We start from the raw sequence: 69,151 nt of genomic DNA, 5'->3' as shown, positions 1-69,151 counted from the left end.
TAATTACAGTTTAGTTAAAAATGTTATCCCAAAAGGGATCTTCATGGTCTGACATCAATATCTCTGGCTCTTTTTACTTTATTATGGGAGAGAACACCTTTGTATACATTACTGTTATATCAAAAGTGCTGTATTCAAAAGAATACAGGGACAAAAATAGGGCAAAGCATAGTTCCGTGTCAAAATAATAATTATCTTAGGTGACAAGAATCAGATATAGTTGTGGATTGTTTCTAATTTTGACCTGGGCAGAAGTCACTGGCCCAACCAATATGACTAATGAAGATAGCCATGGGATCATCTGCAGTTTGGTGGAAGAATAGTATCACGTGTTGTGGATCAAAGTGCTACTGCTTTAGTTCCTGGTATCTTTCATTAAAAAATATATCTGCTTGCACAGCTGAAAAAGACCATTTGAGGCCTTGGAGAACCACTGGGGTACATGAGACACATGGTTCTGGGGTACATGGACCCAAAATAGTGGCTCATAATCTCCCCCCCCCCACATATCTCACAATTTCCAGCACACTACAATTACCAGCATTCTATGGGGTAAAGCCTGTGCTTTCAATGTGCTTTCAGTGTGTGTTGTGGATGTGACCATGGCATATATATGCTCATATGTGTTTTCTGTTTGTTGATCACTGGTTATTAGTATGTGTGTTAGATTAATTATGGCTGCAGCCCTACACACACTGATTTGAGAGTAAGCTCTGCTGGACACACTGAGACATACTTTAGAATCATCATGTATAGAAGCTGTGAGGAACCTTTGGCATTCCAGAGATTTCAGAACTGCCACTCCCATAGGAGTCAATTGCTAGGGGTCAAGGAGTCTTGGCCGCCCCCAAAAGTTGATGGGCATTGTCATTCGAATGGTGTGTGTGCACTGAGTCAAATGATTGATTATGCGAGGCAGGGCTTTCCTGCCCCCTCCAATATTTCATTCAAGTTGGCACCCCTGGCCACTCCCATCATCCCTGGGAATTGGCTGTGCTTGCTAGGAATGATGGGAGCTGTATTTCAGAGGCAGATTTAGGGGAGTGCGATCGGTTTGGTCACATTGGGGGCAGACTCACAGGGACACCGTAACTATGACGTAGCATGGAAGGTGAGAGACAAGGACGCCAAATTTTGGCGTTGCACAGGGTACCACTGACTTTTGAGACCCCAAGGTCCGCCATTGTATAATTCAGCAACTTCATGGGGAGAGGTGGGGAGGAATGATTCCCTGCTCCTCCTAATGTATAGAATTTGCTGCACACTGCCTACCATCACAAACATGTTTCTATAGAGAGAAACTGAAGATGTATTGCACAACCCAATGTGCATGATTACTCAGAAGTATGTCAAATGTTATTGGATCCATCTGTCAGGTACATAATGACTCGAGTTAATTTGACTTTTTATAAATAGCTATTGTTACCTGCTGTTTTATTATGTCCTTTGATCTTATATGTTGTATTGATCTACTGTCAATTATGCCAGTTACGTTTTTATGCTACTTCTTAGAACTATAATAAAGCCTGGAGTGAGACATCTAAGCTCATGGTAATTACCAACAAACTCGGATGATGAATTCTTTATGTTAATTATACTTCATTGTGAAGGGAAAGTCGTAACATTCTATACGCTAATTATAATTCTTTCATCAGTACCAGATCAGCTGCTGAGCAATTCCATTCGGTGACTTTGAGGTCTGGAATTGTGTGTGAGAGAGGCAAAAGTCTAGTTCAGGGCTGACCAGTATGGCGCCCTCCATATTTTGTTGGACTCCAGCTCCCATCAGCCACTGCTAGCATGGCTCATGATCAGGTATGATGAGGGTTGTGGTCCAACACTTTCTGTACGGCACCATACCCTGGATCTAGTCAATTTCATGGCCAGCCACACACCTTTTCCTTCATCATATAGATGGATTTTTGTCCTGTCACGTGAATGTGCAAAGGCAGAACCAGCCCAATGCCCCCTATTCCCCTTCCAGAGCTACAATCCCCTTGGAAGAACTAACAACTCTCAGCACACTTAACAGCCTACAGCTCCCAAGACTCTTGAAGGGACACCATGACTGCTTAAGTGCTTTAAATGCACTGTGTGAATGTGGCCCATGAAAGCTTATGCCATATGAACATTTGATGGTCATCTGATGGTAGGTAAGGTTCCACAAGAGTTTTGGTTGTTTAGCTGCATTGGACTAACAGAGCAGTCCACTCTCCTAATCTGGAGCTGGGAAGAAACAGAGCTAGGCTGGTCAAAGAGCTATGCTGAATCCTAAACTGGTCCAACTATCAGCAATAGTGGATATAGCAGGCTCATCCTTAACAAACTACAGCTCCTATGACTGCTCAAAGTGGTATCACGGTGCTTTAAATTTGTGAATGTGTCCTGTGAGGGACAATGATTAGATACTTCTTGGCAGGACTGTCTATAGGACAAAATAGCAAGAGGGTGCGTTGGTCACAGGAGTTGCCAGAAGAGTCGGTGGAACAAAAGGTCTGTTTGGTCCATGCAGTGCTTTTCCTGATGGGCCTTCTCTTTGTGTGCGGTGCTCCAAAATGGTACTTGTGAGTAACAGAAGGGGTATTGAACTGCTGGCTGTAGGAATGCCTGGAGACTGACAGTGGTGGCTGTGCCAGCGGGGCTGATGGAATGGGGGGCACTCTGGTTGGGTATGTGGTCACAGAGGTGTATGTCCCTTTTGTTGTGGATTCATTGCTTGCCTTGGGGGGGGGCATTGTCACCAGTGCTACTTCCGATTGGTGGGCACACTAGCAGAGTTCCCAGATACGCTAGTGGGATTTCTCCCCATCACTCAAAAATGTTCTAGCTGTACATGTTTTTACATACTATAATTCATAGAATCATAGAATCATAGAGTTGGAATAGACCACAAGGGCCATCGAGTCCAACCCCCTGCCAAGCAGGAAACAATAATTGTACAGTGGTACCTCGGATTAAGTACTTAATTCGTTCTGGAGGTCCGTTCTTAACCTGGAACTGTTCTTAACCTGAAGCCCCACTTTAGCTAATGGGGCCTTCCACTGCCTCCGCGCCGCCAGAGCACAATTTCTGTTCTCGTCCTGAAGCAAAGTTCTTAACCCGAGGTACTATTTCTGGGTTAGCGGAGTCTGTAACCTGAAGTGTATGTAACCTGAAGCGTCTGTAACCCGAGGTACCACTATACAAGTATTCACATTTCCTCTCCAGTCTCCAAGTCATTGCCTCCATCCTCAGTTTTGCTGCTGCTTTGACACCAGTTTCCACTTGGCAGCTGCTTCTTTCTCCTTCCTGGCTTAGCCACATCATTAATCCCAAGCCATATTATCCCACATAATATAACCTGTCAGGAGCACCAGAGCCCAAATGCACATCCACCCTGCTTCTCATTGCAGGTTATACTTGTGGTGTGGAAGGTGTCTCCTTCCTGCACTCCATAACCACACAGATCATGTATGCACTTATGCTGTGTATATGAATTGGCCCTTAGACTCAGTGGGAGTTTCTGAAGACTTCATTCATTTTGGTGGCGCCTCCAGAGTTTGGTGTGAGGATGCAGCTTTGCACCATTACCATGCTGTGAAGAGATTCTGCACACAACAGCAAAATGACATTACCTTTAGGGCATTGTGGTCACTGCGCCATCTTTTGCTTTGTTCATTCGTTGACATTTGGACCAGGGGCAAAGCACATGTGTTTCCAGTTCCAGAGATCATGGCCATCAACTAAAAGAACCCACACTCAATAAGGACTAGCATTTCTAATAATAATAATAATAATAATAATAATAATAATAATAATAATAATAATTTATTATTTATACCCCGCCCATCTGGCTGGGCCTCCCCAGCCACTCTGGGCGGCTTCCAAAAGAATACTAAAATACTGTGATACATCAAACATTAATAGCTTCCCTAAACAGGGCTGCCTTCAGATGTCTTCTAAAAGTCTGGTAGTTGTTGTTCTCTTTGACATCTGGTGGGAGGGTGTTCCACAGGGAGGGCGCCACTACTGAGAAGGCCTTCTGCCTGGTTCCCTGTAACTTGGCTTCTCGCAGTGAGGGAACCGCCAGAAGGCCCTCGGTGCTGGACCTCAGTGTCCGGGTAGAACGATGGGGATGGAGACGCTCCTTCAGGTATACTGGACCGAGGCCGTTTAGGGCTTTAAAGGTCAGCACCAACACTTTGAATTGTGCTCGGAAACGTACTGGGAGCCAATGTAGGTCTTTCAAGACCGGTGTTATATGGTCTCGGTGGCCGCTCCCAGTCACCAGTCTGGCTGCTGTGTTCTGGATTAGTTGTAGTTTCCGGGTCACCTTCAAAGGTAGCCCCACGTAGAGCACATTGCAGTAGTCCAAGCGGGAGATAACCAGAGCATGCACCACTCTGGCGAGGCAGTCCGCAGGCAGATAGGGTCTCAGCCTACGTACCAGATGGAGCTGGTACACAGCTGCCCTGGACACGGATTTAATCTGTGCCTCCATGGACAGCTGTGAGTCCATTTCTAAATGTCCAGGAAGTGTAACAGACAGTGCCGGATTTACGTATAAGCTAAACAAGCTATAGCTTAGGGCCTTACTCTCTTGGGGGCCCCAAAAAAATTAAAGAAAAAAACTAGATGTACATTTCTAAAATATAAGATAACCCCCCACCACCACCTACATACAGCAACAATGTTTTGTGGGCGCTGTGGTCTAAACCACTGAGCCTTGGGCTTGCCGATTGGAAGGTCGGCGGTTCGAATCCCCACGATGGGGTGAGCTCCCGTTATTTGGTCTCAGCTCCTGCCAACCTAGCAGTTTGAAAGCACATCAAATTGCAAGTAGATAAATAGGTACCACTCCGACGGCAAGGTAAATGGCATTTCCGTGCGCTGCTCTGGTTTTGTCAGAAGTGGCTTAGTCATGCTGGCCACATGACCCGGAAAAACTGTCTGCAGACAAACGTCAAATCCCTCGGCCAGTAAAGCGAGATAAGCGCTGCAACTCCAGTCGTTCGTGACTGGACTTAACTTTTAGGGGTCCTTTACCTTTACCTTTTAGGCACCTATGATGTAAGTAATGGGCCCCGCCTGCTAGCCTAAAATATCACTGGTTTACTCATTTCTATATATAGGGTGCCTACATTCTGCATGGACTGGTTACATGGCAACATGTGCAAATGGCTTTAGATACTATTAGGTCCATAAATTACCACATAGCATATATTCAACACAAAAAAACAGCGACAATTTGTTGTTGACAAAGGACAGCTGGACATATAAAGGGCCCCATTACCTTCAGTAGCCTAGGGCCTCATCAGACCTAAATCTGGCCCTGGTAACAGATCAGGATACTGATACCATTTGGGCATTCATTTATTTTTAGTTACAAGAGACAGGCTGCAAGAAGCAGCTGTTACTAGACTAGAACTCAGAGACCCTCACTGCTTCCTTAACATTGAATGCAACTTAGTGATCTCAGATTTTGCCATCTCCTGACAGAAGATTTTATTTACTTTTATTTTTTTACAATAGCCTTGGCTGTACAGTGGTACCTCTGGTTACAGACGCTTCAGGTTACAGATGCCGCTAACCCAGAAATAGTACCTCGGGTTAAGAACTTTGCTTCAGGACGAGAACAGAAATCGTGCAGCAGCAGCAGCGGGAGGCCCCATTAGCTAAAATGGTACCTCAGGTTAAGAACAGTTTCAGGTTAAGAACGGACCTCCGGAACGAATTAAGTTCTTAACCTGAGGTACCACTGTATTCAGTAGGAAAAACCCGAGTGCCTGGAGTATTGTAAACTAGCTGTTAGGGCAGAGATGGGAAACCTCACTGCCAGATTAAACCCTAGGGGTGGAGGCCCTTAGGCAGTCAAAATCTCAGGGAGTCCCTCGGAAATTATCTTCTAATAAGTTTTTGATTTTACCAGCCAACAATTTCAACAAACAAATTTGATTACACAATATATATTGATCCGCTATTGCAGGGCCCCTAAAAGGCATGGATCCCATAGGCTGGTGCCTACACTGCCTATTTGGTAATCTGGCACTGGGAAATCTATGGCTTTCCAGATGTTGCTTATAGGGGCTGATGGAAGTTGGAGGTGAAAACCATTTGGGAGCTACAGGGTCCCCATCCCTGAATTGGGAGAAGAGAGTAGCTGGCCCCTTCGTAATGGAGGCAAACTGACACACAGAGACACATGATTTTAAAAGAGAGGATTATATTTAACTCGGACAACTCTACAGTATATTCTTAAGTCCACATTTCTCTAACTTGCATATATTATGGTGCCATAAATTCTATTCCAATCCCCCCTCCCTCAATTCCATTTTTTTCTCCTGCTTAGCCAGTGGGAAACTTGCACTCATTTAAACAAAGCCAAGATTTCATTTTGTCTTTGGGAATTAAATAACATGTAAGTCATCAGAGGACAGAAGATCTTGGCATGTATGCAATCTCTGCCAGACCACAATGAGATGCATTGCGGTTTATATCTCTTCCTTAATTTGTTTAATCTGCTTAAGCAGATCTAAGATACAGATGCCGGGCATGTTAATGTGATTGTGGAAATGGGTGCATATGTACGTATCCTGAAAATGTCTGCATGGTCCTTTCCTCCACATACTTGAAAGCCAGAAATCACCTAAACCAGCCCATGCGTGGCTGGCTGGTCATGTGGAGAGCCCAGCTCACAATGAAGGCTACCTGTGTGTGTGTCTTCCAACCAGCCATGCTATTTTGCAGTGCCTGCATCCACACACCAGCTGAATATGTGAAAAGGAGCTTAGAGCTTATAGGAGGAAGCAGGCATCAAAGATGCAGAATGGCTAAATCAGCCTCCTGTCACATTTATATATCTTCATTTCTACAGGTGACCCCACTGTGACTACAGCTTTGGGAATCTCCCTATTATTTTTTTAATAGTAATTATTTTTACAATGTTTTCAACTACAACTGCTTTTAATTAATTTAAATTGTTTTTTTAGACTGTTTCGATTTGTTTTATAATGTTGTTTTTGCTTTTATGTTTTAAATCTGCCACTCTGGGCTCCTTGGGGAGGACAGTCAGGATATGAATTCAATTATTATTAATCACCATCATAGTCATAATTTTCAATTCACCACAGGCCCAAGCTTAAAAGTGTGGTTAATCTCAACTAGTTAGTGTAAACAAGCGGGTTTCATAAACTATGGCTTGACATTAACTTGTTTCAAACTAACTGTAGCTAAGATCACGCACACTTTGTTGGGTTTGGATGATACTATTAATCCACAGTTAATAACAAGAGAAGTAAAGGCTAGGCTAGACTTGTTTTCATCATGGTTTATCATAACACAGCCATTATCTCCTGTGATTAATTTTATGGCAAAAACCCAATTCATTTCTGCTTTAATCTGCACACGTACTGTTGAAAGACAAAACATCCCTAGAAATCACGTGGGTTATATGTAGATTTTCTTTTGAAGTTTCATTGTCAATCCTGCAAACAACAGCACACTAAAATTCCCTAAGTGCGTCCGGTGTTTGCTTCCATTTCAGTCTACTTTTTCACACCGTGTACTGTGTTGTGGACTGCACAAGAAGTGTTCATCACAGCTGCAAGAGAATGATATATTCAGTGAATAAGTTTTACAGCATGTCACAGACCTCAGAGGCTGTTAATGTAGTGAACGAAATCTTACAGACTACAGAAGAAAGTAAGAATCCTTGGGGTCCTTACCCAGACTCACAGGTGCTCCAGAACATATTCTTTTAGAGACGGGCCAGGCGGCGGGGGGAAGAAAAATAATACAGGTTGGTTATTATTTATTAAACTGAACAGAAGAGTGTTTATTATGAGATGGGTGCTTTTTTTTTGGATCTGTGAAAAATGTTATCATCAAAATGCCAACCCCTGCCCCACATAATCCAATGTGAATTTATGCTTCCCAGGGGAAATCCCATCATTTTTAAAGGAAAATCTGTTGCCAATGACCCATTTGCAATGTTTCAATGACTTGTTTATTATTACTACAGTCATACCTCTTGTTACGTTCGGTTCAGGTTACGTCTTTTCAGGTTGCGTCCTGCGGCAACCTGGAAGTACCGGAAAGGGTTACTTCCAGGTTTCGCTGCTCGCGCATATGCAGACGCGCAAAATGACATCACACACATGCGCGGAAGCGGTGAATCGCAACCCACACGTGCGCAGACGTACAGACGCAGGTTGCATTCCTTTTAGGTTGTGAACGGGGCTCCGGAACGGATCCCGTTCGCAACCAGAGGTACCACTGTATTTGGTAAATTTGTATAGTACCCTTTATCTGTAGATCTCAGTGCTGCTCACAGCTGTAGCTATTTGCTACTAGGCGGGTGGCGCTGTGGGTTAAACCACAGAGCCTAGGACTTGCCGATCAGAAGGTCGGCAGTTCAATTTCCCGTGACGGGGTGAGCTCCCGTTGCTTGGTCCCTGCTCCTGCCAACCTAGCAGTTTAAAAGCACATCAAAGTGCAAGTAGATAAATAGGTACCACTCCAGCAGGCAGGTAAACGGTGTTTCCGTGTGCTGCTCTGGTTCGCCAGAAGCGGCTTAGTCATGCTGGCCACATGACCTGGAAGCTGTACACCGGCTCCCTTGGCCAATAAAGCAAGATGAGCGCTGCAACCCCAGAGTCGGCCACGACTGGACCTAATGGTCAGGGGTCCCTTTACCTTTACTAAATTATTAATAAGAGAACTTGGTATTTATATACTTAGTATTCAGTGCAATTTCACGATGTGATTTCCCCCCAAAGAAAGGACTTTTTTGGACAGTGGTCTTGTGCAGTGCCCCCAAATGGATGTTTTTGGGTGCCATGCCTGGAAAAAAATGCTTCGCAACCAAAATTGCTGCCCTGCTCTCGTGATAAAAACCAGGAATATGGTGCCCTGGATTTGGCTTGAAAATTTTGGAGGGTATGGCATGTGTAGGTGAATTGCTCCAAAACTTGGAAATACAAACAGAATCCTTACTATCTAGAGATGCCATATATTGCATTCACCTGTTCTCTTCTCCTTCCAGTAATGTCTTGTATGCAGCAATCTCAATATCAAGGGCCAGTTTGGTATTCATGAGTTCATGATAATCCTTCAAGAGGCCAGCTAATCTGTCCTTGGAATCCTGCAGGCGATTCTGGAGCTCTTGTTCCTTTTCCTGGGCATCTTTAAGAGAATGGTCACCTTGTTTTTCAGTGTCACCAATGGCTGCCTGGAGAGAAGCAACCTGCAAAATATGGGAGAGCATTGTCCAAATGTAACATCAATATTACTCCATATTGGAGTCAGTCCCTTTCCGCCTTCCCACTCCAACAGCAATTCTGGGCAACCAGGAATTTCCTAGGATCTTATCACAGGCTCTTTAACAACAAGATCACTAAGGGAGAAGGTGTTCCCAGAAAGATAATCTGCCTGCCCCTGTTGCTGAACTCCCTAGAGAGGAGTGTTGGGTAGGATGCACCCTCAGGTCATGCAAAGTGATGCAAAAATCACCTGGTAGGTGAGTCCTTTTCATGGGGACAAAAGTGACTCCTAATAATCATCCCTGGTTGTTTCAGCTCAGGGACTAACTGAATTAGTGATAGATATGTTCTCCCGGTCTCATTTGGTTTGGCTTGAAACAAGCTAAGTGATTTCTGCCCAAAACTGGAAAATGGGAAATATCCTAGCTCCCTAACCCAACACCCTTCAGATATGTTGGATTACAAACTACCATTAGCCTCAACCAGCACTGCCAGTGGTCAGGTGGAGCTAATCTGAATTAATAAGGACCCCACTAAGACTCTGATCAGGGATCAGAGTCTTATCCTGCATTCCTGTGAGCTTTGAAGCTGCTGCTCACCCACCACAACTCTTCTTCCCACTCACCCACCTACCCACCTATAGACTTCCAAACCTCCTTCCTCTCCCCTTTCACCTGCTTACCTGGCTGCTGAATCTGGTCGCCTCCCCATTCCCCTGCCTAGAGTTGCTTCTTGGAAGACTATGCATGTCAAACAGGGGTTAGGGGCTGGGTGCATGGAGGGGAAAAGGAGTTGAGTTCTTCTCCAGTTCAGATTAAAACCTGAGCCAGAGAAGAATTTATGGGATTGTAATACATCTCTCATATTTGTAATGAATGTCATGAATGTGTCCCATGTTTCTTTTTCAGGAAATACAAATTTCAGAAACACCTTTAAGTAGCATATGGTTACAAACCATTAGTGGTACCATAGAAAAGCCAATAAGTTGTGTCCTCCAGTTTGTAAAGGCAGGCCTTAAGGTCTGACACTCCCACCAAACCAGGACTGACTTGGACCAGGGAACACAAGAGCTTCCTCACCTTCTTCTTCTCGTTATCTGTCTGGATCTGCATTATCTGTATCACCCGTTTTAGCTCAGTAATTTCATTGTTGTTTTTTTCCAGGTTTCCATGGAACTTGTATCGTTTGTTCTGGAGATCCTCAATCTAATATTCAGAGAGAAGAAAGAAGAGCAGAGGTACAACTTCATGCTTAAATATTGGGAGAGAGGCAGTGATGGCTCCCCCCTCATTGGCTATGTCGGAGGGGGGGGATCCTTGTTAGCCAGAGGGTCACAGTCCTTTGTGGATAATCTCCCAGAGGCCAGAGGCAAAAATGGGTGGAGCAATGCCTATGACAATTACCTTTGTAAATAGGTGACATTACAATCAACTTACCTCTCTATCCTCCATCCATGCAAACAAAATGCACTGTCATGATTCAAAGATGCCTCTGTCTGGACATGAGCACTTGAGGAGGCAGTGAAGCAGGGTCAATGTGAGGCATGGACTGGGGAGAGGGCTAAACAGAGGGGCTTGGAGAGCCACATTTGACACCCAGGCCTGAGGTGCCCCTGGCCCCCAGGGACTATATAAAAACTATGCCACAATCTTCTGATTAACTGAAGAGTAATCTATGGCTTTAGATTATCAATATGTGGACCTGGCAGTCATTTCATTGCACTGATCTTAACAAATGGATAGAACAGCAGAGTTTTTCTATTTATTGAGAAATCTGACAGCTAGAAGTTGGCAAGCAAGGATGTGCAAATCAAATTGCTGAAAATCTAGGGTATGGTTTCCTATATTATCTAGATTCCTTTAAAAAGAAGAAGAGTGATGTTGAGATTCTGAAATAACATCACCTGGCTGTGAGGGGTGAAGGCTGCTCCCCGCAAAGCCCTTTCCACCTGGCTTAGGGGGCTGGGCCCACACTCACCAGCCCTACAAAAGAGGCTCCTCATGAGACCAGAGGAACATCACCCGGCTCTTGTTTTATTGATTTATTGATTTAATATGCTGTACACCGCTTTGAGGTTTTTATTAAAAATCTAAAGCGGTATAGAAATCAAATAAATAAATAAGTATCTCAACCCATTCCATGTCTCCTGGTCATACCTGCCTCTTGTAAAAGATATTAGCTTCTTCTTTGCTTCTTAGTGCGATGTTCTGATACCATCTTTCAATGTGCTGGATCAGGGCATCCATGTCTAGGCCTCTGCTGTTGTCCATGCTGACAACCACAGATGTATCATAAAGTTGACAGTCCAGCACAGTGCGTTCCTGCAGGTTACACAGAATTTGAGTGACATCTTAGTGCCCAGCAGTAGAGAAAGCAACAGCAAACTATAATAATAATACTAATAAATTTATTATTTATACCCCGCCCATCTGGCTGGGTTTCCCCAGCCACTCTGGGTGGCTTACGGCACATAAAAAATTGTAAAACTATCCCGAGGTGCAGGACCAAAGCTAACTTACGTGTCTTGTTTGGAGCAATTGATGAGATTCACATATCATTTTGTTGAAATGATACACATTTAAAACACCTCCCGAAAAAATGTGGAAACTATAGTTTTTTAAGGGTGCTGGGAATTGTAGCTCTGTGTTGGGTAAACTCCTGCACCCAGTATTCTATCTGAAAAGATAGTCACACAGATCTAAACATTGTGATCCAAAGTAGATTGCTTAGAACAAAAGTCAACGGAACCAGTAGGACTCCTGTGTTGAAATGAATAGCATTGCCTATAGTAGGAAAGGATCAAGATCCATAGCTCCACTATTGGGCATGCAAAAGGTCCATGGTTCAATTCTTGGCATCTTGGCACCTGATTTCCCAGAGATGCACAATTAAAATATCTGAATTGAAGGGTAACAACAGCTTTTTATGCTGCAACTTATCTTAACAGACCTCTGCAAAGAAAGCTCTCAGGAATTCTACAGTCTCTTTCAGTAGCTCCTTCTTCATTTCCAGTTCCTTCTGATGTTCATATCCAGCATCAACTTTCTAGGGGAGAAAACCTGAGATTTAATTCTCATGCCATTCCAAAGCCAACACTATTTATTTATTTTATAGCATTTATGCACCAATTAATATTTAAGACTTTCCCACACACACTGAAATGCATGTTTGTAACATGTATCCATCCGTAGAAGTTTATATGCTTAGGCTGAGTTCCCTGCAATTTCAGAGTTCCAGATAGCAATGGAGCCCTTTCGCCATGTTTTTCAACAAGACCGTACAATTTGTGATTATAAGGAAATATCTGATGGTTCCTTAATGGAGTGATATAGCCAAAAAGAGGTTATCCAGGTATGTACTTTACTAGGACATCTGTGTTTATCAAATGCCTTTTCTTTCAATCAAACGAGGCTGGCTGCTTGTTACATGTATCTCCATCTCTTGAAGACATCAGCTGCAAGTGGCAATGAGAAATCAAGTGATGAACATTTTTTCGGCCCTCCATTTCTCCACGCTGATACATTTTTGAAGTTCAATAGGAATGTTCGGTCTTCGGTATCAACATTGTGTTCATGCTGAATTATGGCAGGCTATATCATTCCCATCTCTCCTACTACCTCTCCCAGCAATTTGGAACAAGAAACAACTGCCCCCAAAGCATCCTATAGTACAGGGTGGGGAACCTGTGTACTATAGCTGTAGAACTACAGTTTCCATAATCCCTGACCATTGACTGGCTGTGACTGATGGAAGCTAGAGTCCAAGAAAAAACGGAGGACTGCAGTGGCTTTAAGAATTGCTCCTTAGGACCTCTCCCCACATTTATGTTTTTAAAATGCTGATAATAATGTTCTTTTAAATGTGTACACCTAAAAAATGGAAAGTGTGAATGTAACAGGGGGCTCATCCACACCAATTTTCCTCTGCACTTTCTAGGCACAGGTCTGTGGTTTTCTGGACCACGTCTGAATGCTTCTCTCTCTCCCCCCCCCCCAATTTGTGGGAAACCCAAATTGCCATTTTTTATTCTGATTCAAGATTAAAGAACAGGTTTTCCTGGGGAAAGTGGACTTGGATCAGGAAAGTGTAGCTCTGTACCTAGAAAGCATGGGACAAAAGGTAAGTGTGACTGAGGCTAGAGATGTTCATCACAACCTGGACTTGACTGCAGTTCCTTGCTGATGTTCAATGCCCCCAGTTGCCTTTATTATGTAAATTAAAATTAAAATGTGTAAATCTAGAAATCCCCACTGTATTCCTCATTCTGTGCTGGCATGGACATTTTACTGTGCAGGCCTACCTATATCACTCACCTGCTTGAGCAAGACAAACTCATTTTCTGTATTTGTTCGTCTGTTCAGCTCTTCTTCATATCTTGCAGGATTTGAGAGGGAGAGAGAGAAAGAGGAGGAAAGAGAAACACTTTATCCAAACACAATAAACAAGCATGGATTACACTTAACCACATGTACAAAGCACCAATGGTCATTTGATGTAAAGAAAAGCAGTTCAGGATGGGGGAATTTTGAACCAAGAAACAGCAGGGACAGCAAAAGGAGGAGGTAATCAAATCCCATTATTTGCTGGCCTCTTTTCTCTTCCACATCCCCTTTCCCCAAGCTGCTTTTATTAACCCCACAGTGTTTTATTAACCCCAGAGTGTAAAAATGTCTGTAACCCTCCATGGGGGGTGGGGAGCTTGGGGGTGTTGTTTTTAGTGGCTGGACTGGCATGAAAAGGGTTAAGCACTTTTGACCTCTTCTTCTGCCAATCCTCCAGTCAAAATTGCCCCCTCCTGAAACAATTTGACATCAGACCAAAACAAAGCCTATCAACCAGTCACGCAGTCTTTATGACATGCATTTTCATGCAACACATAATTAAAATGTGTCAGGAACCATTAATCCTGTGCTGTAGAAACCAGGATGAAAAGAAGAAGGAACTGGGAACAGAACAAATTATATCACTTTTTAAGTAGCATACATCTCAACTTATTTGGGTATGCATGCATCTAGACAACAAATCTTTTCCAAGATTGTACTTGACGGTTTTGAAGGTCAGTGTTTCAGGGGAAAAGAACATACATACATTTAAGTTTAGTTAAAACACCACAGGACTAGTAGAATTATTTGGTCAATGACAGGTTTGAGGATTGCACTCTCTTGCAAAAGTACAAATGCCCGAGGTGGCACTATGGAGAGGGAAGGTTTCAGCCTGGTTTCTGACATGCTTTAGATGTTAAATGACAGGTTAAGGGCTGTTGCCCAAACTGAAAATGCCACATCCCATTCTCTCCCCTGCTTTCCAGCAACGCTTAAGCCCCCTTCACCTGTTAAGAACATGAAGGTAGTGCCATCCATTGAAGGAGCTATGTCATTGTCCCAGCTCTGATCCCTCATCCATACTTCCTTTTGTGCCACAGGTCTGGGCTTTCCTGGTCTGTGTCAGACCTTGTCCCAACGCTTTCCCCCAGGAAAAACCCACATTTTACCACTGAATCAGAGCAAATATCAAGCAGGTTTTCCACAGAGCCAGGCGATATAAGAAACTAAGCTAAACTAAATATTGATCTCACTGTTCCTTCAATATTTGAAGCCCACTTCACATTCCATGCCGTGTTGGGGGAAAATGGCATGATGTTATCATGTGGCAAATTCATAGGAAGCAGCCATTGGATTGTAATGGGGAGTGGGAGGTAATCACAAGGTCCTTGTGTCACATGTTTAATTTCATGTGACTGGAGGGAGACAGATAAGAGATGCAAGGCTGTTGTTTTCAGCCATAACATCTAGTTCTAGCTAGGAATGGACAGAAAGCAGCATTCTACTTATGTTGTTTTATTGCATTCATGTCCCACTATTTCTCCAAGTAGCTCAGAGTTCTCCCTCTCATTTAATCCCCTTAAAGATAAAGGTACTCCTGACCATTAGGTCCAGTCGCGAATGACTCTGGGGTTGGCGCTCATCTCACTCTATAGGCTGAGGGAGCCGGCTTTTGTCCGCAGACAGCTTCCAGGTCATGTGGCCAGTATGACTGGGCCGCTTCTGGCGAACCAGAGCAGCGAATGGAAACGCAGTTTACCTTCCCGCCAGAGTGGTATCTATTTATCTACTTGCACTTTGATGTGCTTTCTAACTGCTAGGTTGTTTAATCCCCTTAACAACCATGAAAAGAAGTGAGTGGCCGAGGGCCACCCAGTGAGCTTAATGGCTGAGTGGGGATTTAACCCTCCCTCTCCTCAGCTGGACCATAAAGAAGGCTGATCACCGAAGAATTGATGCTTTTGAATTATGGTGTTGGAGGAGACTCTTGAGAGTCCCATGAACTGCAAGAAGATCAAACCTCTCCATTCTGAAGGAAATCAGCCCTGAGTGCTCACTGGAAGGACAGATCTTGAAGCTGAGGCTCCAAACTTTGGCCACCTCATGAAAAGAGAAGACTCCCTGGAAAAGACCCTGATGTTGGGAAAGATGGAGGGCACAAGGAGAAGGGGACGACAGAGGACAAGATGGTTGGACAGTGTTCTCGAAGCTACAAATATGAGTCTGACCAAACTGTGGGAGGCAGTGGAAGATAGGAGTGCCTGGCGTGTTCTGGTCCATGGGGTCACGAAGAGTCGGACACGACTAAAACAACAACAACTCCCCAGTTCATCTGTTGTTTTGGGGTCCACAAATTAGATAGGCTCACCTTAAAACGCAGAGTGAAAGCCTTCCCCCACTGCACTCCTAGTTCTGTGGAGTTCAGGCCATGTAAGGTCTGCCACCACTCTTGGCTCACTAAGTGTAAGGAGCTGGCTGTGAACATGGGCTCTGCCTCGAGAGGTTAACTTACTTGCATCGGTTCTCCTCAACCATGCTGTGAATTGTTTTTTGTTGGTTTTCGAGCTTCTGCTTCTCGCACAATAAGCAGTCCAGTTTTTTCCTCAGCTTACTGAGGAAATTTTCACATAAAGGCTTGAGATCTTTCCGAACGGTGGGAACCGTCTGGTTCTTCAGCAGCTTCCATTTGGTGACCAGCACCTGGTTCTTCTGTTCCAAGGATCTGACCTGAAATCCAAGCAAGAAAAGCAAAGAGGCCAGTTGCCGTGAAGCTGTTGCAACTTTCGACAGCAAATAAATGCATGAATGAGTCTGCATTTTGCTGCTACGGGATTCGCTGTTAGGTGCTGAATATATACTTGGTTGTTGTTTTTAAATACAAAATATAACCACAAAACCATTATGGAAGTGACTCAAATGATATATCTCACGTATATAATCGAAATCTTACATTATGGTTCTAAGTGTACTCTAATCCATTTTTTCATGAAAACACCTCAGCCACACCCTTCTCACCACCTATGGTGTTGTTAAAATTTCTATACTGCCCGTCATCTGAGGATCACACAGAAATTTAAAATATGAAAACCCACAAAAAAATGTGTAACATAGTAACAAACAAAAACCGTACCCCTGCCCCACTGTTTAAAAGACCATAGATTCTGGGAGAAGAGGAATTATTTGGCCTGGCACCAAAATAAATGTAACAAAGGTGTCAGGCAAGTCTCCCTGGGGAGAGCATTCCACAAGCGAGGGGCCACCACAAAAAAGGCCTGTATTTTCCTGTGTCCACTGTATATTGAATAAAGTATACTGTCTACCCATTTCTGCTTCCGCTACAGCCTTGAACCAGATCAGAATTGCCCTCCCAAGCCACAGTTAGCCAGGAAGGGAAAAGCTGTGGGCTTAGAAAAAGCTACCCATCCTCTTCATGATGGGGTGTGATCATAGAATCACAGAACTGTAGAGTTGGAAGGGACCCTGAGGGTCACCTAGTCCAACCCTTTGCAATGAGGAATATGCAACTGTCCCACATGGGGATCAAACCTGCAGCCTTGGCATTATTAGCCCCATGTTCTAACCAACTGAACACCATGTTCTTTCTTTTTAATATATTTATTAAATTTTACACAAAAAACACACATAACTACCACAAAAGTGAAAAGAAACAGAACATAATCAAAGAAGCATATAAGACAAGTCAGAACAATAAAATACAAAAAGAAGAAAAAATAAGATTCCTCCCAACAAAGTATAAAACATAAAAACTCCAACTTTTAGAATCATATTTAGTTAGCTTCCTTTCTTGACTTCCTCACACCTCCCTTTTTTGTGTTCCTCTTTACCCAATCAAATACAGCAAATCCTAACCCTCTTTCAGATCTCATTTCTGATTATTAGATTCAATCTATTATGTCTCCAATCTTTCCTCCTTGTACATAAACACCTTTAAAATGTTATTGACTTTCGACATAATATAACTTTAGTTTTTCACCCTTTTCTTTAGCCTTTTTGCGTACTTTTTTTAAAAACTATATCACTAATGCCATATTATTTCCAAATCCAACATCATTTTAACATTCATAAACTTTACAATGTTTCTGCAGGTAGTCCTTAAACTTCTTCCAGTCCTCTTCCACTAATTCTTCTCCCAGGTCTCGGATTCTGCCAGTCATTTCTGCCAACTCCATGTAGTCTATTACTTGCATCCGCCATTCTTCCAAGGTGGGCAAATCTTGTGTCTTCCCTGAACACCATGTTCTAACCAGCTGTGAATGGGCTGTCACAGAGGTTGTACTACTACTACTACTACTACTACTACTACTACTACTACTAGCATTAAATTTGCATACCACCCTTCATTCAAAGATCACAGAGTGGTTCACAGCATAAAAATACAAAATGAGAACATAAAATATATAATAAAACAAAAACAAACCAGTAACCTCCCTCCCATATGAGTTTGTAGTGTGGCTATGCTGAAAAATGGCATGGTGCTTACACAATACTTTGTTTTACCAATTTTAGTATATGTGCTGCCGAAGCAAGCACATGTTTTACCACTGGACAGCTTTGTCCCGAGAAATCTTGGAGCTAAATTTCAAGACTGCTAGGTATGCTGCAATCTAGCAAGCAATAACACAAGCCTTCTATGGAGAGATGTAAACACCATGGACAGAACTCTTAGCACACGATCATCCACAAACACAGCACATTTCAATTGAGTCAATTCACACATTCTGCTGCCAAGTGTACAGGTGTGAATCAGGCCTTATCCTTCAAAGTCTCCAGGCATGATTCAAAATTTGCTCTCTGCAAACATATCACTTAATGTGGCAGCAGAATTAATTAGAACTCTAACTCTGCTTGAAATATCTTATTGTTCAGCCACATGTGTGCAGTCCCTTCTGTCTGGGATCATCCCCATCATCATTAATGGAATCATCTCACCTTGTCAATGAAGCAAGCAAACTGATTGTTGAGGTCCTTTAGTTGCTCCTTCTCCAGTGCTTTTACTTGATGGTCATGCGGATCGACCCCCAGGCAGAGAGGTTCCAAGAGATGCTTGTTAATGGAGACCTCGCGGATCCTATCACTTCTACAGCTGGCAGAAGGACTTGTTGTGCTTCTATGTCCAAAGCCCCTTGCAAGTATGCTGTGGCCCACCACTTGTCCTGCTTCCATATCCTTTCCATAGCTACTTCTCTCCTGGCCCACACAGCAAGAAATCTGAAGTCTTCCACCAAAGTTATGGAAACTTTTGCTGGTGTTTCCCCTTCCTTCCTTGGTGGCAATAGGTTGGCAGGTGGATGCCTCGCTGATTCTGATCCTTCCGCTGCCTCCACCAGAGGAGGCAGAGGTAAAACATCTTCGAGGAGAAGAGGTGAAGAACTGTTGGCTCATCATGTTGGCTCCGTCTGAGAAGGACTAAAAGGACAATGGGGTGCACAGAAGGAGAGCAGCAGAAGGAGCTCCTTTGATGCAAGACCTAGAGCTACTCCTTATATGCAGCTGACTAGTCAGGCAGATTTTCTGAAATTTGCAGTGGTAATTTAGGATATTGCGGGGTTTGCCTTGCCTGGCAGCAAGACATTGACCTCCACAGGCTAAAGGATGAAGTTAAAAAGTGCTGGACAAACAGTAAACAGTGTGGCACAGGAAACACTTTTTAAAATGCCCTTTTGGCAAAATTTGATTTGGAAGATGTTTTCCTTGATGAACTGATTCGCTAATCTTTTGTCAGAATTAGCATGATACAAATGAAATTCCTTGAGGGCAAAGGCACTGCAAGAATCTAAAATGCTTCCTTCTTCCTACCTTGGTTTTGCATGCCAATCTCCAAGTTTCCATCTGTGATGTTGTTCTCACCATTGTTAAATGGGTGGACTGGACTGTGACAATTGCCAACTGCCATAGAAGCCAACTACTATGCCTCCCATAAAATATTTGAGGGAGGTGCCCCTCCAAAGTTGAAGGGCATTGGCATTCAAATAGTGTGTGTGATCAATTATGTGGGGTGGGGCTTACCTCCCCCCCCCATTTATTCAAGCTGGCACCACTGCCACCTGCGCTCGTCATTAATTTGTCTCTGTTGGGTTGATGAACATGTCTCACCTGACATGCTCTTTATGTAGGAGGGGGGACTGGCCCATGTATGACAAGGATTTCAATAGATGAAGGAGTAGCTGTGGAGAGAAAGATGAATGCAGATGGATATGAATGAATGTGTGCTCTGTGACCGATGCTCTGCAAATGCCTTTTTTTACGTGACACATGTTAATTTTTATAATAATATATTTCTTTTGACACTTTGCACCTTCAATATACGAAGTAAATATGAATTAATGTTTACAAAGACACTTTGAAGTACTGTAAACAGGTAATTTACCCCCTGCTGAAGGAACAGGGGAACAAGGAACGTTAATTAAAATGCTTGGGGAAAACTTGACACTTGACACTGACATACAAATGTTCACGCAAATAACTTGGCCGCATTCCTCCTCCTTTTCGGGTGATCGTCCCCTTCGAACCACCTGGTGCAAAGGCAAACTTGGGTTTTCCATGGACTGCATACTCCACAAGAAGTTACAGACAGTGGAACCTCCATGGAGAGTGTTTCTGTACAATCTGGATGTTTGCAAACATGTACAGTGGTACCTCGGGTTACAGATGCTTCAGGTTACAGACGCTTCTGGTTACAGATGCCGCTAACCCAGAAATAGTACCTCGAGTTAAGAACTTTGCTTCAGGATGAGAACAGAAATTAGCTAAAATGGTACCTCAGGTTAAGAACAGTTTCAGGTTAAGAACAGACCTCCAGAATGAATTAAGTTCTTAACCTGAGATACCACTGCATTTGTTGTGATCACACTTTACATTTTTAGGTGTATACTTAAAGAAAGGTGAACACCCATAAAATGTCATTTGTGAAGTGGTCCTTCAAGCGTCAGATTAGACAGTAACTGGTACTGTTCTGCACTGTGGTTATAGCTAGTTAAAGAAAAATGACACTGTACAAACAGTTCCTGACCTTGTCCAGCTGCCAAGACCAGACATGCATGGCCCTGTTCAGATAATGAGCAAGAAGACGGATAATCTGGTGAAGTGGAGGAGCTGAGTGGTGTAGGTCACCTTTCCGATTTTCCCTACCCCAAAGAGATGACTGGCATGATTGCCAATCAGGCCAGGGGTACCCATGCGCAGCAATTGCTACGGTGCTTGCATGAAGCTGGATTACCAGGGCCAGTGGCTTCATTCTGCATGGTGCACCTCCAGTGAGCACTATGTGTGCAAGGTCTGCTCTACGAGTTGAAGGGTACTCCATGATGTATGCAGTGGGGATGCTCTGCTATGTGTGCAGAACATCTATGAATCTCTCTAATTTATATCCCACCCATTATCTGTGGCGGGACACTATGATTCATAAAATACGTGGGTGGCACTGTTGTCTAAACCACTGTGCCTCTTGGGCTTGCCGATCGGAAAGTCAGTGGTTTGAATCCGTGTAGTGGGGTGACCTTCCATTGCTCTGTCCCAGCTTCTGCCAACCTAGCAGTTCGAAAGAACGCCAGTGCAAGTAGATAGATAGGTACTGCTGTGGCGGGAAGGTAAACAGCATTTCCATGCGCTCTGGTTTCCGTCGTGGTGTTCCCTTGCACCAGAAGTGGTTTAGGCATGCTGGCCACGTGACCCAGAAAGCTGTCTGTGGACAAACACCAGCTCCCTCTGTCTGAAAGCGAGGTGAACGCTGCAACCCCAGAGTTGCCTTTGACCGGACTTAGCCATCTAGGGGTCCTTTCCTTTCCGTTTTTACACACCAACAGAGAGGGGGGAAATAATAACACCAACAAGACGTATAAAGCAATAACACCCTATGTTAGGCTTGAGGAATGCCCTGCCTCCCCCCACCCCCGATGGCACCAAGAGGCAGGGAGGAAATAAGAAAGTTCTTATGAATGAATTATTCAGTCATCGCGGTAAAAGACAAAGAATTCCGGTCATTCCTACATAATGAATTTGCTCACTCTGGCTCCCACCCACTCCTTCCTTCTTTCCTAACAGCACCTGACCCTATGGAGGCCCCCCGTGGTTAAATGTCTCTGCGTTTGTTGCTCTTGCACCCTTAACTAATGTTGTGTTCTAGAATCTAGGAGACTGCGGATTGTCTATGCTGTCTAATGAAGCGTCCGCTGGCTGGGCTATCTACCCCCATGCTTCTTCATATATATACCGTATTTTCTGCTGTATAAGACTCACTTTTTCCCTCCTAAAAAGTAAGGGGAAATTTGTGTGTCTTATGGAGCCAATGCAGGCTGTGCAGCTATCCCTGAAGCCAGAACAGCAAGAGGGATTGCTGCTTTTGCTGCGCAGCGATCCCTCTTGCTGTTCTGGCTTCTGAGATTCAGAATATTTTTTTTCTTGTTTTCTTCCTCCAAAAATCTAGGTGGTATATATATGTGTGTGTGTGTGTGTGTGTGTGTGTTGTTGTTTTTAAACATACCATTTTCAATAGTAATTAAACATATTTTTACATCTTATTCAAATTTTTTTGACTTCCATCAGTCCTGTCTGAAAATTTTCCAATCTAATCTTTTAGTATACATTTCTTATTTTCCCTGTTATATTTAAAACTCATAACCAATATCTCTATTCTTTATCTATTTTGTAGCACTTCATATATTCCTCCTTACAAAACTTCTTGTAGTCCTACTAGCGCAATTTGTTGGTTACAATTGCTTTTCAAATAGTTCAATCTTCTGTAAATCTCCAATCTTCCAATCTTCTGTAAATCTCTGGCCCCACAGGTTTCGAATCCTTCCTGTCATTTTGTCCAATTCTGCATAGTCCATTATTTTCGTCTGCCATTCTTCTTTCGTCGGAATTTCTTCTTGTTTCCGTTTCTGGGCTAACAATACTCTTGCCGCAGTTGTTGCATATAAAAACAATTTAATATCTTGCCTATTAATGTCCTGACCTATAATACCAAGTAAAAATGCTTCTGGTTTTTTAAAAAATTGTATATTTCAATGTCTTTTTCATCTCATTATATATCATTTATCAGAAGTTCTTTACTTTTTTACATTCCCACCACATATGATAAAATGTTCCTTCTTTTTCTTTACATTGCCAACATTTATTATTTGTCTTATGCATTTTAGCTAATTTCACTGGTCTAATATACCATCTATACATTATTTTCATAATATTCTCTTTCAAAGCATTACAGGCTGTAAATTTTATCCTTTTATTCCACAACCTTTCCCATTCTTCAAGCTATATATTATATCCAAAGTCTTTTGCCCAATGTATCATTAACGATTTCACTTCCTCATCTTTCAAATGCCATTCCAATAGTATTTTATACATTTTAGATATTATTTTACATTCATTGTTTAATATTTCTATTTCAAATTTTGATTTTTTTATCATCAAATCCTTTTTCTTTAAAATTTTGTTTATACATTTCATTGAATTGGTGTTAGTACAACCAATCATTCACATAGTCTTGAACCTCCTCATAAGGTTTCATTTTCCATTTATTTCCTCCCCCCCCCAACAATTTCTCATAGGTAACCCAATTTTTACTCATATTTATCTTTTTCACACTCGTTGCTTCCAATGGAGATAACCACCATGGTGTTTTACATTCTAATAAATTTTTGTACCTATCCCATACTTCATAAAGATCTTCGAAATATATGATTACCAAATCCTTTATGGATTTTTGTTTTGTTATACCATAAATATGCGTGCCAACCAAATCTATTATCATGATCTTCTAAATCCAACAAATCTGTATTTTTTAGCAACATCCATTCCTTTAACCAACAGAGGCAAACCACTTCATAATACAACTTCAAATCTGGCAGGGCAAAGGCCCCTCTTTCCTTAACATCTGTTAACAATTTATATTGCATTCTCGGTACCCCTGTGCTTCTTCTATCACTTTGTAACTTGGTAGCTCGCCAATTTCTGCCTTGTTATCTCCCTCACATCTTGGCTGTAATTCAAACTGGCCTCCCTCCTCCCTGTCAGCTACAGGAGAAGGGGGGAGACGATCTCCACCATTCTTCTTCCTCTTGATTCCAGTTCCTAACACCCTAATATTTTAGGTTAGGGTGAAAAATAAATATTTCTGTAAATAAGCCTCATTCCGTGCCCAGTAAACGCCTTTGCCCAGTGGTGCTGTGATCCATAGTAAAGGTAAAGGGTAAAGGGACCCCTGACCATTAGGTCCAGTCGTGGCCGACTCTGGGGTTGCAGTGCTCATCTCACTTTATTGGCCATGGGAGCCGGCATACAGCTTCCAGGTCATGTGGCTAGCATGACTAAGCCGCTTCTGGCGAACCAGAGCAGTGCACGGAAACGCCATTTACCTTCCCGCCGGAGCGGTACCTATTTATCTACTTGCACTTTGATGTGCTTTCGAACTGCTAGGTTGGCAGGAGCAGGGACCAAGCAATGAGAGCTCAAACTGTCGCAGGGATTCAAACCGCCAACCTTATGATCGGCAAGTCCTAGGCTCTGTGGTTTAACCCACAGCGCCACCCGATCCATAAATTGCAGCAAAATACTGGCGAGGTTTTGTATTCTGTGTCGGGGTGCTTTGTACAGACAGCAGAGCTCACAGTACTCAATTTGCTCAGTGGACAAGCATATTCTTTGCATGCAGAAGGTGCCAGCCAGGTTCAGTCTCCGAGATCTCCAGGTGGGACTCTTCTCTGAACCCCTGGAGAGTTGCTCCCAGTCCGTGTAGACCAGTGATGGCCAAACTTGGTCCTCCAGCTGTTTTAGGACTACAATTCCCATCATCCCTGACCACTGGTCCTGTTAGCTAGGGATGATGGGAGTTGTAGTGCCAAAACAGCTGGAGGGCCAAGTTTGGCCATCACTGGCAATACTGAGTTAGATGGACCAGTGGTCTGACTCAGTAAAAGGCAGCTTCCTATGTGTAGACTGGAGCACTGCACAGGTTTGGATCATGACTGTGAGCTTCAGAACAATGTCCCTGCAAATATTTTAGCATTAAATGCTAGGATTCCCCACCCAACCCTTTCATCACTCAGCATCTTGCACTTTTAATACGGGCAATTTTTGAATTTGATTATTTGATCTGATTTCTCAGTCGGACAGATGCACATCTGACAGACGCACTCCAGTATCAGGTGCAAATTCAACACACGCTGGCAATTTGTAAATATAATATAAGGAGAATAGCTGCTGTAGCTACCTCATTAATAGTTTCAGAAGCTATTCTCCCTAATTTGTAATTTGTTGATGTAAGTACCTGAGCTGGAGAGTATAAACAAAGTGTGTTAGTCATCGGTGGAAGAAAGTACATACAATTTGCCTTTCTGGGCCAAATCCCTTCTTTAGTTTAGCCCCACATTCAGGGCTCACTTCAGGGGTGATAGAGTATATGTACACAACTTCCTTTGATGAAAGGTCACTTCCACCAGATTGGTTTCAAAAGTGTCAGGGGTGATTGGTGGGTGCTAGAAGAGATAAGAGTCTGGGACTCCAGCCATTTTTACAGGATTTATTAGGTCCATTTTCCTATTTACACACAAAGCTCTCAGAGCACGTCCGGCTCATTCGGTATCAGTTGCAGAGACTGGCTGTTTCTTTCGTTTTCTCCAGCATAACCACTTCCGGAGCCCTCCCCCTTTCCTTTCTCTTTTATGTGCAGAGCTAAGCCCTGGAAATTGCCCCCCGATTCAGGACCTGGGAGAAGAGACAGTGGAAGAGGACTGGAAAAAGTTTAAGGACTACTTGCAAAAGCATTGTAAATTGTATGAATGTTAAGATAATGCAGGATAGGAAATAATCTGGCATTAGTAACTTAGTGGAAAGTTGCACGAAAACAAGTGAACTATAAGAACAAAATTGAAGCTTTGATTAATACTATGTCGAATTTAAATTTCTAATTATTTGATAATAAAGTTTAAAATTGGAGACATAATATTTGAAAACTACAGAATAAGATTTGAAAGAAGGTGAAGAACTGCTGAATATAACTCCATAAATGGGAACGCAGGAAAGAGAGATGTGAGGAAGTCCAAAAGAAAAGTTATGGAAATTTGGTCTTATTGAAATTTAATTATGCTATTTGTTTTGTGTCTATTTTTCTTTTTGTATGTTGGTGATGGTGTTTTATGTGTTTGGTGATGTATTGTTTAAAACCTTTAATAAATATTATTTAAAAAAAAGAAAGAAATTGCCCCCCGATTCATTGCTTCCTGACAACCCTTTGTCATCCTCCCCCTTTGATGAGGTGCATCTACTTACGATCGAAGGCTTATCTCTGTATTTCACCATCATTTCCCCCTTCTCAGCCCCCAGTTCCCTGACACAAAGGAACTGAAGGAAAGCATTTTCCCTTGTGGATATTAATCTCCATCTTTTTAACCTTGTCTGCCATTCTCTATTAGACAGACATACACTTTTCTGGACATGGACCAGTGCAAAGGATTCCTTCTGAACTTGGAAATTCCAGGACGCTTTGGCCCATCCCTTTCCAAACACATGCAACAAATAGTTAGTGTTAAGTATAGGGCAAATGGCATTAGGCAAGGCCACCCCAATACATTTTGGCACCTGAGGCAGACCCCCAAATGGTGCCTCCTTCCCTGTCCGGTTAAGAAAGGTGAGGGAAGATCCTCATAAGGAACAAGGCGCATGATAACTTTCCTCATAGCACGACATTTTACAATTCCCATGGCTGGGACTGATGGGAGTTGCAGTCAAAAACACCTAGAGGGCAGCAGGTGGGAGGAAACTGATTTAAAATCGGCAGGTGTTTCTGAAGACTTATGGAAAGCTAAGTTGTAATTATAATAGGATAGCAAGTACTGCTGGGCCCCAGGGGTGTTTCACCACAGATGTTTACAAACCTTCATTAGTACCTCATCTTAGTGGTAAGCTGTGCCCTGTACTGGTGCTATGAAGGTCTTCAGGTCATAGAGGCATTTCCACAGGACAATTGTTTACATAGGTTAGCCTTTTTATAAATACAGTGGTACCTCAGAATTAAGTACTTAATTCTCTCCAGAGGTCTGTTCTTAACCTGAAACTGTTCTTAACCTGAAGCACCACTTTAGCTAATAATAATAATAATAATAATAATAATAATAATAATAATAATAATAATTATTATTATTATTATTATTATTTATTTGTACCCCGCCCATCTGGCTGGGTTTCCACAGCCACTCTGGGCGGCTTCCATAGAAACCAAAAATACAGTAAAATATCACAGATTTAAAAAGATGGAGGTGGAGACGCTCCTTCAGGTATACTGGGCCGAGGCCGTTTAGGGCTTTAAAGGTCAACACCAGCACTTTGAATTGTGCTCAGAAACGTACTGGGAGCCAATGTAGGTCTTTCAGGACCGGTGTCATGTGGTCTCGGCGGCCGCCCCCAGCCACCAGTCTAGCTGCCGCGTTCTGGATTTGCTGTAGTTTCCGAGTCACCTTCAAAGGTAGCCCCACGTAGAGCGCATTGCAGTAGTCCAAGCGGGAGATAACTGGAGCATGCACCACTCTGGCGAGACAGTCTGCAGGCAGATAGGGTCTCAGCCTGCGTACCAGGTGGAGTTGGTAGACAGCTGCCCTGGATACAGAATTGACCTGCGCCTCCATGGACAGCTGTGAGTCTAAAATGACTCCCAGGCTGCGCACCTGGTCCTTCAGGGGCACAGTTACCCCATTCAGGACCAAGGAGTCCTCCACACCAGCCCGCCCCCTGTCCCCCAAAAACAGTACTTCTGTCTTGTCAGGATTCAACTTCAATCCATTAGCCGCCATCCATCCTCCAACCGCCTCCAGGCACTCACAGCTAATGGGGCCTCCTGCTGCTGCTGCGCCGCCGAAGCACGATTTCTGTTCTCAACCTGAAGCAAAGTTCTTAACCTGAAGCACTATTTCTGGGTTAGCGGAGTGTGTAACCTGAAGCGTATGTAACCCGAGGTACCACTGCATCTGCATCTGCACATGTATGCGTGTGAATATAAATGACATGGAGTGGAAGGTTTTTCTTTCTTTCAAGATAAAACGTTGGATTTTTGTTCTCTCTTTACTCTGCAATGGTATTAGATTCAGGTAGGTAGCCGTGTTGGCCTGACGCAGTCGAAATAAATAAAATTGTCCAGTAGCACCTTAGAGACCAACTAAGTTTGTTCTAGTACAAGCTTTCGTGTGCATGCACACTTCTTCAGATACACATGCACACGAAAGCTTATACCCAGAACAAACTTAGTTGGTCTATAAAGTGCTACTGGACAATTTTTTAATTTATTTCGTCTACAATGGTATGAAATTTGTGCTTGTGGAAATTAACCTTTCTCTCTTCACATGAGAGCAACATCACACACACAACTACACGTAGTGTGTGTGACATCACACGTGCAGGCGTGTGCATGTGACATCGCACATTCATGTAATGGCGGCCAGTGGCAATGGCTCCTCTTCTCTTTTCCACAGCCAGTGAGGCACACTTTTCTGTGAGAGGCTCACTCTCAGAGGCAGAGGAGACTCTGCCTCTGTGTTCAAGCCCCTGTTCTCAAAAATGGTGCCTTGCTGGAGGGTTGTGGAGGGCGGAACTGAAATGAGAGAGTTATGTTCACACTGAATTTCACCAGCTGGGATATCTTTCTGCTACACTCATGAGTAGTATAAAGCTACTATTTCCTGTCAAATGCTTATGCCCCACCCCTAGAGTTTGATTGGTCCCCCTATACTACTCTTTTTTTAAAAAAAAAAATTATTCAGATTTCACAAATATTTTTTAACAAACACAGCAACACAAACAAACACAAAACTAAACAAAAACATGTATAATTTCAAATCCTTATTTTCGTGTAACTTATTTCCCAGACTCCCCCATACCTCCCCTTACTGCATTCTAATTTCAAACTTTTTTTCCAGCAAATTCTTACTCTCAGTCTTCTCAGATTTATAACCTCCTTTCTTCTTTTTAATCTAACCTTTACAGCTGTAAACCCCTTAATTTATAAAACCAGCGCCATTCTAACACTCATAATTTTACAGTACTTCTTAAGATAGTTCTTAATTTTTTCCAATCTTCTTCCACCGCCTCTTTTCCCTGGTCTCAGATTCTGCCGGTCATTTCTGCCAGTCCCATATAGTCTATCACCTTCATCTGCCATTCTTCCAAGGTGGGTAGTTCTTGTGTCTTCCAATACTTTGCGATGAGTATTCTTGCTGCTGTTGTGGCATACATAAAGAATGTTCTATCTTTCTTTGACACCAGTTGGCCGACAATGCCCAGGAGAAAGGCCTCTGGTTTCTTAAGGAAGGTATATTTAAATACCTTTTTCATTTCATTATATATCATTTCCCAGAAAGCCTTAAACTTTGGGCACGTCCACCAAAGGTGAAAAAAAGTACCTTCAGTTTCTTTACATTTCCAACATTTGTTATCAGGCAAATGGTAAATCTTTGCAAGCTTGACTGGGGTCATGTACCACCTATAAATCATTTTCATAATATTTTCCTTTAAGGCATTACACGCCGTAAATTTCATACCGGTGGTCCACAACTGTTCCCAGTCAGCAAACATACCCCCCCCCCTATACTACTCTTATGCCTAGAATGTTGGGCAAGTGACATAATTCGTCTTGGAGCTTCCATCTTCCCACCCATGAATTTTCTTGTTTGATGCTATTGTGGTTATTAACAACCCATTTCAGAATGTGAATCAGGGAGCTATTTCCAATGCTATAATTAGGGATGAGTCGAAACTCCTCATGCTGTTCTTTTTGGTTTGTGTTGCAAAGCACCCCCTGCTTCCAGCAATGCACATCCGGCATTCATGTGGTTTGGATGCCGTTCTTCTTGATATCGTCATTCAGCTTTATTTCATCCTGGGGTGCCATCTGGCCCTCAGGATTGTGGGTGCCCACCGCTGCGGAATGGAGGAGGAAAAGGAGCTACTGCCACTGGCCGTCACAACACGGATGTGGAACATCACACACACAACTACACGTAGTGCGTGTGACATCACATGCACTATGTGCAGGCGTGTGCGTGTGACATTGCATATTCATGTAATGGTGGCCAGTGGCAATGGCTCCTCTTCCACCTCTTTTTCACAGCCAGTGAGGCACACTTTTCTGTGAGAGGCTCAGTATCAGAGGCAGAGAGACTGCCTCTGTGTCCAAGCCCCTGTTCTCAAAAAGGGTGTCTTGCTGGAAGGTTGTGGAGGGTGGAGCTGAACTGCTTCTCTCTTAGAGGCTTTTCTCATTGACTTTGTGGGTTCCCAGCCCCCACAATTATATTATTGCAGGTGCCCAGGCACCCCCAGCCCCCCGAAGTTGGCTCCTGTGCTTGATCCACTGCCATTTAATCCAATTGGATGTGACATTTTTGTCAACGGAGTCACAACTAATGGTCAGGTATGGTGGAAGTTGTAGTTCAAAACATATGGAGGGCAGCATGTTGATTACCCCTGTCTTAAAGCATGGCACCTTCCTCTACCTAATTCTTTAGGCGGAAATGACAGGGGCTGAATTTGGAACCTTGGCGTGCAAATATCGTATTTTTTGCACCATAACACTCACTTTTTTCCTCCTAAAAAGTAAGGGGAATGTCTGTGCATGTTATGGAGGGAATGCCTACGGGTGGCATGCCTACGGATTTTCCTCCTCTAAAAACTACGTGCGTGTTATGGTCAGGTGCGTGTTATAGAGCGAAAAATACGGTAATGTGTTCAGCCACAGAGTGATGGCCCTAAACCATTAGTGGAGGACTTCATAAGTGGCAGTTTACTAAGCCAATCAGCAATGTGGGGCAGGACCCCAGGGGCTTTGTAAATCTGTTTTTGCTATTCTGGACAGCAAAACTAGGGGGGTTGTCAAGCACTTTATTATGGCTAAAGGGCTGTGTATTTGACTTGGTGGGTTATCAGTAGTGTTCTAGCGGCAAGTTGTCCCAGCCAACTTTAGTAGCATGATGGTGATAATAAATTGGAATTGAACAATGTGTACAGGCCTGGGTTGAGAAGGTGGGTATTGTCCAGTTGTTCAGTCTTGCTTTGGCCTTTTTATTCTAGCAAAAGCCAGAACCAGGCAGGGTGTATGTGCTGGTGGTTGCATTAGAAAGGTTCTACAGATGAAAATCACTAGCCACATTGCAACTGGCATATCTGATGCTTCTTCTACTACAACTGCATATCTAAAAGCTTGGCAAGGAAATCCACCTGCCATAAGTTATATAGCATTTCAACATTGTAACAGTCCATCCGGTCCTCCTGGTCTTTTGGGATCCATTTCTGGATGCTTCAAAGAAATACTTCTTAAAAAAATGTTTCATTTTTTTCCACGTGAAGCCATTTCCAAGGGGAGGGAAAGAAAGTTCACCCACCTATTTTGTTGTTGTGGTTACTATTAATCATGATCAACGGCCTCTGTAATTTCATGGGATAAGTACAAGTACCCAAGACAGGGAGATCAAGCAAAGGATTGCCTTCTAAGCACACCTCATCACAGGACATACCGTATTTTTTGCTCCATAAGACTCACTTTTTCCCTCCTAAAAAGTAAGGGGAAATGTGTGTGTGTCTTATGGAGTGAATGCAGGCTGCGCAGCTATCCCAGAAGCCCGAACAGCAAGAGGGATTGCTGCTTTCCCTCTTGCTGTTATGGCTTCTGAGATTCAGAATAGTTTTTTTCTTGTTTTCCTCCTCCAAAAACTAGGTGCGTCTTGTGGTCTGGTCCGTCTTATAGAGCGAAAAATACGGTAGCTAAAAGAAAGTGGCTGTCGGTGGGTTTACTTTTGGGCCATTTTATGAGATGTCCCCATTTTCTGTTTTACACCTATTGGGTTTTTGTTATGAAGTTTAAGAACATTTCACAGACAAACAGCAAACCCGCTGACAATTCTTTTGGCCAACCTTTCCCTTTATGTATTCAATTTGTATCCCAGTATTTCTCCCAAAGCAGCCTCAGAATTTATGATCTTTGCCTCCACCCCACTAAACTATTGGGTAGGATTTTACCATCTCAAGTCAAGCTAATTCTTCTGTATTTGTAGACCAGGCCTTATCCAAGCAACTATGGACCCCCCCAGACACCCTTTTTATTGTTCATTTTTGATTATTTGAGCTCATGATGCTATTGGGTTGGTCATGGGTGACCCCACTTTTGATATTATTTGCTGCTGCAAAAGTTCTGGAGTGGCCATATTGCTCCATTTCTAATGTGTGCCTATCCCATTACTTCCTGCTGAAATCCTGTTCCAGTTTATTTTTTGTCTCCATTTTGTTGCACTGTAAAAAAGGTAAAGGTAAAGGATTCCTGACAGTTAAGTCCAGTAGCAAACGTCTCTGGGGTTGTTGCGCTCATTTCGCTTTACTGGCCGAGGGAGCCGACATTTGTCTGCAGACAGTTTTTCTGGGTCATGTGGCCAACAGGACTAAGCCGCTTCTGGCGAACCAGAGCAGCACACGGAAACGCTGTTTACCTTCCCGCTGGAGCGGTACCTATTTATCTACTTGCACTTTGAGGTGCTTTCGAACTGCTAGGTTGGCAGGAGCTGGGACAGAGCAACGGGAGCTCACCCAGTCACGGAGATTCAAACCGCTGACCTTCCGATCGGCAAGCCCAAGGCTCAGTGGTTTAGACCACAGTGCCACCTGTCTCTTTGTAGCACTGTAGCTCCAGCAAATAGCAGTTATGTGGTAGCACTGGCGAAGCATTGCAATACAGACTAATTGAAGGAGAATAAATCCACCAATGATGAACTATTATTGCATCAATAATGTGTTGCAAAGCACATTGCAGCAAAATACCTGTCTCAAGAGAGGGCCTGTGTTAGCATATATAAATTTAGTTAAATGTTGTTGTTTTCTCAGGGGGGGGGAATGGAAAACACTTATGTAAGACGGAAGCCAGGTGCATGCATGCAGTTTATTTAAAATGCAGACGAGGGTTTGGAGTTCTTGACAAGAAGCAAAGTGTAGGCAGTGATGTTACAACTGTGTAGATACAGACAGCACAAGATGTTCTGAACCAGTTTTTAAACGAAATAGCAATGCATGCATTGAAGTGTGGGGGAAAACATATAAAAGTGCTTAATTGTTACTAATTTTTATTGCAAGTAGAGCTGAAACAGAATTTCACAGAATCATTCTGAAGATTTCTTGATATATATTTTTTTTGAATTCCATAAACAGCTTTTAGGAAGGTTGAAAGGCAATTCTTGTCACCAAAACCAGGGTACTGATGCACAAGTTAACTGCAGGTAAACACACCACACACCGTCACTTCCCCCAACCCTCAAATTTGGCTTCTAACAATTTTGGATTAATTTGACCTCTAAGCACCCACATCTGTTGCAGGTCTAGTTGCAACAATACTGTAATTTATATCAAAGGGAGTGTTCTGGTATGATGAGAGCATACATGCAAAGCAGGGTCAACAAAAACCAACCAAGTAAAAATTGCATATAGCTAAACGTCATTCCTGTGCAACGCAACTGGAAAGAGAAATGCTACTTTGCAATCTCATATCGGACAGTGAAGCCGTTGCTTCCCCTTATCAAATGCTTTGCTAGAATGAGGAGGGGGAGATTTCTGAATCCAAATGTAGTGAGTCCTAATTTAGCCTGTGCAAGAAAACCCAGGGGGGTGAAAAAGGGGGAAAGGAGAAACCATGGAGGGAGATTGCTTGCATAGCCAAAATAATTCCCAAAGATAGCTACCGAGCCATTGAACTCAAGCTACAGCAATCCACAAGAAATCAGAAACTTCTCTGCTAGAGATCGTATGTTGGGCAGGGCTGTTACTTTAGCACATGGCTGCCACTGGCCACAAATTGAATGATTCGTGCAGCTGTCTACAGGTGGGCTTCATCCCTTCCCAACAGCTGTGCTTCAGTGGAGGCATTTTCTGGATGAAGAACTGACGGATGTTACATGCACATTTCTAACACCGGTGGTGCAGTCCCCTCGAGAACCGCCATATATAGCTGACAGCATGCCTCCACCTGACCCGGTGCCATAAGCCCCCCCAGCAGCCAAGTTCTGCACTCCAACCCCATAGCCCCCGCTCCCAGAGGAGCTAATTCCTCCGGCTCCCCCGACTGCGTGGTGGATCCCACCGTGGTGCCCACCCCCACAACTCCCTTCTGTAGAAATGCCTGAGCTGTGCCTGCCACCCCCAGAGGTCACCTCGTGCTTAGGGGTAGTAACGCTCGAAGCGTAGCCCCCGCTTCTGGAACTGAACCCTCCTGCAGCTCCTACTCCAGCGCTATGTCCAATCCCATAACCAACACCGGCCGCTCTGCCTACTGAGCCAGCTGCAGTTCGGGAGCCCATTGTGTGGACGCATCCTGCACTTCCAGAGCTGAACCCGTCCCCAACGCCGCCGTAGGCGCCAACTCCATGTTCTACGCCTCTTCCTACAGCAGCTCCATAGGCCATTCCAGCTCCAGGTGCACATTCGCCAACCGGGAAGCCGCCACTCACCATAGCTGTGAAGACCAAGAAAGCAGGTTCTGTTATTTTGCTGATAGATTTACAAATCCAAACAAACAAGCAAACAAGCTGTTGATATTCATATTTTTTTTGATGAGGTGAATGCTGAATATACTCACCAACACTGACAGGGTTCCCTGTGCATATCCTGTTAGGAACAGAGAAACAAAATGCATTCATTATTTTACAACTGAAGGTGGCTTACATACGGAATTTTTGTACGATTGCCATATTTTGAAGATGAAAAAGGAGGACGCCGGGAGCGAGTCTTGGTGGTGGGGAATCTAACAGAGGGGCCCCCACCAGTCTATATGCCTTTTCATGCACACTTTACCCCAATATGTGCATTTTTGCACTGATTACTTGGCTGATAAAAAGCCAGTGAAGGGTGAATTTTGCAGGATGGCTGTGATTCCGTACGCACTATGTTTCTGAAAGTGGAAAATTGGCAGATGCAACTTTCATTGTGACCTGAATCAAGCTTTTCCCACATCCCTACTTATGGTCCTCCATATGCTGTGGGTCTGCAATTTCCACCCTCCATAATCATTGCCCATGCTGCCCGGGGCAAATGGTAGCTAGAACCCAAAAAACATATCCATTCAATTATATGTATATATTCAAAATGGCACCCCACCTGTGCTCCTCTCCTTCCAACATTGCTTTATAAGTAGCAATCTCAATATCCAAAGCCAGCTTGGTGTTTAGCAGCTCTTGATAATCACGAAGCAGGCAAGCTAATTTATCTTTGGCCTGCTGGTAGGCTGTCTGCAGTTCAACATGCTTGCTCCGTGCATCTTTTAGGGCAATGTCACCACGCTGCTCAGCATCGCAGATAGCTGACTGCAGGCTTGCAACCTGGGAATGGGGAAAAGAATAAAAATGAATGGTTCGTCAGGAGGATACTCAAGATAAAGCTAAAAGCAGAAGGAAATGGGATCTCCGTGGCTTCTTGCAGTGCTGATGAGTGAGGGCAGGGATAGAGAACCTGTGGCCCTTCAGACATTGTTGGACTCCAAATCCTACCAGGCTCAGCCAGCATAGCCATTGGTCAGAGGTGGTGAAGTCCAACATCAAGAGAGCCACTGTTTCCCTACTCCTGAAGTAGTAAAAGCAAGCACTGGCTTTCCTCTCTGCTTGTCTTCTACAGACCTTGCCACTGCAAAGAATAGGAAAGGGCTATGTGATTTTTCTCAAGGGCTTTTCTTATCATCCTTTTCAATGGTTAGTCATGGATATGGTTGAGATGGCTTTCTGAATTCTCGTCAGCATATATTCTTCAAATATCCTCTGAACACTCATATATGATATTGTTAGACAATCTCTAATGATGACACCCAATGATATCTGGTTTACAGTCATACCTTGGAAGTCAAACAGCATCTGTTCCAGAAGTCCGTTCGACTTCCAAAACGTTCGGAAACCAAAGCACAGCTTCTGATTGGCTGCAGGAAGCTCCTGAAGCCAATCAGAAGCTGCGTAAGCCCCGCTGGACATTCGGCTTCCAAAAAAAGTTCAAAAACTGGAACACTCATTTCCAGTTTCCAATCGTTTGGGAGGCAAAATGTTCGGCAACTAAGTTGTTCAAGATTCAAGGTACGAGTGTATATCTTGGAGATTTAACTTTGAGGTATGATTTCAGTCATTGGAAATTTACAATATCTGAATGGCTAGCATGTGACGGGGTTTAGATATTTAATAGTTCATTTGCAATGGGCATTTCAGATGTAACCATATTTGATAGTTGTCATGTGCTAGCATTTAGTAGTTGGCAGTAGCTGATGCCTTATGACCAAAAGATCAAAGTCACCAGGAAAGTCCATTGGGCATGCCTTATACCAAGTCAGACTATTGCTCCATCTAGCTCAGTATGGCCTACTGGTGATGGTCAGTGGCAATGCAGACAGGAACATTTTCCAGCCCTGCCTGGAAATTCAGGGGATTGAACTTAGGAGCTGCTGCATGCAAGGCAAATGTTCCACTATTGCTATGCAGCCTCAGAGCACACAACTTTTTTGAGAGCTGGTCAATCTGCTCCTCCTCTGCATCAGTAATAATCAAATGATCTTATTGTATCCAATACAGAGGCACAGCAAAATCATTCCCCGCAGAGGCAACAGGAAGGAAGGAAGGAAGGAAGGAAGGAAGGAAGGAAGGAAGGAAGGAAGGAAGGAAGGGCAGAATGTTGCTATATCTTGGATCTTTCTTGCAGCACACCCTCCAACCATTCTCACAGTTGGGGAACTACTATATTAGGCCTTTATCTATGGGTAGCTTGTGATCAGCACTGTTGCCGTTACAGGAAGACAAGTTCATCCGCTGAGACAAGTGGCTAAAACAAGACTTGCTCTACCTGCTTCTTTGCATTGTCAGTATCGCTATGCAGCCTCTGGATCACTCTGTTCAGCTCTGTGATCTCATGCTGGTTGCATTTAAGCTCTTCGTTGAATTTGCCCCGATGGTTCTGCATTTCTGCAATCTAGTGCAAGGAAAACACAGTTACTTCTGGAAATCAGCACCACCTGAATAGCTGCTGAAGTGTCAAGAATAAGAATAAGAATAAGAATAAGAATAAGAATAAGAAGAATAAGAATATCTTTATTGTCATTGCCCCCTTTGGGGACAACGAAATTACTTGACTGCTCCATAAAAACACTAATTAAACAATACAATATAATACAGCAAGGGAGATTAGATGACTTTCAAAGTCCGGGCTTCCCATTCAGGGCCGAGATCGCTCTGGAGAAGAAGCTGTTCTTAAGACGACTCGTTCTTGTCTTCATCGACCTGTATCTCCGTCCCGACGGCAAGAGCTCGAAGAGACAGTGACCAGGATGCAATGGATCTTTTACTATGTCCAGTGCCTTCCTATGGCACCTTGTGGCATAAATCTGTTCTAAGGTGGAGAGTGGGCAGCCAACAATGCTCTCTGCTGCCTTAACAACCCGGCACAACCCCATCCTGTCCTGGGTAGTACAGCTTCCGTACCACACACATAAGCCATAAGTGAGCACGCTCTCAATGGCACAGTGATAGAAGGCAAGCAGCAGTTTCTGCGGAAGATGGTTTTTCCTTCTTACCTTTTCAAGGTAAGAAACCAGTGCTTTATCTCCTGACATAGCCCAATAACTGTGCACTTACTGAAACATGAACATTTTTATTTATATATACACAATGGAGTATTAAGTTAATTACTTCCACCAGTGCAAGAGTTTCTGCTTGTACAACTGAACTTCCTGTCCCTCTCCCTGCATGCCAAAATCTGATCTGATCTCCCAAAATCTGATCTGGAGGCCTGGGGAAACCTCTTGAGCAGATTTAGTGTGGTGTGGAGTGGGGCACAGGGAGAGGAGATGGAGTGAAGTTCCATTGCACAGCCAAAGGTCCTTGTGCTAGAGAGAGTACTTTGTTGGATACCACCCACAACTTTGATCTTTAATCCAGGGGATAAAAAGGAGTGCAGGTGGTAGCACCCAAATAAATCTGAATTGTGCACTTTCTGTACATGCGGGCAAGTCTTGAATTTGAAATGCTGGATTCTATTGGCATAGCCCATTATTGGGAATTTATGTACAATGCCTACTATAATGATGTTTGCAGTATAACTCTTAAATGATAACGACATAACTTAGCCAAAGTTGAGGCACAGTCCAAAGTGCATTTTTAAGGGAATAAGATGCACTGAATTTTAAGGGCTTTATTAGGATCACACTTTAATTCTAGGCTGCATTATGTTACAACTTGTGTCACTAAATACTGATCATCTGCAGAGAACCCTAAATGGGGATTAATTCTTGTACTCTGACTCACCTTGTTGTGGTAAAAAGCTTCAGCTTCTTGTTTGCTGGTATGAGCAATATTCTGATACCAGGCTTCTACGTTTTTAAGGATGAGGTCCATGTCCAAGTCACGTGTGTTGTCCATTTTCAGAACCACCGAGGTGTCGCCAATCTGGTGGTCAAACTGAGCCAACTCCTGCAGAACATGATATGGTCTCACTGTAAGATTGCACATGGCTAACCTTTCCCTTTTAAACATCATGCTCCTAATTTGGTCAAACAAATGAGTTGGACTACTTACTGGGCTTTTCAAATTGCTCTTATTAAGACAAATTCTGTAAAAATGTGCTGGATCGCAATAACAACAGATGCTCCCAAGCTGTCTTCAAAGAGACATTTGTAGGGAATAACTTCTACCCAATATTTAAATGTAAACATTTAGGCAAATGGAGACATTCCCATTGAGTATGGTGGGAATAAACTGAATTTGTAGGATGCAACCTCCATCCATCCAAATAAATATGCCCTCTGTTCTTGTTTTCATTTCTACCATCTTTTCTGCAACATGACTCAAGCTCCGATGCACATAGTACATACAGTAGCTCTTCACATAAACAAGAGTTTTCTCTTCCCTTCAGTTGTTCCTTAAAAGGTAAAGGTACCCATGACCATTAGGTCCAGTCGCGGACGACTCTGAGATTGCAGCGCTCATCTTGCTCTATAGGCCGAGGGAGCCGGCGTTTGTCCACAGACAGCTTCCGGGTCATGTGGCCAGCATGACTAAGCCACTTCTGGTGAACCAGAGCAGCACATGGAAACGTCGCTTACCTTCCCTCCAGAGCGGTACCTATTTATCTACTTGCACTTTGACGTGCTTTCGAACTGCTAGGTTGGCAGGAGCAGGGACCGAGCAACGGGAGCTCACCCCGTCGCGGGGATTCGAACTGCCAACCTTCCGATCGGCAAGCCCTAGGCTGTGTGGTTTAGACCACAGCACCACCCGCATCCTTACAAAGCTCCAAACAGGAGATTCCACAGAGGGGAATAATGACGTGGGACTTTGTGACTCTCATTTTACATTTGGGGAAACTGAACTGAGTCTGACATGGTGGGTTGCCTTCAGTGAGCCTGTGTAGCAGTTGTGGAGGGTGACCAAGCATACCTAAATCCCATTTTGTAAAAGATGTCCAAGTAATAAGTTCCTATTTCTTTAGGGACAAGCTTCCCACATGGTTCATATTAAATTGTACCTCTGCAAAGACACATCTCAGGACTTCCAACTCTTGTGCCAACACATCTACTTTGGATTCTAGTTCTTCCTTGGTGAGGAATACGCTGTCAACATCCTGGAGAGAGAAGGAAAACACACCCCAAAAAAAATGAAAGGAAGGAAGGACTGGTAGTATTGAATTTAATAAAGCTAAAAATAATTCTGTTCTTTCTATCTTGGAAGTGGCATTTTCATGATTCCAGAAAGCAGAAACATCTCCAGGCATCATTTCCTGCTGTGTGTGTACAGAGTATCTGCTTTAAGTGAGGTGCATATAAGGTAGGTTTGGGGGCAAGGTATCACATGGACGGTTCCAGGTGCTCCATGGTAGTTAGACTGTATGTATGTAATTAATATTTTCCAGGCCACAACTTCTTACCTTTTTGAGCACCACAAATTCATTTTCTGCTGTTGTGCGCCTATTGACTTCCTCTTCGTATCTGTTTTGAGAGAGAAGGGGGAAACACTTAGGGTTTGCTCTTACTTTTGGAAGAATTTAACAGAAAACCTGCTTTGCAAGAACCATCAGTGGGACCCAAGAAAGGAGTGTTTACACTAAGGAAGGGGTCAGCAAGGTTTATCTTGCCTGGGATGGATCAGTCCCACGGAGATCCCTCTGTTGGCCAGATTGCGTGTGCAATTGCAGACGCAATTTTCGGCGCCGCAAAAGCAGGTCCCCGTAACACGCTGCGCTGGTTTAGCGCAATGGGCGGGCAGGCAGCTTGGTTAGGGGGAAGCTTGTGGGCTGGTCAAACGACCTCCATGGGCCACTTCTGGCCCATGGGCCTTAGGTTGCTGACCCCTGCACTAAGGCAAAAACTAAATTGGGAGTGATTTTCTTAAACAACTTTGGCGGTTCTGGAAGATTCCCCCATTGGCTGATTTTCCAGAGATTGCATGAAAGTGCTTACCACTCCAGAGTGAGGACAATCAGTCATCCAGTTGCCTAGAAACACCCACATGACTGATATAAAGATATATTGGCCTCACTCTGAATTGGCTTCATTTATCCACACTGATGTCATTGTGTAGTCAAATCTGATTGGCTACCTAGTCCCATGAAAGAATGATGGGATCATGGGATCAAACAGGGTGGGGAAGCAGTTCTCTGAAGAACAAAATGCACTAATTGAGCAGCACAGAGGATGGAACAATGGTAGTGACCAGAAACCAGCTGAGTTTTTAAAAATTAAATCTTCTCAGTTAAACACTTTTTTGGTAGGCAACTGTGCTTAACAGTTTGCAAAACAAACTTCCCTTATATAATGGATTTTGTATGTTATTTTGTTGTATGTTATTTTCACAAATATATGCATTCTATTCACATTTTACCCTAGTACATGCATTTTTGTACACATTGCTTGGTTGGAGAACTGCACTGCATAATTCAGATAATTTTGAAGGATGGCTGGGTTTCCCTTAATGCACTTTTTCAGAAAGTGCAAATAAGTAAGTTTGCTTTTAATTGTTCTTCCCCATCTCTAGAGATGGCTACAGATTCAAATGACTATGTATATGAGCCCTTCAGTATCAAACAATCTTATCTTGAAAAGCAGCTATGCAGATTAATGGGTGATATCAAATCAAATTAATGGGTGATATCATCTGCATAAAGCAGATGAAATAAATTAAGTCCATTGATTTCAATGGGGCTACTCTGAGTGTGACTTAGTTGGCTTTCTCCCAATGCATAGAAGGGGAAATTGGAATAGAACCTTTTTTCCCAAAAGAAGAAGAAGAAGAATTAAAATGGCCCCTCTACTCCTGGGTGAGGAGTTAGGGAGGCTGCAAAACTTTCATCTAGTGCAGTGGTTCTCAAACCATTTACTCAGGGCTACATTTTCAGAATAAAAAATTGATCCTGCCACACCAAATTTTATTGATGAGAAGCACATTGGAAAACAAAACAACTCCCAGCAGTGCTTGATTTTGAAAAGATATATATCTATATTCTGCAAAAAAAAATAAATAAAATAAAAACATACTACACCAGGCACATCCAACTCTCAAGAGACTGTGATCTACTCATAGTATAAGACAACTGGACAACTGACCCATTGTCAGAGTTGTTGAGCTTTTTTTGGGGGGTACATTGCTGGGGGTCCACAGTCCACAGATCGACCACAATCGACCAGGGGAGCACCGTGATCGGCCAGTAGATAGTAGATCGCGATCGACCTGTTGGACATGCCTGTACTACACTATACTACACTGAAATGTCTGAATGCTTCCTTGATTGTCCTTGAATTTCCCCGCCACCCTTGCCATCGTCTCCTGTGGCACTGATCTAGTGAATGAGTTTACTTACTTTGACCTGTAGTCCTCTACCAGTCCCTGCATGTTCTTCTGTTCATGTTGCAGTTTCTGTCTCTCACTCAAGAGGCATTCTAGCTGCTTCTTAAGTGCGGCCAGGAAATTCTCATAGTAGCCTTCCAGGTTCTTCCTTGCAGGTTGGACACACTGGTGCAGAAGCTCCCACTTGGTGGCAAGCACCTTATTCTGCTGCTCCAGGGATCGGACCTGAAAGGAACATGTTGTTATTTAGTCGTTTAGTCATTTAGTATTGTCTGAGAGCCAGTGTGGTGTAGTGGTTAAGAGCGGTAGACTCGTAATCTGGTGAACTGGCTTCGCTTCCCTGCTCCTCCACATGCAGCTGCTGGGTGACCTTGGGCTAGTCACACTTCTTTGAAGTCTTTCAGCCCCTCACCTCACAGAGTGTTTGTTGTGGGGGAGGAAGGGAAAGGAGAATGTTAGCTGCTTTGAGACTCCTCCGGGTTTAGTGAGCTATGAATGAAAGTTAGAAGTTGTAATTGGGCATGGGGAACCTGTGGCCCTCCAGATATTGGTGGACTCAAGCTCCCATCTTCCCTGACCTTTGACATACCCTCCAACATTTATCCAATGAAAACAGGGATGTCCCATTCCATAATGATACATTTACTATTTATACCCCACATGTCTTATTGGGTTGCCCCAGCCACTCTGAGCAGCTTCCAACATATATAAAAACATAGCAAAACATTAAACATTAAATAAAAACTTCCCTATACAGGATTGCCTTCAGACAACTCGGGGGTTGGATAACTCCATACCTTCAACATTACTCCAGTGAAAACAGGGACATCCTACCACACCCTCCAACATTTCTCCAATGAAAGTAGGGGCATCCTAAGGAAAATTGGGACCTTCCAGGATCAAATCAGAAACTGGGATGGCATCTCTAAATCGGGGCACCCCTGGAATATAGGGACACTTGGAGGGTCTTTTTTGAACATGCTGTCTGGGGCTGATGGGAGTTGGAATCCAATGACATCTCTGTTCCAGAAGGTTCTTTGATGCTCTTAATTCACTTGGGGTGGGCACCAAAGATAAGACACTCCCACTTTTTCCAGAGGTTCTCATGGTGTTAGCTATAACAGTTCAGAAACAAACCATAAACTGATTCCCCTGATAATTCCCTGGTGCTTGTTTGCATGAAGGAACACTCTTGTGGGTATGGGACTGGTTCTTAAGCACCCTTTTATCCGTAAGTAACAAATGAATTGGAATTAAAATCTTTAGTTTTTCAGGGAACTTATTTTCCATGCAGAAAATAAGACTGCAGCACTCAATGCATTGCAGATGGATTGTACTAAACGTATGAAAAGATTTCCAGCAGACAAGAAAAAGAAAAGGGGTGGGAGTTGTTAGCTAAAAATAATCCAAAGGATGAAGGAGAAACTAGTAGCTTTATAACTTCCCATTTCCTTTTCTCCTGTGCTGGAAATAGTCTCCTGGATCTAATGCAACCAGTCTGCAAGTCTGTAATATTAAATGCTATGCATTTATTTCCTGGATGAAATATAAGTTCTCTTAAACTACTCTGCAACAAACCAGGTTGCAGTGATTCAGGATATCATTTTACTTGCATGCACTCTGAAGTTTCTTCCACTACCCAGAAGTCTTAGTAACTGTGTGAGTACAGAACCAAAATGAATTTTGTTGCAAGTAATATTTTTTTCAAACAGGTCTTGCAACTTACGTTTGCATTTTCACTCTACCTTCCAGTCTCGCGCAAGGCAATTTGTGTATGTGTGTTTAAAAATAATAATAACCAGTTGCCTTTCCTCTGTGATACTTGCAGCATTTTTACAGGAAAATATAGGCTACCCAGTTTGTCCAAAATGAGGCCAAATACATTCTCCTGGAAAAACAATGGCATTTCATTTCATCACTCCATGAGTTGAAACTGGAATGAGAAGCTCCCCGAAGAACCAGAGGTTTTTACAACTGATGTAAAGGTGGACAAAATGAAGCAGGATGGAGGGAACCAAATCTGTGTTGGATTTGACATACAAAGTAGCATGTCAGGAAAACAGAGCAAATGGAAAGCATTGGAGGGCTACTTTAGCGCAGTGTTTCCCAAACTTTTTTGGGCAACGGCACACCTGTTTACTGAAAAAAAATCTCGCGGCACACCACCATTAAAGCCCCGCCCCGTGACGTCAGCGCACAGCGTCACGCCGGGAGGGACGCACGAAAGTGAAAGTTTTTTCCCTCCCCCTTGCCGGGGAACCTCCAAGCTTTGGGGGTGGGAGGAGGCAGCAGAGCGAGGGACTGAGGGACGGCGGCAACTGAGGCGGCGGCGGCTGTTGTGGTGGTGGCGGCGATAGCGGGCGGAGGAGGGGGCGGCAGCGGGGCTTGAGGAGCCGTCGCCGGGAGTTGCTGCTGCTGTTGTTGCTGCTGCTGCCCGGACATGCCGGCCTCCTCCTCCTCCGCTGTCTCGCGCTCCTCCCTTTTGCACGCGCTGCCCCGCCGCTCGGCACCACCACCGCGGAGCCGCCCCCGGCTCGACGCGAATCCTCGCCGCCGCCGCCTCTCACCGCCCGACTCGCCCGCCTCCCTCCCACGGCACACCAGCCAATGTCTCACGGCACAGTAGTGTGCCGCGGAACACCGGTTGGGAAACACTGCTTTAGCGAATTAGGAGGAGAACTTTGAACCAAGAAGCTCATGGCTCAAATGTTGACTTTTAGGCTGTGTACACACCATACATTTAAAGACTTTCCCCCTCAACCACCAATAATCTTGGGGTTTGTAGTTTACCCATCACATTGTTACAATTCCCAGCACCCTGAACAAATTACACACCCCATGAGACTTCCCAGGGGTGAGGAGAATGCGCTTTAAATGTATGGTGTGCATGCAGCCCTAAACAAGCTACTATCTCTTAGCCTCCCTCCCCAACTCCACTTCTGCAATAGGAGCATAATCTTTATAACAAGTCTGTTGTAAAGTTTCCTGAAATAATGCAGTGGGTCCCTTAAACCCTAAAGTGGTTTATATATGCGCTAAATGCATAGTTATGTTTCAAGAAAGGCTTTTAAGAAGTAGATTTCATGGTGGGATTTTAACCGGTGAGTAGGAAATGATAAATAGATGTGATTGGAGGGTACTTCTAGGACCAGGGAGCACCATGGCAGAAACCCAAAAGAGGAGGAAAGGGAAAAGAGCAAAGGCAGAATGAGCTACAACTAAAGGAGGTTGGGGTCCTCATGGAGAAGGAGAAGGAGAAGGAGAAGTGTTTGGACTTGATATCCCACCTTTCACTCCCCTTAAGGAATCTCAAAGCGGCTAACATTCTCCTTTCCCTTCCACCTCCACAACAAACACTCTGTGAGGTGAGTGAGGCTGAGAGACTTCAGAGAAGTGTGACTGGCCCAAGGTCACCCAGCAGCTGCATGTGGAGGAGCGGGTAAGCGAACCCAGTTCACCAGATTACGAGTCCTCCGTTCTTAGCCATTACACCACGCTGGCTCTCTTCTCTTCATTTAAAAATTGCCTTGGGGAGAAAACCCATTGGATGGCCAAGCTCTTACCTTATCGATGAAGCAGGCAAACTGGTTGTTCAAGGTCTTCATCTCCTCTTTCTCATGTGTCCGTGCTTTCTGCTCCTCTGGATCAACTCCAACCGAAAGTGGCTTCAAGAGGCGTTCATCCATCGAGACACCTCGGATCCCTTCGCCTCTGCATGGCATGCCACCACCCAAACCTCCCATTCTACCATAACCTGCAAAGCCACCCTGACACCCTTGACCGCCCATGCCCATGCCCATGCCCATGCCTTGACCACCCATACCCATGCCTTGACCACCCATGCCTATGCCTTGACCACCCATGCCTATGCCTTGACCACTCATACCTATACCTTGACCACCCATACCTATGCCTTGACCACCCATACCTATGCCTTGACCACCCATAACCATGCCTTGTCCACCCATGCCCATGCCTTGACCACCCATAACCATGCCTTGTCCACCCATGCCCATGCCTTGACCACCCATAACCATGCCTTGTCCACCCATGCCCATGCCTTGACCACCCATGCCCATGCCCATACCACCCATACCACTATAGATTTGTCCTCCATAGCCCTGACCACAAGCAATCCTTCGACCTCCACCACCAAAGTTATTAAGGCTCACGCTGGAGTAGCCACCAGCTCCCTGCGTCCTTGCAACTGGCTGACACATAGGAGCACAGCTGCCTCGGCCACCACCCAGGCCACCAGTGACAGAAACAGAGGAGAAGCCCTTTCGTCCACCAAGGTATCGAGGACCACCACATATGTTCATGGTAGCTTTTTGAAAAGTGAAGCAAGCTGGTACTATAAGTGAAGCAATGGGACGAAGGAAGAGCAGAGGGCGAAGTGCAGAGAATCCCTTTGATATGAAATCAGGAGCTCCGCTCTTATATATGGCTCAAGAGTTGCATGGGGTGCAAAAAAATTAAATGAAACAGCATGGGTTTGGTTTGCCTAGCAGCCAGAAAAAGTTCCTTTTAGTGCAGCCTCTGCTCCAGAGCAAACACTTATCATATATGAAATAGTGTGAAATTAAAAAAAACTTGCTTTGCTTGCAAGCTTTCTTCTCAGCGGCCTTTGTGCTTTACTTTAATTAATCTGCTTCCTCAATGTGTAATTATCTTTCAGCCAAATACTTCAAGTGGCTTGTTTACAGGTGCGTTTCATTTGCAGCTTCACCCCTTTTTATGTTTAATTATGTTAGGGAACATACCATTATTGTTAATGAGCAATTTTTCCAGGATTACCGTCCTCCATCCAGATAGAAGGACGGACATGGGGGAGATTGCATTCCGAGTTGCTGCCAGCATTTTGCTCAAAGGGGAATCTGAAATGAATTTGAGGGGTACCTCCTTAATCAGAAATCACCAAGGACAGAAAAAGTTCCGTAAGATATGGGATTTCTCCGGGAGGGGGACTTCCAAAAGACTCTGACTTGCTAGCAGACTTTTGCCTAAAGCAAAGCTGGAAGTGCATTTTGAGGCTCCTATGTTAAGCAAAACATCTGGTGTATAAGAATGTTGAGAGAAATTTTTTTTTGGGGGGGGGAGTCAGGGATGTTTTGTACACACCTAGTTGTATCTATCCCATGAAACAAGGAACTAGCTAATAGCAGTAAAGGGATGCTAACTAAAATAGGCATGACCTAAAGTAGAGGTGGGGAGTCTGTTGCCCTCCAGATGCTGTTGGACTCCAACTTCCATCAACCAGCAGGGGCAGTAGTCAGGGATGATGGGAACTGTAGTCAGATTCCTTGTCCATGGATTAAAGAGACAATGGAATGGTTTCAACCTGCAGATAAAATCTTCTGCTTGTGATTGACAGGCACACTGTCCAGTTTCCGGTGCTTTTGAATCAGTGCTCAAGAGGCAGGGGGATGACGCTTTTGGTCCTGGAAAAATTGGGAGATGACACTTTTGTTGTTTACTGGTTCACCCCAGTTTGGAGAATGTAATTCTCTTTGAAGACATGCTGGGTTGGGATGAGACATTTCCCAGAACCCTTGAGAAATTGGGCAGATCTAACTGAAACTATGTTGGCTTCCTACAGAATCCCTGCAGATGTTTGTAAAACTGAGTTTTACTGGCAGTGAAATTAGTCAAGCACACCTCCCCTGCCCACCAGATTATGCTAATAAATTGTAATGAAAATGTTTGTCTTCTTTGGAGTCTCCTTCTTTGGAGTCTCCTTCTTTGGAGGTCTTTAAGCAGAGGCTTGACAACCATATGTCAGGAGTGCTCTGATGGTGTTTCCTGCTTGGCAGGGGGTTGGACTCAATGGCCCTTGTGGTCTCTTCCAACTCTATGATTCTATGAACCCCTTCAAAAATTCCCATAGATCTTTTGCCTGAGCTTCCAAATTTAGCCAAGATTTCTCTTCAGACAAAAATTTAGGAAGTTACACAGTGTTTCCAAAGTGAGTCTTCTTGTTTCCCTTTTAATCTTGTCAGTGACTCCGTGAGCCCAGCCGAGTTCCCACATTTTACTAGGTTTTGAGGAAAAGCTAAGTACTGTTTAGTTTTTTTTTTGGGGGGGGGGCGGAGAGCTGAAATTATAGAGGTTTAGAGAAATATTCATGGCATGGTGAGTAGAGAGAACTTTCTCCTCTTCATAATATCCAAACTTGTGGCCACACAAGCGAAACCAACCAAAAGCAGTCTATTAAGGCAGCCAAATACTTTCTCTCACACAATTAGTCATTAACTTACAGAACTCCTTGTCAAAAGATGTGGTAATGGCCACAGGTGTGAATGGCTTTAAAATTAAATTAAGATGCATTCGTGGAAGATGGCTCTCTTGTAAGCTATGAAGTCTCCCAGTTCAGAGTCAGCATGTCTCTGAAGACGAGTCTCTGGGAATATCAGGTGGTGCTCTTGTGCTCAAATCCTGCTTGGTGACTTCTCACAGGAATCTGGGTGGCCAATGGGAGGAAAGGATGCTGGAGCTGACTGGTCAATGGCTCGATCCAGCAGAGCTCTTCTTATGTTCTTGTGCTCATTGCTTGAGGGCTTCCCACAGGGACCTGGTTGCCCATAGGAACAGGAAGCTGGACTGGCTGGGTCTTCAGTTTGATTCAGATGGGCCCTTATTCCTTCAGGACAGGGAAAACATTGGTGCTGTAGATGTTGCTGGAGTCTAATACACATCCAGCATGGCCAATGGTTAGAGAAGATGGGCCTTCACTAGCACTCTTTCCTCTTGTTCTTTTTTATATATATACATTTTTATTAAAGTTTCACAAGTTTTAAACAGACACAAAAACACAAACAAGCACAACACAACACAAATAACAAGTATAGTTTCAAATCCATATTTTCTTAACATCTTTCCCTGACTTCCCCACACCTCCCCTTCTTGCATTCCAATTCCAATAGTTAGTCCAGCAAGTTCTTGTCCCCAGCTTTTACCTTATTATTATTATACTTAATTCATCTTAATTAACCAATTTTAACTTATAGACCTCAATTTAAACAAGAATACTCATTCTTCACACTCTTTTCTAAGGTCGACCCAAATTCCCTTCCACGAATTTCCCAATTTTTATATTAATTGCAAAACAAAATAACAAAAAACAACAACATATAATTATACACCCTTTGGATTCTAAAGCTCTCACCCCCCCCCTTTCCCGGTTTCGATCCCTCTTTCCTCTTGTTCTTAAATCTACTTGCTTATTTGTCAAACAATGGTCTGAAATCACAGGAATGGAACAAAATGAATATGGTTGAGGCTTGTGAGAAAGTTATTCCAGACACAAGTATCCACATCTCAAAATCAAGTTGCTCAAACTTGTATATTTTTTATCTTTTGAGTTGTTGGGTTTGCGAGGAACTTTCTTATTGCCAGCAAGACTTCAGGTTTACCTCCGACTGCGAACACTCCTCTGTTCCTGGGCTAAAACTATGCTTCACTTTATCACTCCCTGCCCAGGGGCATCAGCCAGGCACCTTTGCTATAATCTTTTTGGTGTCTGGCCAAAACCCTTTTGGTTTAGCCAAGCCCATCCACACATACAGACTGTGGACAGATGTTTTAATCTGTTGGTTTTTTTTCCAAGTTCACCATTGATTTTAATGATCTTTTGAATGTTTTAAATAGTAAAGGTAAAGGTAAAGGTACCCCTGCCCGTACGGGCCAGTCTTGCCAGACTCTAGGGTTGTGCGCCCATCTCACTCAAGAGGCTGGGGGCCAGCGCTGTCCGAAGACACTTCCGGGTCATGTGGCCAGCGTGACATCGCTGCTCTGGCGAACCAGAGCCGCACACGGAAACGCCGTTTACCTTCCCGCTTGTAAGCGGTCCCTATTTATCTACTTGCACCCGGGGGTGCTTTCGAACTGCTAGGTTGGCAGGCGCTGGGACCGAACGACGGGAGCGCACCCCGCCGCAGGGATTCGAACCGCCGACCTTTCGATCGGCAAGCCCTAGGCGCTGAGGCTTTTACCCACAGCGCCACCTGCGTCCCTGCGCCACCTGCGTCCGTTTTAAATAGTAGTCGTTAACTTTTTTTCACTGATAATTTCATTGATTTATTCTTTTAGTAAACCACCTCTAGGTGGTATATAAACTTCATTAAATGAATAAAATTACATGCCACAGATAAAATAACAATATTATTAACTTTCTAATCCCATGGCGGCTGATCCCCACCACCTCAGCCCCCATGCCCCCGTCTTCTTACTTCCAAACCATCCAGAGGGTGGCACTGGCTGTTGACTTTGTAGAGCTCAGCAAGGAGGATGGGGACAAAGCTAGAATTAGCCTGCCCTGCCTGCCATTGAAGCAGCTGCCGTCTGGGCTCCTTGCCTTCTGCCCTACCAGTCCTAGGGGCAACCCTGAGGAAGAAGCTGATCTGGATATAAGAAACAAGGCAGCAGGTGAGGCTGGTGGAACAGTGACCAACCTCCACTGCCAGCCACCAAGGTAATCCCAAACCTATAAAATATTATTAATTTATCACGTGGAAAAAATATTGTACTTGTCAATATTTATATGGTACCTTGGTTTGCAAACAGTCTGGTTTGCATACGTTTCGGATTACAAACACGTCAAACCCGGAAGTTCGTGTCCCAGTTTGCAAACTTTTTTGGGATTACAACCCATTTTGGGGGGGGGATTGCAAACAAAAAATTTCTGGAGGCCCCATTGGCAAAAGCGCACCTTGGGTTACAGCCTGTTTTGGTTTACAAATGGACCTCCAGAACAGATTATGGTTGTAAACCAAGGTACCACTGTATATCTATTCTACATGATTTCATTTGAAGGATTCTGCTTCTCTTTTATTTCCAGCATTGCTTGGTTTAAGCAATTCGGGGAGTTTACATGCCTGCTACCCTCTGACGTTTTGCTGGCCATTCTCTTGTTGATGGTGACCTCTTCTTTCATTTCTGTGTAAGGAGCATGTGAGTGGCAACTATTAAGTTCCATTATCAGCTCTTTATGCTTGACTCGTTCTTCCAAGGTTAGGACATTTCGTTGTTGGCATCCGTCTGTCTCGGGAGACAATGGAGGAGTGTCTCTTTGGGGGTGAAAGCAAACTGTTGGAAGCACCTGCTGTGACTGTAGAGACTAATACGAGAGAGACATGTTTTGTTGCAGCTGGGGCAGATGAAGGCATCCAGATGTGCTACTGCAGATGCATCATGGTGTTTCTTCTCTCTGCACTCCTACCGGTGGTAATTTCTCCTTTGCTATGGATACACGACCTCACTGTTTGTCTCCATGCACTGCAGTCACCAGCAGGGCATTCCCACATCGCAGGGTTGATGCTGCCAATCTTCATGCCACATGCAGAACTGGTCTTCCAATGAGCCTGGCTGACATTTTAGAGGGGATACATTTGTCGTCATTTTACTTCTTGTTGGGGGGTTTTAGTTAGTCAGTCTGCTTATGGGTCTTAAACTGCTTCCCAGCAAACACTTCCAAGCATTATAGAACAGTAATGTAAAATATATATATGCATTTAAAAATAAATGTGCATAACGAAAACAACTCTCAAATTACAAAATGTCATCTAGTGCAAAATATGACATGGCTGCTTCATGATGGATGAAGTTTTGCTTTTATTGTATTCCAGTATCTCTGTTATTGTTATATACTGTCCTGGGATCTGTTTGGATGATGAGTGGATTAGATTCAAAGGAGGAGGAGGAGGAGGAGGAATAATAACAGCTAGCAGTATAAGCTAGATCTGTAATGAACTTGGGAGAAGGAATTCTTAAATGTGGAATATTTCCATTAAATGCACAATACTTGATTTCATATACACATACATATATATGTGCTGGATTTTGGTTTATGTGAAATTTCCTTGCAAGCATATTCCAGTGTCCAGAGAACAGTTGTCTCTGTGGGATTTAACAGAAACTAGTTCACACACACCCTGCAGATCACTCCCTTATTTGACTTCTTTAGCCTTAGCTGAAACCTGTTCCTTGTCATCTAATTGCTTAGAAGTGGGACACACCAATGGCATTTTTCTGTTTTCGAAAGGGCTTTGATCTGTGAATGTTATGCTCAACCACAGCCAGACTCATCATCACCACTTCTGCAGTGTAACTGTCCTAGAGCCATTTCCATAAGCAGGTTTGTCAACAGGCAAGGTGGTAACTCTGGGTGAGGTGTGAAGTTATTCTAGTAAAGGCTTTGTCCAGGCTGGGATAGGATATACTGCAAGACTGTTATGGGCATGGGGCAAGTAAATTAGGAACAATCCACATGTTCAAAGTGTGCAACAGGGAACCATACTGATTTGTATTGGTTCCAAAATGAGTACAGGAGGTTTCCCTTCTGCAGAGGGGTGCCCCTGAATTCACCATGTCAAGATCCAGCCCAACCCAGATCTCAGGGATACATCCTCTGAGCAAGAGGCATAGGATTTCCACAGAGGCGCCACCACAACTGAGGAACTGGAAGAACTCACAAAAGTCCTAAGATGCCCTGAACAGATTTAGCTTATGTGTGTTTCACCCGAGCCCCACAATAACCTCCATGACAATTACCTGATCCATGCTTTTTCCACCTGAGCTGCAAAAGCAAAGGCAGCAAAGGACCCAGTGGGAAGCCCTGAGTTGGCCTGTTTGGCTATCAGGAAGTTCTAGCACCAGGGTCTTCCTCAGGTGCCAGGGTCTCCTCAATAGGAGGGAGAAGGTGGTTGTGGACAATTACCTAGAAGCTGTGCAGGAAGAGGAGGACTTGTCAATGAGGACAGCTCCCCGTTGAACTCTGTCTTGACTAGTACCTGGGCAACTTCAGGACTCCCTGGCTTAGCCCTGTCTTTCACACTAGGCACTGGTTCCCAGTGTGACAGGGAATAATGGTGGTGAATTACCAGCAGCTTACACTCTGCTCCTCCCACCCATGTATTCATTTAGACCCCTTTGTGAGTGCCTAATAGTGTTGTAGAAACTGCACATGGTTAGGGAAAGTATTCTCACCATTGCAGGCAAATGTGTTCTCACAAACTTCAGTGTTTGTGCATGTATGTTGTTTGTTTTGCAGGCAGCCGTTGACATAAGAAAAGAACCATGCCTATCATTTTGATGTTCTCCAGTTCTGGGAGATGATTAAGAGAACTCCTGTTTGGTCTAGAGATATACAGAACTGCTCTTCCCAACCTCACATCCAGGAAATGTCACTAGTTTTATTGAATATCTTTTGGATTTGCTCCAGGCTGTTGTTCTTAGGTAAAGGTAAAGGGACCCCTGACCATTAGGTCCAGTCGTGACCGACTCTGGGGTTGTGGCGCTCATCTCGCTTTATTGGCCAAGGGAGCCGGCGTACAGCTTCCGGGTCATGTGGCCAGCGTGACTAAACCACTTCTGGCGAACCAGAGCAGTGCACGGAAACGCAGTTTACCTTCCCGCTGGAGTGGTACCTATTTATCTACTTGCACTTTGATATGCTTTCGAACTGCTAGGTTGGCAGGAGCAGGGACCGAGCAATGGGAGCTCACCCCGTTGTGGGGATTTGAACCGCCAGCCTTCTGATCGGCAAGTCCTTGGCTCTGTAGTTTAACCCACAGCACCACCCACGTCCCTTTTTTAAAAAAGAAGCATTCTAAAAACAGTTTTAAAATTTTAAAAAATAGTCACAGTTTAAAAATATATATAAGACATTCCACAAACAGTTCAAAACATTCCCTCATCCAGTGATCTCAAGGTTGCCAGGACAGTACCCTTCAGCCATCAAATGCCTGGGTAAACAGGAATGTTTTTAAATTCCTCCTGAAATGCAGAATTGACAGAGGCAGATGCCTCTCACCAAGGAGAGCATTCCACAGATGGAGAACCACTTCTGAAAAGGCTCTGTCCCAGGTCAACACTATCAGGGCAGTCTGGGCAGATATAGATTTTTCTCTCCACCAATGCTGGGGAAACTATGGGCCTCCAGATGTTGCTGACCCTGGCTGAGATTGACAAGAATTGGGAGCTGGAGTTTAACAACAACTGGAGGGCAAAATCTTCCCCACCTCTGCACAGTGCTATCAATTCTACTCTTGTCATAGAATTTCCCATCTTCTCTGCTTTCTCTACAGAGTCTTTTGCAACACATCCTCATTCCTAACATCTTAGGTGGCCGCCTGTGGCACCAAGCAATTTCCATGTTGTGCTTTTAGACCTGGGAGTGACTTGTGGGTGTATTCAAAACATGATCTTTGAGAAAACACAAACATGTAACTGGGAAATAGCCCTCAGATACATAGGCAGGCAGAAGTACCAATTTGGTGGGGTTCCTGCTCAGGAGAGAACTTAATGTTATTCCAGCTTTGAAGATAATGTTGCCAATCACCGTGAAGGAACCACTTGAAAATCAGGACCATCCTTCACTGGGTAGTAATTGCAAAATAAACTAAAGATCTTGACAGTAAATTACAAGGATCAAGTTTTCGAAACCAGTCTAACCAAGTAGTTTACTTTTGACAGGAACAAGTTGGAAGAGAGCAGGAAATTATATTTTTTAAAAAATAGAATGTACAGAAGGAATCTGGAGAAGAATTTACTCCAGTTTAGTGGAATAATAGGAGATTCATGACAAACAAAAGGAAATAGTTTTTCACACAGTAACTAATTAAATTATGGAACTTGCGGCCACAAGTTGTAGTGATGGCTACCAACTTGGTGACTTGATTATTATTGACGGGAAGTGTGTGGAACAGGTCTCTGTGTTTCAATTTCTGGGAATGTAGTTGAGAGACGACCTAACCTGGGGAGAAAACAGCAAAGACCTGGTGAAGAGAGCACAGCAGAGATTATATTTTCTGAGAATCCTCCGGAAAAACAATCTCTCAAAGGACCTGTTGATGGCATTTTACCATTGCACTGTGGAGAGCGTATTAACTTATGGTCTGTGCGTGTGGTTTGGGAGCTGCACGGCCAGGGAAAAAACAATGCTATCCAGGGTTGTAAAGACTGCAGAGAGAATAATTGGGTGCACTTTTCCCACCTTAGATCAAATCTATGCTTCCAGGTGCCATAAGAAAGCGGCAGAGATAGCGCAGGATACTACGCACCCCGGAAATGATCTCTTTCTGCTTCTGCCTTCTGGAAGAAAGTATAGGGTTATAAAGGCCAGGACTAGCCGCCTGAGAAACAGTTTCTACCCAAATGCAATTCTGGTTCTAAACGCAGCATAAGGGGTCTCTATAGTATAGTGTATTTTAAAATGGGGTCTCAGAGTTTTTAGGGGTTTTTGAATGTATTATGTAGTTTTATGTAGTTTTTCAATTTCATTGTCCTGCATGGGACAATGACAATAAAGATATTGTATATCATATATCGTATATCGTATAGATGAATTATAGGAGGATAAGACTATCCCTGGCTACTACACATGATGGCTACATATTACCTCCAGGATCACAGGCAGCATCCCAATGAATACCAGTCACTGGAGAACAATAATGGCAAGAAGGCAATTGCATCCATGTCTTGGTTGTGGACTTCCCATAGCTTGACCACTTTGAGAAATAGGAAGCTGGACTAGATGGGCCTTTGTTTGAATCCAGCAGGACTCCTCTTAAATGCTTTTGGTGGTGGTGAGGGGGCTGCCAGGGAGGGGAAGGAGCATGGAAGTCATATCCCACCTACTTCCTTTCACCAATGGACGGAAGCATTTGAATACAGCCAGTGGCGTAGCGTGGGGGGTGCAGGGGGGGCCCGGCCGCACCGGCCGCAACATCTGGGGGTTAGGGTTAGGGGGCGCAAATCCACGGGTTAGGGGGCGCAAATCCACGGGTTAGGGGGCGCAAATTACTTGCCTTGCCCCGGGTGCTGACAACCCACGCTATGCCACTGAATACAGCATTTCATACTGATGATTCAAATTTTGGATGTGAGAGCTGAATAATTTGCAGGCAATCCTATACACATCTTCCCAGATGCAAGTCCCATTCCATTTTACAGGACTGAGAATAAGTGAGTACAGTGGCGTAGCGTGGGGGGTGCAGGGGGGCCGGCCGCACCGGGCGCAACATCTGGGAGTTAGGGTTAGGGGGTGCAAATCCATGGGTTAGGGGCGCAAATCCACGGGTTAGGGGGCACAAATTACTTGCCTTGCCCCAGGTGCTGACAACCCACGCTACGCCACTGAGTGAGTATATGATTTCTGCCATAAGAGTTGCTAACTTTTTAAAAATTATATTTTGATTTTTGGCAGGAGTCAAATATGAAATCTCAGAAGCAGTCAAATATTGTTAAATGTGAAATGCTACTGCATATCACCTCTCAGATACTGTCAAATGCCAGGATGACAAAGAATGCTATCAATACTGAAATACAATCTCAAAGTTAAATATCAGTTCTGAAGATCAGAAAACGATTTTGGGATCAAATTAATTTCAGTTCTGGTGTTCATAAATGAGATCAGGAGCACTGAATAAACAGAACCACCCTTGTTTAACAGGAAAAACATTGTTCTGGATGTAATCTCTAGCAACCTGTTTAGGTTATCAGATGTTTGCTCAAATGTTTAAAAAGCCTCTCCCTTATTTCAACTGGGAAATGCATTCAGAGTACTTATTATATACCTATTTTCTTTAAGCAGTCAGCGTTTCTCGTACTTGAAGTTCTAAGAGTACAGGCTTAGCATTTGATTCCCAAGCTAACAAATATTTCCAGATTCCTATCTGAGTTTTAGGGAGATTGTGGAAAGGAACTCAAGGGATAACCACTTGCGGTTTAAAACTGATGGGTTTTGATTAAAACCTCGTGCCAAGCAAAGAATGCAGCTACCTTGCCCAAGGACAGGGAGCCATCGTTCAACTCCCATCAGCCTCAATCAGTAAAGGAGGATGAGAGATGTAGCCCAACAACATCTGGAGGGAATAAGGTTGTACCTGAGTAGAATATAGATCCTCATTCCTCCTTTACAGATGAACAGGGCAGGCATATGAATATGTAGCTGCCTCCATCGTGTCTTTGTAGGCCCAGAAGTGAGAGCCAGAGAATTGCCAGCTCCCATTTTTTTGTAAACAGTAGGCCTTCTGAGACAAGAATTTCAGTATTCACTGCAAGCATCTGTTTAGCATAGCTATGCTCAGTCAGCTTTGTATGGGGCATATGAGTAACAACACACAGCGATTTTGTTAAATTTTTATTATAGAATCATAGAATCATAGAGTTGGAAGAGACCACAAGGGCCATCGAGTCCAACCCCCTGCAACTGGCCAATCACATCAAATTAAATCACATCACATAAATTCCAAATTACAAAGCCAAATTTTTAAATTTTGTTGGGGGAACCCATACTTCAAGATCCAAAGGGGGATTCAAATCATCTTCTTATTACTGCATTAATGTCCCAATCAGTCCCAATCAGTCCAAACAAAATTCATAGTTCTATCCAATCTTATCTTGGTGTTTCCACTTCATATCTTGTTCATATAATTTATCTTTTTCCTTTACGATCTCTTCTGTTAGTCTCCTTAAACCGATAAGCGAATATAATAATCCTGTGTGAATTTCCCGTTCTTCCCATCTAAGTCCAGATGGTTTCCATTTAACATCTCCTTCGTAGATAACATCGCTCTTTCCATCATAAATTAGGCAGTTGTCACTCTTAAGTCCCACTGAGGAGTTAATCCATGGTATGTAAACAACTCTGTTTCTCTCTTTCTCCTCCCAGACTCAAGGGACAGTGCCTCCCAAAATGGCAACGGCATTTTTAACTGCGTCATTCCAAAACTCTTAACTTTCCAGCTTCGTCTTGGAACATTGCTTTGGTTCGAAAGTTTATCTCCACACAGCCTTAAATCCACAGCTTAAGTCCTTAAAATGACATTTCTGAACACACAGCGATTTTGAACCCACACTGAGAGCATTTCTCTTGCCACTGAAAAACCACAGCTGACTCCTCACATCTCATACTTCTAGAGATGCTAACAAGTTGCTGTGACTGGCATATTTTTGCAAATGCTGCTCCTGTGAACGGCTCATTCATTGGAACATTAGAAAGTGGCCAGAGAGGGGGATACCCAGGTGACCACAGCTCAGGTGAGCAGCTGTTGGGGTGAATAGGCCAGCTGCAGTAACACCTGCACATAGGGGCCTAACACATGCTTTTAAAAATATTTGCAATTTGATCCATAGATCCACGAGAAGAGTATTGGTTGTGGATCCTTTCCTCATTTCCCCCCCCCTTTGCAAACAGATGGGAAGGTGCAGGGTGAAGGGGATGTTGGCATGGTGCAAATGGCTCCACTAGTGTGTTTGCACCATGCTGACCCTTTTGCCAATTCACCCTTTCTCCTCTCCCTCCTGGAAAGCAACAGTGGCCCACCTGCCAGGAAGCCAGCCTAGTGGCTCTGTCCCCACCACCCCTGCCCTGCAAGCCACTTCTGCAAAGAGGGTGACCAAAATTTCCTGTGTACAGGCTGGAGTATATTGGCTCTTAATGTAGTAAGTTTTGAGTCACTACACAAATAGGTGGGTCTGGTTTTATTTTGTAATAACTATGGTACGAAATCTGAACACCTTGACTTTCACAACCATAACTTTAATCATGGGCTGTCAGTGGACGGAGCAAATAATTATCCAAAGTTTATGTCCTTTAGACAAAACATCAATGATATTATATATTGCTGTAAACCACACAGAGGATTGTGCTAGGTTTATTTTAACAACCAAGCAGTGTGGATATTTTTTAAAAAACAAAAAATTAGGTCAGGAGTTACAACTGCGCTCAGTTGAAGTGAACATTCTGAGACCAAACCTATAAAATCAGCAGACTTTGTGCCCAACTTATAAAGATGGCATGAGATGACAGTTATGCATTAGAATAAAGGTCACACTTTTATCACTTAAACTGTGTGATGTGGGATCATTAAAACATCCATTTGGGAACATGCTTATTAGGGGGAAAGTGGGTTAGTGAAAATAACATACAAAATGCATTCCATAGGGGGAGATTGCAAGCAAAAGTGTGTACATTAAGCAAAATTTCATACAGAAATGTATATATTAGAAACACACACTAAAATACTGACAAATATTCATGAGGATTTAAAAACAACAACTCCAGACTGCTATAGGAATATGGAAAATAGAATTTAAGATTGCAAAGATGAGAAGTTGGGAGCAACAAGTACTGACAGATGCATCCATCCCTTGGGCAAGTGAAACCTAGCATATACAGTGGTACCTTGGTTTACAACCATAATCCATTCTGGAGGTCCATTTGTAAACCAAAACAAGTTGTAACCCAAGGCGCGCTTTCGCCAATGGGGCCTCCAAAAAAAATGTGTTTGAAAAAAAGGGTTGTAATCCGAAAAAAGGTTGCAAACCGGGACACACACTTCCACATTTGACGTGTTTGTAATCCAAAATGTATGCAAACCAAGGTACCATGGTAAATGCAAATGTAAATATTAGTGAAAATAATATAAAAATCCATTATAATGGGAGCAGTTTCTTTGCAATAGATAGCTAGATGGCAAAACTGCATAAAAATATGTATACTAGGAGAAATTTGCACTAAAATGCTGGTGACATTTTCTTGAGTTTTTTAAAAAAATAATTTGCAAACTGCCATGGAAATGTGGAGAAATGGGATCCTCATAACAGAGGGTCCTGGTTGCACGTGGGACCCAAGAGCTCACCTCATAGGCATGATCCCAGGGGCTTTAAAAACAGCAGTGTGATGCAAGTGGGGCATTAGCACCGCTGAACGCCCGCCCACCCTCCCTAGTTTAGGTAGAGTCGCTTGGCCTTGCTTTGGTTTGGGTCGCCTGTTTTGGAACAGGGGCTGGATAGGAATTTTTCCATTTGGCAGATTGGCTTTAGCCATTTGGTTTTCACCTACCCCTTAGCAAATCGACACAACTTGTAAGGTGGCAGTTAGGCATTGGCTCAGTTGGATTGTGGGGAGGGGAGGTGCGGCCATCACCTGCCCCTCCAGGAACTGGGTATTCCGTTAAAGGAATCTGGGGGTCCTGGATCTTGTCCGAAGTCCACTTGAGGGGCTAGGGACATGCCAGGACCACAGGAACCCTGGGGTGAGCTTAGGTTGGTCCTCATCGACCTAGCTCCCTCGTTTGGTTTACCCCATTTGACGATCAATCTGAGAGGTGGAGCCAGTTATGGTGGGGAGTCAATGCCTAAGCCAATACCACTCACGTGATTGTATTTCAATAAAGTTATGGCCAAAAATTTTGCCCCAAAACTTAAACCAATATAAGCATCCGTGTGTATTTATTTTGGGGGTGGGTCTTGGGGCCTCGGGACGCAACCGAACTTTAAGACTGGAAAACAGCTTTGGATACTCTATTATCCCACCACAAGCATCTTTAGACATCCCAGAACAGTGAATCTTAAATTTTCCTCCCCGCACAGACCACTTGAACATTGCTGGTGCTCTCAGCAAACCAGTTAATAAACTTTTATGGTACTACAAATCAAATATAGCTCATTACCAGACTGTCATACCTGCTTATGAAAACCATGGCTCCCAGATCTGGCTTCCCCTGACCCCTCTGCCCCGGTAATCCAGTCCTGGACAAAACCACCTCAATCGCCATCATAAAATGAAATAAATCAAGTACAGTGGCCAGTTAAGGTGGGTGGTTGTTTTTTTAATGCTCTGAAACTTTTCATGGAATGCCTTAATGGAGCTTGTGGACCACCATTATTCCACAGACCACAATTTGAGGGCCTCTGTCTTGTATCTCTCTATCCAACCAAGATCATCTTATCTTTTGAGCAGAGGCAACTGCTGCAAAAAAGGAAGCAAAATGAAAAATATCTAGCTAAGCCCATGTTTTCTTCCAGTATTTGATTCCATGACACGTCATTAGTAAAAGATCACAAGCAACCATTTGGTTATCCATGCATTTTATTGTAGAGAACAACAGAGACATAGGGATTTATGGCAATGCTGAAAAGCCGAATGCCATGCTGCAACAATTTTACGCACTGAGATGAGAAATAACCACCAACCACAAATATTGTAGGCACAGAACCTGGGAAGAACACTTGAGAAGAACCCCAACCTCAAGTACAGAGCTTGTGTACTCTAATGCATTTTCAATGATGGCAAAAAATGATACATGAAGAAGGCCTTTTGGTCTTACACAATGACCGTCACTTAAATGGAGTGTTCTTGTGATGTTATGAAACGCAACTTTTGAGGGAAACCCATCATTTGCTATGAATGACCATAATTACTACTTATAGGGCATCTAAACATTTCTGTGGTCACTTGTCATGCCATGTAATACAGAATTAACCTGACAGGGGAAGAATGTGGTGCCACAAACTGAATCTTGAAAATAAAGCAAGCCAAGTTTTCCATCTCTTTTTTTGAGGAGCACATCTCTAGTCCTCATGATGACGGGGGAAATTCTCTGATTATGGTTTAACATTCAAAAGCCCTTAGAATATGTGTGTCTTTGGAGGGGAGGTGGTGTTAGTGCTTTGAGTGGTCGAGATGCTGAGCTTCTTATTCTTGGCTCATCTTTCTTGATGGACACTGATCCCTTTACTCTGTCCTTACTTCCTATCTCTACTATTGATCTCCAGTTTTCCCTCACCCACTTTTCACCATTGCAGTCTTTCCCAATAAATTCTATATTCCGCCCCCTATCCATTTTGCACTACAAATCAGTTAGAAATACTATATGAATACTTGTAGATTTTGTGCATTTGGATTTCTGAAGCTGTTTTCTGCTTGAAATATTTTTGCTTTGTATTGCAAAAGAGTCTGTCAATGATGTTGTTGTACCATTTACATTACCAGAGTAAGAGAAGGATATTGTAGTCCAAACATACGGAGGATACAATGAACTAGGAGGGGGGAGCTACACATATCCTTGTATTGGTCAGAACGGTACAGAAGCGAAGGCGTGATAAGAGTCATTTAAAGTTGTCTACATCACAAAGAGAGACTTAAAAAATGAACCAATGCACAAAGCCTTTTTAAAGAGGTACAGGTGAAACTCGAAAAATTAGAATATCGTGGAAAAGTTTATTTCCTTCAGTAATTCCACTTAAAAGGTGAAACTAATATATGAGATAGACTCATGACATGCAAAGCGAGTACATATGTACTGAGTACATATGCAGGCTTCTATTTCTTAGAGGTCCAATATTGCTCCATTTGCAGTCCTTGTTTTGTGGATTTCATTTAATATTCTAATTTTCTGAGATTGTTAATTTGGGGTTTTCATCAGCTGTAGTCCATGATCATCACAATTATAGCAAATAAAGGCTTGACATATCACGCTTTGCATGTCATGAGTCTATCTCATATATTAGTTTCACCTTTTAAGCTGAATTACTGAAATAAATGAACTTTTCCACGATATTCTAATTTTCCGAGTTTCACCTGTACTTTTGAATAAAACAAAAAAAAATATGATTGATTTTATTGAGGGTATGTTTCATGAAGATGTCAGTGTCAAAAATAAAAAAGGAAGAAAAGGTGGGGAAAGTATATGTGACGCAGCAGCAGACACCGTACTTTAAGGAAGAAGTGGATTCATCAGAGTGCAACTACAGAACGGCCCAAGGAAAGGAGGAATGTTGTTTAAAATATTTCATGTGTCACAAAATCCTATAGCAGGGGCAGGGGCCCTGATCACTGCTTCAGGTAGTGCTTGCAGATTGAAAACGACTTGATCCAAAAAATGAGGAGTTTATATGAATCATGTTAAATTGCAGTATTTCTGAAAGGACCTACTGCTCCAGGATAACACACTCCAACATGGGCACCTACTGGTCCAGGATAACACACACCTACAGGAGCACCTATAGCTCCAGGGCAACACACGCCTACAGGAGCACCTATGGCTCTGGGAATACACACACCAACAGGGGCACCTACTCCTACACAGGGTTCCCCCCCAAAGCCAAAACCTCCTAAAGATGGGCCACCTACCCCAGGATGGCAACCCACAACCCCCAGGCCACCTGCAATCCTAGGTCCAAATCCAGCTCCAAATGGGATGACACCAGGTGGTCTATAACCCCCAGACAGGTAGCCTCCATCTGGGCAACCTCCTCCTATACTCCCAGTGGCATGCCCCTTGCTGGCTGATGCTTGCGCACTTCCTGAGCTAAAACCTGCACCTGGGCCACAGTCTACCCCTATGCCAGCTCTTCCTCCTGTTGTGGGACTGTCAACACCTACAGGAGAACTTGGTTTACAAGCAGATGGAGACACATTCTGGGAGCTGTATTGTGTTCCCGAGTAGAGTTCTGCATCTGCAGAGGCATGTCCTGCATCTACATGACTATCTACAGTCCTCGGGTGGTTTCCAGCACTTCTGGAGCTCCTTTTATAGCTCCCATGGCCTCCTACACTATAACCTCCACGATGTCCTTCACTGTGTCCTCCACCGTATCCACCACCTGTAGGACCATGTGCACCTGAAGAAGTAAATCCAGCAGAGCCCTCTGTGTAGGGTGGCTTGAAAACATCTGCAAGGAGGAAACATTCAGAAGTGAGATTGGAACTGACCCAGCCAGAAAGAGCCCTGATTATCCCCTTATCTTTGCAGCATTGTTGTTGCTGAGTTGCCATGAGGTGAAAACTGCGTTGGAAATCTCCCTAGCATTCTCTCTTTCTCTCTGTGTGTGAGTGAATGAATAGCAATGCCTGAATGAAGTGGATTTCATCTGGAGTAGGTCAGTTTGAACCAGATGAGTGCAATGACCTGGAAATCAATAGTTTTCTAAACACAGTTCAGATTACCTCCAACTCAGGTGGGAGTTTAACACAGAGACATGACACCTTCAGTGTTGGCACAATCATTCATTAGCTATCTAAGTGGCCAATATTGGACAAAGTTAATGTAAGAATCAGTTCTAACTCTATGATCCATCAGTGTGCTAACAGAACTGTGCCCTCATTGTTGCAGACTGGGAATTGCCCAAAGAGCAAAAGTGGTTAATGAGGTGGGCTATCTTCCCAGCAGGTGGGCTGTTGCTGCTTACTGGCAGAGGGAAGGTGGTAGGGAGGTTGGTGCAGTGCAAACACACTGGCAGAACAAATTCAGATGCACTACACTGACCTCACTGTCACCTCAGCACATCCCCTTTCCCTCCCAGGAAGCAATAATGACCCGCCTTCTGGAAAGCTACTGTTACAGCTCTGCCCAACCCAACGAATCACTTCTGCCAAAGAGTGCACCATATTGAGATTCCTCGGGATGATAAAGGGAATAGTCTGGTTGATTGCTAGAAATTATTTGGGGAATGCCAAATAATCATCTGGGAAGTCTAGCCAGTGAAGCCTAAAAATGGCTGGGGTTCAGCAGATCTAAGCAGGAGCACAAAGCAAGAACCTGGAGAAGGAGTGAAGTTAGACACACACACACACAGAGAGAGAGAGAGAGAGAGAGAGAGAGAGAGAGAGAGAGAGAGAAGTTGCCATGAGGTGAAAACTGCATTGGAAATCTCCCTAGCATTCTCTCTTTCTCTCTGTGCAGAAAAGTTATAAAGGCAGCAGACATGAAAAAGGAAACAACAAGAGCATGTCGTAAGGTTGCCCAAGCCCAGCACAACCTCATTGGTTTTACTCACCTATAGCAACAGGATTTCCTCTGACTATCCTGTTGTGGAAAAAAGAAAATGCATAATTGCTGTTAGTTTACCTTGATTATGGCTTTGAAGCAGAATCCAGCCAGGCAATTCTGCTGCACATGCCTTTTGCAAATGCAGGGTGGAATATAACATCCCTTCATTTCAATGGAGAGCACACAGTGCATCAAGCCAGATGGAGGGGGTATAAATAATAAATTATTATTATTATTATTATTATTATTATTATTATTATTATTATTATTATTATTATTATTATTATTATATTATTATTATTATTATATTATTATTATATATTATTATTATTATTATATTATTATATATTATTATTATTATATTATTATTATTATATTATTATTATATATTATTATTATTATTATTATTATTATTATTATTATTATTATTATTGCCAGAGGGTCTACAAAAGTCACCAGCACAGCTTCAAATCAGGGTTGCCAACTTGAATAAAATATTGGGGGGGGGCAAGTAAGCCCCTCCCCACATAATTGATCAAATGACAGGGTACACGGACACCATTTGAATGGCAATGCCCATCAACTCCGGGAAAGGGCTGGCCCCTAGGACTTGGCTCCTATACTTCAGATCAGCCTGGATCCAGCTGCTGGCCAGGAACAGAGTCTTTCTCATTCACAATTTGGAATGAGTTGCTAACAGAGATCTGTGTGGACACTTCCCTAGTTGGCCTTCACTGGCAGGCAAAAATGTTTTCAGCTCCATGTCTTCATGACTGACTCAGGAGCAGATAGCATGGTGGGGCGATGCCATTCACCTGGACGTCCTTTAGCCGAGTCACTGCTGCATACTAGGATGAAGACAGGGTGGAAGCTGTGAGGTCAGTACAGTGCAAATGCACCAGCAGGACCACTGGATTGGCTCCACTAGCATGTTTGCACCACATCAGCTTTGTCAACTCCTCACCTCTCTACTTCGCCATCCAAGACTGCAGCAATGACTCAGCCACACATCTTGAGGGCCACTGATGAATTTTGCTTATATCAAAGTTGCTCTTTAATGAAATTGGAGTCAAATCAAAAATAAATAAAGGAGGCTAAAAAAAAAATCTCGGTGCATTTAACTAACTATGTTTAGCATGTTTGCATGTGTGCCCATATATTTTTGTATAATTCACAGTTACCTGTGCTCCTCCCCTTCCAGGAGTGTCTTATATGTAGCAATCTCAATATCCAGAGCCAACTTGGTGTTCAGAAGTTCATGGTAGTCCCTCAGCAAGCCAGCTAGGTCATCCTTGGCCTTCTGCAGGGCTGTCTGCAGCTCAATGTGCTTATCTCGAGCATCCTTAAGAGCACCATCTCCACGGTGCTCAACATCACAAATGGCTGATTGCAAAATATCAACCTGTCAAGCAAAGCAAAGCAAAGCAAAACAAAAATTTGAACTGATTTAAGGGGAAATTCTGTAAGATTATGTGGTGACTAGGGATCGGTGAATCAGCTAATTTCTGTTTCTCATTTCTCTACCATTCAATTCAGAACCATTAACAAAAATGTTAAGTGCTGATTGGAGGGAAAGGATCAAAACCATGAAAGAAGCCACCCATTTAAATCCAGGCAATTCAAAGATGTGGGAGCAGAGTGGCCAAGACAAAAGAAGAAGAAGAAGAAGAAGAAGAAGAAGAAGAAGAAGAAGAAGAAGAAGAAGAAGAAGAAAAAGGAGGAGGAGGAGGAGGAGGAGGAGGAGGAGGAGGAGAAGGAGAAGAAGAAAGGGCTGAATTTTCCCCACTCTGCAAATGACTTAGATTACTTTTTTGGAAGCCATCTTGGGGGCCTGTTGTCATATTTTAAATTCTTGGCTATCAGTAGCAGCACCTGTGGTGGGATGGAACTGACCTCCTGACACTAGTATCAGAGCTGTTTACCTGGGCAGGGCTGGGATGGGGCAGCAGTGAGGTCAAAGTCACATGGTTGCACTGGTGAGAAGACTGGATTGGTGGTGGCATTCCTGATGGTGCAGCTACACAATGCTGGCCTTCCTGACACCCACCCCACTTCATCCAGGGCATAAGCTTTGCTCCACCATTTGCTCTGCTTCTGATATTGATATTGATACGGGTATTGAAACAATGGCAAATAAAATCACCAGTCAGATTTTGGCACAATGCTACTGAGGGCAGCTCAGAAGAGAGGAAAGAGAAGCAGGTCAAACTGACCAAAGAAGCTAGCATTCTCCCCCCACCCCCACCCAAAGTTTCTGTGCTCAGAAAGATCTTCAAGGGGAAAACGTCCTTCAACACTGAAGTTCTCAAGAAATAGTAAGGTGTTTTGGTTTAGTCTGATGTCACTTGTAGATATGGTATGGTTGACCATCTGCTCCCAAATAAAGACATAGCAAGTGACAAATTCTCTCCTACCTGCTTTTTAATAGCATCATTCTCAGACTGCAACTTATTGACCAGCCTGGTCAGATCTGCAATCTCGTGCTGGTTTATCTTCAGATTGTCTGAGTATTTCCCTCTTTGCTCCTGGAGCTCTTGGAACTGGTACCCAGAAAAGAGAAGGATGTTAATAAGAGAATTGTCACCAAGTGAAATCTGAAAGCTCCTCCTTGGGTGAAACATGTGAAGGATGCCTGAGTTTCAGTAAGGTCTACCAAAAGTTTCTGGTGAAGGGGATCTGCATATATGTAGATTGTTATTAGCTATTTACCATTCTGAAAAATAAATCAAATTCCACTTATAACAAAACATATATACGGTACATCTCAAATTATAAGAACAGTATAGAAGCAATAGATATAATAATAATTGGAGAAAATATAAATTATAACTAACAAATATTCCCAGAAAATATTGAAGTGTGAAACTGTTGAGGACTGTGAGAGACTCTGGAGACCAACCATGTCCGTCCATGTTTATAAAACAATGAAATCACACAATACTGCCAAAAAACAATCACATCTACAGTGGTACCTCGGGTTACATACGCTTCAGGTTACATAGGCTTCAGGTTACAGACTCCGCTAACCCAGAAATATTACTTCGAGTTAAGAACTTTGCTTCAGGATGAGAACAGAAATCGTGCAGCAGTGGCAGTGGGAGGCCCCATTAGCTAAAGTGGTGCTTCAGGTTAAGAACAGTTTCAGGTTAAGAACAGACCTCCGGAACGAATTAAGTACTTAACCTGAGGTACCACTGTACACTGGTTACCAGCTTGCTCCCCCCCCAAAAAAAGGATCACTTAGAATGAGATTTGGATGTTTCTCCTTGAGCAAAATATGAAAATACATTTGAGGAAAGGTTTAAGGTTGCTTTTTCTTAAAAAAAGCTACTTCTTTTAAAAAAGCACTACTTCACAGTAGTGGGATGGAGGGCTCCCCCACTTCAAAATTGGAGTGCACTTGCAGTACGTTTGGTTCACTACCACCTTTTAATGCCTCTACATTATCAATATATGCACACTGAAAAATTGTGACCAAAAATGCAATCTTGATGAAATATTAAGTATAGTCAGGGCTTTCTTTCCGTTGGAACTCACCGGAACTCAGTTCTGGCACCTCTCAAGTGGACACCATTGCCATTCAAAGAGGACGAGGGAGATGTTCATGGTGAGTTCTAACACCTCTATTCTAGAAAAATAGTACTGAGTATAGTGTCTTGCTGATGTGCACATGCCCTCTTTCACATTGGTTAAGACAAAAAGCAAAAAGGTTCTTTGACCCAGACATATTCAGGACCCTGTGCAGATTTCAGAAATAAAAGCTAGAACAATGAACTTCTGTAATGCATTGGTTCCACTTCAGAAACATGGTCAACCTAATTTGGAATTTCATAAGTTTATATGAGCTAAATTTTGGAAGCCTTCCTAGACTTGCATCCAGTAGTTTTCCCTTTATCATGACAGTAAATGTGTAGTCTCAAAAGCTGCCTGCTCTCCCAGTTCAGTGCAATGCACCTCTGTCCTGGCTTACCCTGTTTTCATACAAAGCATTGACTTCTTCTTTGCTCCTCTGGGCGATGCTCTGATACCAGGCCTCAACATTTCTGATGATACAGTCAACATCCAAGCCTCGATTGTTGTCCATTTGCAAGAGGATATTTGTGTCACAGACATGGCCATCCAACTGTGCTAATTCCTGCAATTCACAGAAAGTCTGCATGTGAACGAGAAATCAAGGAATCTAACACCTCTAGGTTTAGTTTCTAAAAAACGAAAGAGTTAAAGTAAATTGGCAGATGGCACCCACTATTCTAGAAGCTCTGACCTAATGAATATAGGCTCAACAGATATGAATTGCACAAGCACTCTGCATTGGACTCAAAGGTAGTGGTGGTAGTATTTGGGGGGTATTTTAAAAAATGTGTTTTTATTTATTTTCCAATATCATTCCAATAGCAGCCTCATTATAACAATACCGTCATAGTTCATGTTATGTTTGCTTCATGTTACGTTTTTTCAGGTTGCGTCCCGCGGCGACCCAGAAGTACTGGAAAGGGTTACTTCTGGGTTTTGCCGCTCATGCATGTGCAGTAGTGCTAAATCACGCTTCACGCATGCGCACAAGCACCAAATCGCACAGCACATTTGCGCAGATATGGCGCTTCAGGTTGTGGGCTTTTCACATTGTGAACGGGACTCAGGAACGGATCCTGTTTGCAACCAGAGGTACTGCTGTACCAATTTTATCCAATTAATATAATTATTCAAATGTCAAATTATACAATTTAATCAAACTGTGTGCTAGATTTGATGCTTTCGTTCTTCTACATTTTTTCTGCATTCCAAAATCTTAATAATTCCTTATATAACAGCTACAATCTTGGGATTTCATTTGTGTTGGTACATTAGGTAATTTATAAAATTTCAAGTGAGGAACTCTAACTGCAATCCTTATTCTTTCCTGTGTGTGATGTTTTCCCATCCATATATGGTGTTATATCTTTCATTCCTACGACTGTTGATGGTTCCCGTCATGCCCTGGGAGAAGCGGTTATCTCACAGTTTCCAGAAGTCACTGCATCACTTCGTCCTGTAATTTGGCTTCCAGTAAACAAACCGTCTTTGCCATTTTTCCAGCCTAGGAAGAAGTCTGAATCCAGACTGCAAATAGTTAATCCAAAAGCTTCTATTCTTGCAGCTGGTAGACTCCTTTCCTCCCTGCCACTGATTTATGGACAATGATCCTTATCTCAAAAATA

General features: G+C 43.4%; 3 protein-coding genes across 3 annotated transcripts in view; all 3 read right to left on the bottom strand.

Moving 5' to 3' along the window:
- Window positions 1-8,998: 8,998 nt before the first annotated feature.
- Window positions 8,999-18,967, bottom strand: LOC309527481 (keratin, type II cytoskeletal 75-like; the record flags this gene model as incomplete). Its single annotated transcript, XM_082214314.1, has 7 exons — window positions 8,999-9,223; window positions 10,319-10,444; window positions 11,396-11,560; window positions 12,189-12,284; window positions 13,553-13,613; window positions 16,074-16,288; window positions 18,512-18,967. The coding sequence occupies 7 exons, from the start codon at window positions 18,965-18,967 to the stop codon at window positions 8,999-9,001; spliced, it is 1,344 nt and encodes a 447-aa protein (XP_082070440.1).
- Window positions 18,968-32,477: 13,510 nt separating this feature from the next.
- On the bottom strand, window positions 32,478-45,786 carry LOC309522341 (uncharacterized protein). Its single transcript, XM_082205598.1, has 9 exons — window positions 44,961-45,786; window positions 41,411-41,622; window positions 39,482-39,542; window positions 39,083-39,178; window positions 37,864-38,028; window positions 36,407-36,532; window positions 34,691-34,911; window positions 34,173-34,201; window positions 32,478-34,049 (listed from the first exon to the last, which is right to left on the bottom strand). The coding sequence occupies exons 1-9, from the start codon at window positions 45,717-45,719 to the stop codon at window positions 33,451-33,453; spliced, it is 2,268 nt and encodes a 755-aa protein (XP_082061724.1). The 5' UTR covers window positions 45,720-45,786; the 3' UTR covers window positions 32,478-33,450.
- A 14,488-nt stretch (window positions 45,787-60,274) lies between these two features.
- The window catches only part of LOC309522355 (keratin, type II cytoskeletal 7-like), a 12,459-nt gene continuing 3,582 nt past the window's right edge, over window positions 60,275-69,151 (bottom strand). Inside the window, exons 5-9 of the mRNA XM_082205599.1 lie at window positions 67,924-68,088; window positions 66,368-66,493; window positions 65,135-65,355; window positions 63,961-63,989; window positions 60,275-62,856 (exon numbers count right to left, since the gene is read on the bottom strand). Of these exons, the coding sequence (XP_082061725.1) occupies window positions 62,087-62,856; window positions 63,961-63,989; window positions 65,135-65,355; window positions 66,368-66,493; window positions 67,924-68,088 (1,311 nt within the window). The 3' untranslated portion in view covers window positions 60,275-62,086. The remainder of the gene's footprint in view (window positions 62,857-63,960; window positions 63,990-65,134; window positions 65,356-66,367; window positions 66,494-67,923; window positions 68,089-69,151) is intronic.

This window comes from Podarcis vaucheri (assembly GCF_965113315.1).
Source record: "Podarcis vaucheri genome assembly, chromosome: 2".
Lineage (NCBI taxonomy): Eukaryota > Metazoa > Chordata > Lepidosauria > Squamata > Lacertidae > Podarcis > Podarcis vaucheri.
This window is presented reverse-complemented; position numbering and strand designations above follow the sequence as displayed.

Coding starts and splice junctions, on each gene's coding strand:
- LOC309522341 (XM_082205598.1), bottom strand. CDS start 45,719: ATGAACATATGTGGTGGTCCTCGATACCTTGGTGGACGAAAGGGCTTC. Junction 39,179..39,481: donor AATTTGTGGTGCTCAAAAAG/GTAAGAAGTTGT, acceptor TTCTCTCTCCAG/GATGTTGACAGCGTATTCCT. Junction 34,912..36,406: donor CTGACAATGCAAAGAAGCAG/GTAGAGCAAGTC, acceptor CCCCATTCCCAG/GTTGCAAGCCTGCAGTCAGC.